Below are 72,089 nucleotides of genomic sequence, written 5' to 3'. Positions count from 1 at the left end.
AGGAGGAACCAAGATGGCGGAGTAGAAGGACGTGCTCTCACTCCCTCTTGTGAGAACACCAGAATCACAACTAGCTGTTGGACAATCATCGACAGGAAGACACTGGAACTCACCAGAAAAGATACCCCACATCCAAAGACAAAGGAGAAGCCACAATGAGACTGTAGGAGGGGCGCAATCACAGTAAAATCAAATCCCATAACTGCTGGGTAGGTGACTCACAGGCTGGCGAACACTTATACCACAGAAGTCCACCCACTGGAGTGAAGGTTCTGAGCCCCACGTCAGCTTCCCAACCTGGGGGTCCCGCAATGGGAGCAGGAATTCCTAGAGAATCAGACTTTGAAGCCTAGTGGGAATTGATTGCAGGATTTCAACAGGACTGGGGGAAACAGAGACTCCACTCTTGGAGGGCACACACAAAGTAGTGTGCACATCGGGACCCAGGGGAAGGAGCAGTGACCCCGGGAGAGATTGGACCAGACCTACCTGCTAGTGTTGGAGGGTCCCCTGCAGAGCAGGGGTGGCTGTGGCTCACCATGAGGACAAGGACACTGGCAGCAGAAGTTCTGGGAAGTACTCCTTGGTGTGAGCCCTCCCAGAGTCTGTCATTAGCCCCACCAAAGAGCCAGGAAGTCTCCAGTGTTGGGTTGCCTCAGGCCAAACAACCAACAGGGAGGGAACCCAGCCCCACCCATCAACAGTCAAGTGGATTAAAGTTTTACTGAGCTCTGCCCACCAGAGCAACAGTCAGCTCTACCCACCACCAGTCCCTCCCATCAAGCCTCTTAGATAGCCTCATCCACCAGAGGGCAGACAGCAGAAGAAAGAAGAATTACAATCCTGCAGCCTGTGGAACAAAAGCCACATTCACAGAAAGATAGACAAGATGAAAAGGCAGAGGGCTATATACCAGATGAAGGAACAAGATAAAACCCCAGAAAAACAACTAAATGAAGTGGAGATAGGCAACCTTCCAGAAAAACAACTAAATGAAGTGGAGATAGGCAACCTTCCAGAAAAAGAATTCAGAATAATGATAGTGAAGATGATCCAGCACTTCGGGAAAAGAATGGAGGCAAAGATCGAGAAGACACAAGAAATTCTTAACAAAGACCTAGAAGAATTAAAGAACAAACAAACAGAGATGAATAATACAATAACTGAAATGAAAACTACACTAGAAGGAATCAATAGCAGAATAACTGAGGCACAAGAATGGATAAGTGACCTGGAAGACAGAATGGTGGAATTCACTGCTGTGGAACAGAATAAAGAAAAAAGAATGAAAAGAAATGAAGACAGCCTAAGAGACCTCTGGGACAACATTAAACGCACCAACATTCGCATTATAGGGGTCCCAGAAGGAGGAGAGAGAGAGAAAGGACCCGAGAAAATGTCTGAGGAGATTATAGTCGAAAACTTCCCTAACATGGGAAAGGAAATAGCCACCCAAGTCCAGGAAGCGCAGAGAGTCCCAGGCAGGATAAACCCAAGGAGAAACACGCCGAGACACATAGTAATCAAAGTGGCAAAAATTAAAGACAAAGAAAAATTACTGAAAGCAACAAGGGAAAAATGACAAATAACATACAAGGGAACTCCCATAAGGTTAACAGCTGATTTCTCAGCAGAAACTCTACAAGCCAGAAGGGAGTGGCATGATATACTTAAAGTGATGAAAGGGAAGAACCTACAACCAAGATTACTCTACCCGGCAAGGATCTCATGCAAATTCAATGGAGAAATCAAAAGCTGTACAGACAAGCAAAAGCTAAGAGAATTCAGCACCACCAAACCAGCTCTACTACATACCTATTTTTAAAAGTAACAGTGTTCATAGCACTTGGTTGTAAGGAGAGCAAATGCTCAAAACAACAGAACAAGTGAGTGTCAAATGAATCCAAAAAACCAGGCCTTCTAACTATCAGTCTCCTACACTTGCCACTGCCCTGCCCACGTTTTCTTCTGAGATGGATGAAAGTCAAATGTGCCCTGTTCCACGCCCTCTTAGTCTCCTTCGTTGGCTCCTCCTATTCACTCTGTACTCTAAATCTTGATCCCTTTCTCTTCCCACTTTTACTCCAGGAGATTCTACCCCTTCTCATCAATTCCAAGACCACCTACCACTGAGGACTCCCATGTTTGCATTTCCAGACCTAACCTCCTTGGACTTTATGTTGCAATGCCTATTTGACATCTGACAGGCATCTCCAACTTCACCTTAAAATCTGCCCTCATCATCTCTCTCCCAAACCTGCTGAACTCTCCAGCTTTCTCCATCTCAGTAACTGGGCTTTCCATTGGCCCAGTTGTTCAAGTATGACATTTGTGGGTGATCTGTGACATCCCTATCTGCCCCATACTTATGCAATCCATTGCCAAGTGCTACTGATTCCTCCTCCAAAATATATTTCAGGTCTGTCCACTTTTCATCATCTCTCCATGGACTCCCTTGGTCCAAATCACCATCGTTTTTCACTTGAACCCTTGCAGTAGTTTCCTCACTGCTCTCATCTCTTTCATTCTTACCCTTATCCAACCTGTTCTCTAATACCATCCAGAATGATTGTCTTTAGACACGAGGTGGATCAGACTACCTTCCTGCTGAGATCCCTTCGAAGACTTTCTGTGTTCTTGATGTTGCCTACAAGGCCTTTCCTGATCTGGCCATGCCACCAGTGCACCTATTCTTCACCCCTTTCCTCCTCACTCCAGTAGGGGGTTGAATTATATTCGCCCCCCCCCCCCAAAGATATATCTAACTCAACCCGCAGTAGCTGTGAATATGACCTTATTTGGAAATAAGGTCTTTGTAGGTTAAATTAAGTTAAGGCTTTCAAAATGAAATCATCCTGAATTACACAGGTAGACTCTAAATCCAACAACTGGTGGCCTTCTAAGACAAAAGAGAGTGAGATTTCAAACACAGAGAAGGCAGGTGACGATGGAGACAGGGAATGTAATGATGTGTCTGCAAGACAAGGAAGTCTAGAGCCACCAGAATCTGGAAGAGGCAAGCCAGGATTCTCCATGGAGCTTTCAGAATGAACACTGGCCTGCTGATTCTTTGATTTTAGAATCCTGACCCTCAGAACTGTAAGAGGATACATTTGTGTTGTTTTAAGGTGCTAAATTTGTGGTAATTTGTTATAGGAACCTAATATACTCCCTAAGCTCCCATAGGGAGCTTATGTGCAAAGCAAAAGCTTGACTTTCAAGCCTGTTGTCACCACTGTGAGTTTAGAAAATACACTGAGAAACTTCAGCAATGTCTTTGTCCTACATGGTACACTCTTTCCTCTTGAAGGCAGGTACATGGAATGCCTAAAAGGTGGCTACGAGGAACCAAAGGAGAAAGTAACTCTCAAACATTATCTCGAAATATCATCTGCTACATTTAAAATTTAAAAAGTAAACAAAATGAAAACCATACAATAATTAGGAATTATTTGCATAAACCCTGTTGCATCCTGTAAATGAATACTGTACTGCTCTTGAGAATGGTTTTATAGAAAATGCTTATTGACACAGAAATATATTCAAAATACATTAAGTACAAAAATCAAGTTTAACATAGTATATGAGATATGATACTTTTTAAAATGGAATTTAAATATATGTGTATTATATTCTGGAAGGATATTGGCATAATTTTAACAAAGGTTAGAGTTAAGGGAAGAATTATTAATGAGTTTTTTTCATTATGATTACCTATAATTTCTGATGTTTATACTGCTGGGTAAATTTTTGTAAGTACTGTGTCTCTTTGTATTTTCCATGGATTTAAGAGGGTAGATCCTATTCCATTAATTATTGTCAAAGTTTACTTCTAATATTTTTTTCATAAGGTAGCCTCTCACTTTAGAAATATTCAAACTGAGGTTCAGAGAGGTCTAGTTGGAGAATATAATTATACTTCAGTAAAAAAATGTTTATCCAAAGCCCATCAACAGGTAGTAGACGTACAGTACATGCACTTTCCACTTTCTCTTATGCTCTCTCCAGTAGAGGAACTGTGGGTCATATAAGAATGAAAAATGAGGCCAGCAGCATAGTAATTTGACCAAATGGATAATAGAGAGTAGTGTTAGAGCAAAAACAAGTTTGTGGGCAAAAGCTTGAGGAGATATTTGTAAAGTCTCAAAAACTCACCTGAAAGGTACTTAGTAACTACAAAGGAATAAAAAAGTAACTCGTCAGCGGAGAAACCTAACAATCATCAAACTATCCAAGTGATCAAGGTAAACGTCACTGGCAATAAGATGTGTCAACGTGATGAACACCCTGACATGGTGCACTGAGGACACATCATTCTTCTGCTTGTCTTGCCCAAAATGCAAAATCTCACTCCAATTAGGAGAATACATCGGACAAATCCAAATTAATAGACGTTCTATAAAATAATCAGTACTCTTCAAAATGTCAAGGTCACAAAACGTTTACAGACTGAAGGAGACTAGGAAGACATAATATCTAAATACAACGTGAGACCCTGGGTATAATCCCAGAAGAGAAAGAGGACACTTGGGGAAATAATGGGTAAAATCCAAATAAGGTTTGTAGTTTAGTAAATAAGGCTGTCCCAATGTTAATCTTTTATTCTTGGTGTCTGTACTATGGTTATGTAAGATGTTAAGATTATGGGAGGACTTCCCTGGTGGCGCAGTGGTTAAGAATCCGCCTGCCAATGCAGGGCACATGGGTTCGAGCCCTGGTCCATGAAGATCCCACATGCCGCGGAGCAACTAAGCCCGTGCGCCACAACTACTGAAGCCCATGCGCCTAGAGCCCATGCTCTGCAACAAGAGAAGCCACAGCAGTCAGAAGCCCGTGCGCTGCAACGAAGAGTAGCCCCTGCTCACCACAACTAGAGAAAGCCCATGTACAGCAACGAAGACCCAACGCAACCAAAAGTAAATAAATAAATAAAATTGATTCTTGAAAAAAAAAAAAGATTATGGGAAGTGGAGTGAGCGATATAAGGGAACTCTTTGCACTATGTTTGCAACTTTTCTGTAAGGTGAAAATTCATTCAGGATAAAAGATTTTTTAAAAAGTAAGTGCTTAGGAAAAACAAACAAACAAAATAAATGCTTAGAACATGAAAAAAAAAAGAAAAGAAAATCTCTAATTTTTTGAGTCCCTACTATAAGCCAGATTCTGTTCTAGAGGTAGTCCTGAATGAGGCGGCCAAATTCCATGCTTTTACCCCTTTTGCAGATATCGCGTACACTGAGCAACTAAAGAGGAAAAGTGGAGCTGTTAAATACAAACTGAAAAAATTTAATGAGTAGAAATTTAATAAATATTTATAATGCCTGATTGAAAGAGCCCATAAACTGTTTTACCAGTAAGATTCAAGACTTAACATTAAACAAACACGGTACATCCCCCGCACCCTCCCCTCCCTCCTGCGACCAAGCCCGTCATCTAGTGGTGAGATGGGGAACTGCAGGAATATATCTATAGCTTCGAAGTTAGTGTTGGTTCGCTCAGAATGTTTAAGGATTATAGCACTTTAAGAGGATCTGTGGCAGAAGCAGTGTTAGAACCCAGGTTTCCAAATTGCCAGTCTCACCCCTCCAACGTCCACAAATGTACTGAGTAGCATTACAGCAATAGTGCAGAGGATGGAACATGGACACTGCAGCCAAGCTGCTTGGGCTCAAATCTTGGCTCTACAATTAACAACCTTAGCAAGTTACTGACATTCGCTAAGTCTTGGTCCGAATGACCCAGTAACCTGGCATCACATAGAGTCGTGGGGATCAAACTGGTTTAAAAAATACTTTAAACGGTGTCTGGCAGGCAGTAACACCTCACTAATTCTTAGCCCTTCTTGCTGTCGACGTCACGGTCTCCCACAAGCACAGATTATGACTTATATGCATCTCCTATTATTGTCTCCTCAACCAGGAGGAGCCCAATACACATTAATTGACAAGGAGATTGTAACTTTAGTGTAAAGGTTGAATAAAATTTAGCTGCATAAGTGGTTTGCTACTGGTTATATTATCTAACTTTACGAAGCTTTGTTTTGGAGGTGCCAGAAGACTCTTGACCCTCCCTGACAATTTTGCTTAACAAATCAGCAACCACTAAACAGCTCAGCTCCCTGTGACCAATGCCTTGTGCTCAGTTAGGCTGGAATTCCCGCCACTTACGAGCATCGTTGCAGTGGGTCAGCTGACCTCAGGGGTCACTGACTCTCCTAAGCTGTAACTTAGATGTTCTGGGGAATCCAGTTCAACACAAGGTATATCTTAAACCACCTGATATATGTGGGAGGATACAAGCTCTTTCATCTCCTTTTTCAGAAGAGACCGTGGATGTAGAAATAAAACATTTTTCCACACTGCAGCCTGGGCTGCCTTAACTTAATTATAGAACAATCCTACTAGAATTGTCAGCTCAGCTCTGCCAAGGACCAAAGTTACTGCATTCACCGCCATCCAGCATATCTCTCTCAGACCAATGTTCTTCATTTTCCAACTCTAGAACATCGTAGGTACTCAAAACATCAAAGTATTTAGGGGACGAATTCTTTCATTCATTCAACTGATATTTACTGAGCATCTACTATTCTCCGGGCATTGTTGGTGCCGGGACAACAGAAAAAGGTTTAGGAGAAAAAAGAAAAAAAACCTGCCATCATGAAGCTTACATACTAGGGGGGAGAGATTAGCAATAAACAAAATAAATAAATAAAATATATAATGATAGTGTTAAGTGCTAATGAGAAAAGTGGAAGTGTGGGTATGCACTGAGGTTGCAACTTAGGCAGAAGCTTGGGATCTGTAAGTGAGCTAAGATCTGTAAGTGAAAGTTAGGAGCACGGCTGGGTCCCAGATGGACCCCTGTGGTCACGCAGGAATTCTGGTGGTGTGGACATGAGTGAAGAATCCGTGAGGGAGCCCACTGGACCCTGTCTGCACGAGGGACCAAGGAGTATCCTGGAAAGAATTGGCGCCCGGATGTCCATGACGCATGGAGAAAGCTGCGTCTCTGAAGAGGAAATATAAAGCCTTTACTTTCTGCCCCTCCCTTTCCATTTGCGTCCTTAGTGATTCAAGTCTACACCTGCTGGGCAGAAAGTACAGCTCTGAGGAGGAAGTCCTTTAAAAGCCACCCAGAGCTGCGTTGAGGAGGCTTTCTGGAGAAGCACTGACTCCCTAACCTCCTTCAGCTTCGCTAATGGGGAAGCATTGTCGCGCCCAACCTCTGTTCAGGAAAATAAGCTGTCTTTCTCAAAAGAATAACTTGAACCCATGCAAGCTGGCAGTGCCACACTCAGCGTTCGAAGGGTCGCCTGGGTCACGTGCATGGCACAGAGCCACTCAGCAGGAACGACTCCCACCATGACCCACGCTGCCTGGCCTTAGGCACTTCCTCCCGAGGTCTTCCGAGCTCTCCTGCGGAAGCTTCAGCAATGTGGAGCTTCAGCCGTCTGCTGGCAGATAATTCCTGTCCCATAAAAAGAACCCAGGAATGAGCTCAAGCAGGAGTTATTCTGTGACTTTCGTTTAAAAGCTTGCTAAGAGCCACAAGCCACCCCACCTCAAGTGAGTTAGGAGGTAAGATTCAGTACCATGTAAGAGAGGCTAGAGATGAGGGGGGGGGGGGGTAGGGATGAAAGCCAGAGACAAAAAAAATGTTTGGGGTGCGCAGTAGCCAGAATCAGCTCTGGGAATCAAGCGCAGCCTCCCCAGGGCTCCTTCTGTCTCTGTGACACACAGCTCTCTTGTCCGTGTGGCATCCCAGGTTGATACCACTGCCCAAACTGAAACGGTAAAGGCAGACTGCACTGCACTTACCGACATGAGAAAGCCCTTCACGGCCAGGGATTTTTCTCTTCGTCCTCGGCCTGCGACATGTCCTCTCTTAGTCAAAATTAAACCGGTCTACAAGACACAGACTAGAAAAGTTAGGTTTAAAATTATCGCCCTGCTATCCACTGTGCCCATAAGATTCTCATAAGAATACTTGTATTCAACCAACAGCACAGAACTAAAAAGAGTCCCAAATTGGCCCCGTCTTTCTCTGCTCAGAGCAAGTGTTTTCTGATGTGAGCCCTTTCCAGTTGGGGGTTTCTGTCATTTGGAATCGTCATATCCCCGGTTAGGGCTGAATCTCCACCTCTTCATCTTGTTCTCAACTCTTTTTTTGTTGTTGAAGTATAGTTGATTTACAATGTTGTGGTAGTTTCAGGTGTACAGCATAGGGACTCAGGTATAAATATGTGTATATAGATATATACACATATTTGTGTATATGTAGACATTCTTTTTCAGATTATTTTCCATTATAGGTTATTACAAGATATTGAATAAAGTTCCCTGTGCTATACAGTAGGTCCTTATTCTCTTCTATTTTGAGATCCAAGAAGAAAATGATGATTTTCTTAGCTTTCTTGCTATCTGAGAATTGGGCTGATCAAAGAAGGTCTTTTTCATCCTTGGTCTAGATTGTCCCTCTGTCATTTTTCCAATTGGAGTGGCCATTCTTGTACTCCTTTTGAGTTTTCCTTCCAGATGGAAGGACACCCGTTAGCATAACTCTCTGTGCTTCTCCTTACTCTTTCCCTCACTTCTCCAAGTCTTGCATGCATGTAGTCTATTTGGGAAATTATCTCAGGGAATAGAAGCAGAAGAGAAGGGGGAGTGAAGCAGGGAAAGAAGGAAGCTAATACAACGGTTGTTATAAGCTGGCCACTGGTACCTGACCCCATGGACCTTTGGAGGAATCTTATAACATGTATCTCAGAACTGTCCACCCAGAGGAAAAATGAAGGAAGCATTTATCTACTGGCTTTCCTCCCCATTGGTCGAGGATGGTCCCACGGGAGCTCACTCAGGTTGCTCTTGAGTGAGCATCAAGCATGCACATCCCACACCAAAGCATCGGAAAAGCCCTGGAGCTAGAAGCAAAGGGAGGGGAGGTGCTGCCAGGGTGCCATGCACAAAGTTACTTAAAGCCTGTGCAGAACTGGTAGCTCACTAGCATCTAGATTCAGAGGTGGGGAGACAGAATTTGAAGTAGCTCACAAGAGGGGTCCAACACGTCTAACCCATGACACAGCCTGCTGGTGGGTTTAGGAGAAGAGCTGCCCTCCAGTTTCCTTACGTGGGCACTAGCTGTTCGAATGAAGCCCATATTCTAGTGTATTCCTCCTGGCCTAGGTTTTCCTGGGGCAGCACCTCACACTGAGAGTGCAGTAACCCTTGTGATTAGGTTGTACATCTGTCTCATTCTCAGGACCAGGACCAGAAAACCCATTGTTGGCTCATATTTAATCCTGGCTTTCATCCAATCTTTATCTGCCATACATATTTGGTTCTCCATCTGCCTGAATCCTTCTACATTCTCTCAATATTTTGGGGGACTCAGGTGAGGTGAGAGGGTGCGCCTCCTAGCCTCGGACACGGAGCATGGGCTGGAGAGCAGAGCACAGGCGGGGTTTCTACCCCTACCTTTCCCTCACCTTGGGCAGGTACCCACTAGTGTCCCCTGTACCTGATAGCCTTCTCCAGAAGTTCAAGGAGGAGAATTTCAAGAAGGAACCTGGAGGCAACTAGGAGGGCATAAGTGATCTTAGTGAAGTGTGCTTGAATGGTGTTCCAAGCGAAGGATCTAGGATGCAAGGCACTGCAGAACAATTTCGAGAAGAACGCTCCCTTGACGTAAAGTTGTGACATTTGACAACGCTGGAGGAAGCAAAGCTAAAGCTGCAACTTTAGCCTATTCAGACAGGGGAAAAAACACAATGAATGGTATGTATCCACAACCTTCCTGGCCCTCTGTCTTCCCAGAGGAAGGAGGTCAGAAGAGCAGTTGAGACAGGACCACTTCTGTGGCTTCAGCAGGGACAATGGATGAAGGCTGAGTATGGGTACGAAACAGAGAAGCAAAAGAGTTACTGTGGAACTGAGAGCCTCTGGTGGGATGAAACCAAAACCAGAGTGGATTTGGACAAACAGGAGCCTACTTAGACTGACTTAGATTTTCCTGGGCACTTAGATGGGAGTGAAGGTGAGGAAGACTTTGGGAGCATCTGCTCTGTGTGCGGGAAATAGCAAGGGGTCAAGAATGTTGATTGGGAGGAGTTTTCATTTGCATTATGAATGTCATCCCCATTTGTAGGGTTGTAAAATTTAGCAATTAAAAATACAGGATGCCCAGTTAAATTTGAAATTCAGGTAAACAGTGAATAATTTTCTAGTATAAATATATCCTAAATATTGTATGGGAAATATTTATACTATGTAGAATTCATATTTACACTAAAAAACGTTTTCATTGTTTATCTGAAATTCAAATTTAACTGGGTGTTCTGTGTTTTATCTGGCAACGCCACCTCTCTGACTTTTTCTTGAGAGACTGTAGTAAACAGATAAATTTACTGACATTTATTTGAACTAGACACAGAATTCAGAAAGGTCCACAAAGCAGCCTGATGTGACGCAGGGTACTAAATTTATGTACTAAAGGGAAGAAAAAAATGGACAAGTGGCTAGCCGTCCCTGCCCCAACACAAGAGTGGAGTAGACAGGATGGATACGTACTTAAATAAATTTGCACATATAAGGGTTAAAAGTTTTGTCGAGATTGTTCATTCCTCGTGGTCAGGGACTACGTCTTTGGCTAAATGCCTGACATTTAGTAAGTATGCAATAACCATTTGTGAAACTAAACTGTTCATCTTTTTATTGAGTGGAGGGGAAAGGGATGCACTTCAGGTTGGGATGAGGCAAGAGGTGAAGGTTTGGAAGGACCAGTTTGGAAAACTGAAGAAAATCCCGACCAAGAACATACACAAGGCTTCTTCACCAACTGTCAGTTGAGGTTGGAACCACACATGATCAGTAACATAAAGGGAGAATAATATTGCAACAAGTACATTTTGCTGTGATTCATAACTTCCCACCTCCCAGGCTTCCCAAATCCTTGGAATGTAATCCCCACAACCAACCTCCATTTTTTGCCAAAGTTTCAGTCTTCTGTCGGGACGTTTTTGAAAAGACAGGACTTTTTCAATGAAACAGTAAACACCTACTTTCCCATCCATAAACCGGCTCTTTCAAAAGAAGCCACATCACTTGACAATCAAGAGCTTTCAAACAACACCTACAGCGCTTTCCCCTTAGTCAGAATAGCTCTTGACAAAGACCCAGTTGCAACAAAATGGGAAGAGTGTGAAGCACAGACCGAAGAAAAATAATCAAGAATGCTACTGTCTTATATTCCAGGATGCACAGAAAGAGCCTTTCAACAACAAGAAGCACCTCTAAGTACCAGAAGGTGGATATTTCAAGTCTTGGATAGGCCTCGATACTTTAGTCTGTACACTTACAATAAGTCAAGAGGAATTCACTACTTGAAACATAAACTAAGAGAGAATAGGTTTTTTAAAAAATTGTATGTCTCATCAAAAGACACTATTAAGAAACCGGGCAAACCACAGGTTGGAGGGAAATAGTCACAAGGCACATACCTGGAAAGGTGTTTGTATATAGAATACACAAAGAACTACAACCCAAAAAGTTAAGGATGAATCAATGGGCAAAGTGTTTGTACAAGCACTTCACTGAAGGATACGTATGAAAGGCCAAAAAGTACATAACAAAGTGTTCAGCATCATTAATCATCAGAGAAATGCAAATTAAAACACAAAGACATACCACTTCACAGCCATTAGAATGAGTAAATAAAAAAGAGTGACTACACGAAATATTGACGAGGCTGCGGAGCAACCAGAACTCTCCTAGGCTGCTGGTGGGAATGTCAAGTGGCCCAAGCACTCTGGGAAAAGTGCTGGATTCTTAAAAAGTTAAACAGATATCTCTGCTAGGATCTAACAACTGCTCTCCAAGGTATTTATCCAAGGGAAATGAAAACATATGTCCACAATAAGCCTTGTACCAGAATGTTGATGGCAGCTTTAAACATAAGAGCTAAGCACTCGAAGTCCATCAAGAGGAGGAAGTATAAACAAACTGTGGTGCATCCATACACTGGAACACTACACAGCATTCAAAAGGAACAAACTACTGGTGGTACACACAACACTGGATCAACCTGAAAAGCATTATGCTCAGTGAAAGAAGCTAGGCCAAAACAAAAAACAAAAGCTAGTATATAGGCAAGTGCATATGGTAACAAAAATCAAAACAGTGGTTGTACCTCTAGGGGGAGGTTGACTGGGAAGGGGTGTGAAGAAGCTTTCTGGAGCAATAGAAATGTTTCATTTCTTGATAGGGGTATTGGTCGCATATGTGCATGCACTGATCAAAACTGTTTAAACTGACTGATTTGAGCATTTCACTATACATCAGTAATAGTGTTGTATTTTTTAAATTAATTTTTATTGGAGTATAGTTCCTTTATAATGTTGTGTTAGTTTCTGCTGTACAGCAAAGTGAATCAGTTATACATATACATACACCCACTCTTTTTTAGATTCTGTTCCCATATAGATCGTTACAGAGTATTGAGTAGAGTTCCCTGTGCTATACGGTAGGTTCTTATTTGTTATCTATTTTACATATAGTTGTGTGTGTATGTCAATCCCAATCTCCCAATTAAACTTTTTTATTTTGAGATAATTGTAGGTTCACTCACATGCAGTTGTAAGAAATAACATAGATTCTGTGTATCCTTTACCCAGTTTCTTGAAACAATAACATCCTGCAAAACTATAGTACAACGTCGCAACGAGGACGTTAACCTTAACAAAGTCAAGATACAGAATATTTCCACCACCACAAGGATTCCTCATGTTGCCCTTTTAAAATCATACTCACTCCACGCCAGTCTCATCTGTAAACGCTGGCAACCACTAATCTGTTCTCCACTTCTGTAGTTTTGTCATTTCAATCATGTCATATAAATGGGATCATACAGCATATAAATCTTTGGGGATTGCCATTTTTCACTGGAGTTTCATGCAGGTTGTTGCATTTATCAGTAGTTCAGGCCTTTTTATTCCTGAGTAATACCCATCATACGGGTGTTCCACAGTATGTTTAACCACTAACTGGTTGAAGGACATCTGGGTTGTTTACAGTTGGTAGATATTACGAATAAGCTGCTATAAATATTTATGCGCGAGTTTTTAGGCAAACATAAGTTTTCATTTCTCTGGGATAAATGCCAATTTCTGGGTCACATGGCAAGTTCATGTTTAGTTTAGGGTTTTGTTTTTTTTTCCTAAGAAACTGCCAAACTGGTTTTCAAGAGTGGCTGTACCATTTTGCATTCCACCAGCTATGTATAAATGATCTAGCTCTCCATATCCTTACCAGTATTTGGTGTTGTTGCTATTTTTATTTCGGGTGTCCTGATAGGTGTGTAGTGATATCTGTTTGTAGTCTTTGTTTGCATTTCCCTAACTGTTAATGATATGGAACATCATTTCATGTGCTTATTTGCTCTCTGCATATGCTTTTCCTTGAAATGTCTCTTCATGTCTTTGCCCATTTTCTAATTGGGTTGTTTTTTAATGTTGAGCTTTGAGAGGTGTTAATATATTCTAGAAACTACTTAATTGGATACCTTGTCTTTTCATCTCCTTCATATGGACTTTCACAGAGCAAAAGTTTTAAATTCTGATGAGGTTCAATTTTTTTCCTTTTACGGATTATGCTTTTGATGTCAAGTCTGAGAATTTTTTGCCTAGCCCTACATCCCAAATGTTTTCTTTTTTCTAAAAGTTCTATAGTTTTACATCTACATTTAAGACTATAATCCATTTTCAGTTAATATTTATATGAGGTTTAAGTCAAGATTCTTTCCTTTATTTTTGAGGGGTGTGTCCTATGGATGTTCAATTTCCCCATCGTCCTTTGTTGAAAACACTATCCTTTTTCCATGGAATTGCTTTTAAACCTTTGTCGAAAATCTACTTTGTCAAAAATACCACATGGTCATGATTAGTCTACCTATACAATGTCTTACAATAGAGTAGACCGGTCTTTCATATTTTATTCTTCCTCTTCAAAATACTTAGTTTAAAATACATCTCCAAAGGGTGTTAAGTTTAAGTTTAATTTTTTTTTAAATAATACTCTTTCAGGCAGAATTTACAAACCTGGAAAAAGTTACTAAATCTTAGTGGCCCTGACACAGTCAAGAAGCACCTGGAAAATATATTGCAAATCCTAGTTTCTTGCACCCGGAGAGGATTTGGGCATTGGCATTAGGACCTCATCCACAAAGCTTCCCTCTGCCCATGGTAGAAATTGACTTGAAATATTTCTTGTAGGGCATCACCAGTACCACGCAAGTTAGGGCATGAATAGAAGAAGGCTCTTGTGGTTCCGTAGTAGTTCATGTGTATAAATTACTTCTCCAATGTTGTGATTTCTTACACTGGTGGCCCCCAATAAACCTCTTGACATTCATACCTTCTGTAGTCTCTTCCCCTGTGGATTGCTTTAGACGTTAGAATGTATCAAGAATGATGTTTTGTACTATATATACACTGAAGTCAATTCTTTCTTTCCTATATATTAGCAAGGAGCAATTGGAATGAACCCTAATGTAAACTATGGAGTTTATTTAATAATATATCAATACCGATCTGTTGAATGTCACAAACATACCACAATAATGCCAGATGTTAATAATAGGGGAAATTGTGTGAGGAGGAGGAGACAAGGGTACATGGGAAGCCTCTGCTAATTATCCTTTATCCTAGGAAATAACTCTTTTGCCATCTACAGCCCCTGTCTTTCATTCAGCTGCCTTTCACTAGAGTGGTGGGAGATTGGGTCTGAAATGAAATGGGACATCCGTGGTGCTATAACTACATATATTTGATGCATCTGTGGAACCACATTAAACCCTCCTCTGATAGCCTCCAGCCCTGAATTTTAGAACATACCTGTTGGTTTGACTTACCAGGGCTGATCTGCTTCCTGAGTTTCTCAGTCTCTCAACAAATCACCTCCACCCTAGCCTGACACCACCCTCTCCATTTCCACACTCCTTAGAGACTGCAGTCCACAGTGTTTGTGTTAGTGGGGTTGGGAGGCAAAGTTCAGCTTCTCAAAGAAAGTCTTTCCCAGGAAATACACAACTAGACAGGTGGGAGTTATGTACAGGTGCGCTGTTAGTTTTAGGTTTTCAACCTGTATACTGAGTGATGCTGAGAGCAGGAAATAGTGAACATGATGTGCTCCTACTATCTGAGGTCTGTGTATACAATAGAGTCTTATTTGGAGAGTTTAAAAGTAAAGGAACTTTTCCAGGGCTAAGATCCAAAAGGGAGCATCTGGAGCAGGAAGGGAAAGAGGTTCTTTTTAGGGGGGTGTGAGGGGTGGAGGTTGGTATTCAAATCACAGAGAAAATGCACGGTCACTAAGCAGTTTAATTCATGTACTCTTTTTCAGAGAGATAAATATAAAATGTTTAACATATCCACTTGTAAAATGGAAAAAGATTCAAAACAGAATACTTGATTTAATAAGCATAAGGATACTAAAAATTTCTACAGTACACCAGGCAATAAAAAAAGGGTAGAAGGAGCCGGAAGTCAATGTGGAGGGATTTAAACAGAGAGATAAGGGGGAGGGGGGAAGGGAAGGGAGAAGTCGCGAGAGCTGGAGGAATAGAGGAACGGAACAGTGGAGCTACAGGCTCTGGAAAGGTTTGGGGAAGAAGAGGCCACGTCCCTGGTGTCCCTCTGATTGAGGTCACATGACTAGTCCCATTTCCTGGGCAATCTTGAGAAAATCCTCTGGGCCTCATCTTCTTGGGTTGCAAATCAGACAGTTGGAGCAAATGATTTTCTGGAGTGCCTTCCCCATCCTGCTCTTGTCCCATCTCTGAGACCTGAAGCTGGTCCCAGGCAGTGGCCACAGTGCAGCAGACCTACTAAAGAACTGGTGCTGTCTGTTTTGCTGAATGTTTAATTTGCTTGTAGACTTTTCAGCCTTTAAGTATATTCTATAATTTATTTTATTCTTGCTGCTGATTTAGCTTCTAAGGTCCTTTTCAGTTCCAAGACTCTATGATTCTGGAGCCAATGGTTATCTGAGCACCTGCTTCTCTGAGGTTATAGTACCAGCTATTTTTAATGCTATGAACCAGGCAAGAAGATCTATATATTGTTGAATCCTGAGATTCTCTAACCATCCCAGGTAGGAATGTCAGAAGATTGCTCTGTTGCCTAACTGGTTGCTTCACAGGAAGAGGCAAACTAGGATTCCACTCAAATGTGGAATCTAATTTTAAAAAATGATACAAACGTACTTATTTACAAAACAGAAATGGACTTACAGATATCGAAGACAAACTTATGGTTACCAAAGGGGATACCTGGCAGCGGGGGAAGGATAAATCAGGAGCTTGGGATAAACAGACACACACTACTATATATAAGATAGATAACCAACAAGGACCTACTGTATAGCACAGGGAACTCTACTCAATATTCTGTGATAACCTATATGAGAAAAGAATCTAAAAAAGAATGAATATTTAAATAAATTAATAAGTCAAAATATTAGAAAAAAATAAGTCCCTGCTTCTAGCACTCTGTTAGAGACCCATCACTTAGCCCACTACTAAGTCACAGAAAGTAACTAAGAACACACTGCAGGGAGAATGGATCACCAAAAAAGCCTACAGATATGATGGTCAAACATACTATGTAAACATCCCTTAATTCAAATTGAATCTTCAAGAAGCATTCATCCAAATATAAGCAGCCCACAATCCATTATTCCTGTTTACTGCTAGCCTTGGCTCACAGAGAAAAATCTGTGTTCCAAAGATACACTTATTCTACTGAAGCATTAAGACAGCCCCATAACAGAAGAGATAGGAGGAATGTCATTTTACTGATAAGATGGGAAGTTACAGAATAAAATTTTAACTAAGGAATTTAATCAGACCTTTGTTAATATACAATATCAATCAACCCAAATGTTAAATATCAATTACAGTTCATTGGAGGGAAGATCTTATGAATGGCACTAGAGCTGGGATATGGGAGAGAAGATGGCGCACAGAGGTGGGTGGGAAGGAAGGGACAGGTCATAAGCTGAGAGAAATGCACTAGGGATCTCCCAGACTGAAGCTACTGCTGTGGATGGATGAGCCGGTAGAATATAGAGAGAGCGTCTGTGGTCGATCCCTAGGAAAAGCTAAAGCCTGCACTTAAGGGTGGCCATGTTACCCAGAAAGTCAGAGCTGGGGAGGAGAGCTGAAGATAGGATTCCAAGGAAGAGGAGTCAACAGCTGACAAATCATTCAGCAAATTCACTGTAAAGACTGAAAAGGGGGCCATCAGGAGGCTATTAGGAAGTCACTGTTGGGCTTTAGCAGGAAACTTTAAGAAGTGTAACGGGGTTAGACTAGAGTGGATACTGAAACAGATGAGGAATCTGCCCTCATCTGGGTAAACCTCAGCCTGAAAGACAAACCACAGACATTGTCAGTGTGTCTCAGGGTTTCTATAGGCAAACGACATATGAAACAGATGGCTCTCGAAGCTAATCATCTATCACAAATAGGTGTTATATAACACCCAGCAACATTTCTACATTTCTCCAGCAAGCATGTCCCCTACATTCCCAGGATAACATTTCAATGAACAGTCTCCCATCTTTCCCAACCACAATGCACAAATGATAACTAGTCATCCTTTGCCAATGTACGTTTTTCTCCACCAGATATTATGTTTGAGGACCTATCCTTTTTTTTTTTTTTTTTAATTAATAGCTACTTTATTTATTTATTTATTTATTTTATTATTATCATTATTTTTTTTAGCTGTGTTGGGTCTTCGTTTCTGTGCGAGGGCTTTCTCTAGTTGTGGCAAGCAGGGGCCACTCTTCATCGCGGTGCGCGGGCCTCTCACTATCGTGGCCTCTCTTGTTGCGGAGCACAAGCTCCAGACGTGCAGGCTCAGCAGTTGTGGCTCACGGACCCAGTTGCTCCGTGGCATGTGGGATCTTCCCAGACCAGGGCTCGAACCCGTGTCCCCTGCATTAGCAGGCAGATTCTCAACCACTGCGCCACCAGGGAAGCCCTATCCTTTCTGATACTTGAATATCTGGCTCATTTATGTTCACTGCTGTAGGATATTCCATTGTACAAAATTAGGGTATTTATTTCCTTTATTATTCTATTAATAAATGTCTAAGTTGTTTCTACTTCTTGCCACTGCCAACAGTACTTCAATTAACCCACAATACATGTTTCCTTGAGCACAGCATGTGAGTATATACAGGGTAAATGTTTAAATAGAGAATTGCTGAATCTTAACCACATTCTGCCTAGTATTACCAAGTTACTTGTACTAAGAAATGTTTGCCTCAGCATTTTATCAGTAATTCTCTTCTACATCACACCCATCCTTAGTTTTTAAGAACTGTCAGCATTTCTGCTGTTAATCTCACTGTGTTGTATTAATTGCATTTTTCTGACCTAGAAAGATTAAGCATCTTATTACTGTAAACATATACATGTCTTTTAGGACTTATTTGTCAAGATCCATGAAAACTGTTTTTCTGATTTCTGCTGAATGACTTCCCCACGCCCATCATAACAAAGCAGCTGATCCCACAACTTGTCACAATAGCTACTAAGCACCACAGCCTCCGATGCCCTAACACCTGTCTTACACCTGCACTTCATGTCTTGCCTCCATCCCTGATAATTTGGTGCTGCATGTGCCTTACACCAGTGCCCCATCTCCTCTCAGCACATTTCTTCTCAATATGGGACCAACCTGATCCCAAAAATTCCATTCCAAGATGTTTTTCCCGAAGCCATTTACTTACCATAATAGTCAAGGCTCTAGCAGAAAACAAATGACACAGTCAAATTGGGTAATTCAGGAAAGTTTAACAAAGGGACTATACAAAGTATGGTCAGGGCTAAGAGAAACCAAGAAAGGATGGTGAAGCAACCCATGGCTAGCAACTGTAGGGGGACATTGCCACCCCTAGACGCACATGGCAAGGGCAGGAATGGTGACCAAAATCCAGAGAAAGTAGCTGTAGCTGCAGAAAAGCTGCCCGATAAGATCTGCAGCCTTTGGTAAAGCAATGCAGCCATTGTGTGGCAACCTCGCTGAGAGGAAGCAGGTGACCGAGCGCCCTGCACTCACCCAGCTGCGAGTCTCCTCTTGCTTCCTCTCACAGGCCAGATGCAAGGTTCCCTAGAGGAGAAGGACCCGGATTATGTCTCCCTGCATCTCTGCCTTCTAGGACCAGGGGAGGTTGAGCCAGTGAAGGGTGAAACTGGAGAAGCAAAATAAAATCCCCAGCACACCATATCCCATGTAATCAAATTCCTTCTTCCATCTAGAACTTTCTGTCTCCATTGGTACTCTAGAGACAGGCATCAGCAAGAATTAATATTGCTTTATATACAGAACATCTTCAAATAGATATTAAACATCATGGATCTAATTTTTTTAAGGGTCAAAAAAGTTGTTTTTTTTTTCACAAAGGAGGAGATTCAACTAGAATGGAGATGTAAAATGAAACAAGAATAAATTCAATTGTTGCCAATAAAATGAAAGTTTTCCAGTCGCCCAGCATTGGAAGCAGTTGGGATAAAGTGGAAAACCTAAAAGGTGGAGAGGCAACAGATTCCTCAGTGGATATTAAGGAGTAACATACACGTTGGTAGGTGGGCACAAGGTGAAATACCTGGAGGGCCAGAAACTTAAAATAAGGCTTTGGGACAGGGAAAGAACAATGGCTAGTAAAGGCAGTGGGAATAAAAGAAAGAGAAAACCATGTTTCCTGGCGTCATGGTATGAAGATAGGATAGTAAGGAGCTGTTCCTGAGAAAAGATCACGGAACATGAAGTCATGGGGAAAATTCATATTTCAGGTAAAGCAGGGACAGTCTTACAAAAAGGGAGTGCCTGCAATGGTTTTTCTGGTTAGCAGAACAGGAGTGCCAAGATGAAACAGGGTGGGAATTTATAAGAGATCACCAAGGAACAGCCTTGGATTTGATTGAAAGCATGGATTAGGATGACTGTCTTGGATGGAACTGGAAAGGTGGGAATGGGGGGAGGGGTGGATGTTTTATGAATTTGTCTCCGTCTTCCTTGATAAACCTACGTATGAGACCAATTCCCTAACTAACATCTTTTTATATCTCACTGCAGTTGGTTCTCCTCTGAGAAAATTAAAGCAAAGTTTATTAACCCTATTCAGATGTTATTCAGTGTGTACATCTGTATCTGTAGGGAATATAGTAATTGGCAGATATCCTATTGTTGGTTGCTTGAAGGATCTTCTCACCTAATTAGTTCGCCTGCAGACAGGCACATACTTGGTAAGAAAGAAGAAATAAAATGCTCCCTGGGATTTGCAACTTAATAATGCTGACAAATCTTCACACCCTTCACAAGGAAATAAGGTTTAGGAAAACAGAGAAGCTAGTTCTTGATGAACAGATAAAGATATTAGAAATAGCAAGATGGTTCTTGAAGGTGTGATTGCCTCTTGAATTTTAATGGGCTCCTGGATTCCTGGAACCACTGATGTTGGTGTATATTTAGAAAATTCCCAAAGACGTAAGTTAGAAATTACTGACTTGCAAAATCTTCTGATAATTTCTGAGGCTTCTGTGACACTGAATGACATCAGGGTGCCATAATCTTGTCTATTACATGCCAGGAGCACTTTTCAAAGATGGGGGAAAGAGTATGATATGGTTTCTATTTGAACTAGCCCAAGATCTCTGTAAATTTAACCAAACTCCTGGTCCTTATCAGTTAGTGTCTTTTCCTCAAAGCCAAACTCTACATGAAAAATCATGAAAGTTTATTCTCAGAATTTAGTCCTAGTTGAAAGTTCCCTTGAAGACCAATTTATCCTACATTGTCTCCCTATTTCTTCCTCCAAGACCAGGCTGAGCTTCTTGCTTCTCTCTACGGGGGTCAGTTCCCTTTCTCTTTGAGCCCAAAGAAACCCATCTTGTTCCTGCTCCAGGGACCTCCACTCTCTCTGGGACAGTGGTCTGTGATGCAACCTTGACTAGAAGTTCCTATTCCTCATGTTTGTCATTTTTCATCCTGGATCTTTTCTCTTCCCGGTTCCTTCTATTTTTGGACCTCAATCCTACGTCCTCACTCAGACCCACCCGGTCCCATCTCAGGGATCGTTGGCCTACAGTATCACTCAGGGGTCACTACACACATATATCGACAGAGGAGCCCTAAGAGCAGCAGGGCTGGGGGCTGGGGGATCAGGCAGAATCATCTTTCAGGTTGAGAAACACAGATCTCCTCTTCCCTTCACCTCATGTCTCCATCCCCTGTGCTTCTGGGACCTTGTTGTAGGTGAATCTTCCTGTGAATAAGCGACGTGCTGAGACTACAGACTCTGTTCCTGGCAGGTGTTAAAAAGGACCAAAGACGGTAACAAGTGCTGGAGACGTGCAGAGAATCAGAACTGCACACACACGTGCTGCCATCATAGTCTGGTGGGAATATAAATGGTGCAGCTTCTGGGGAAAGCAGTCTGGCAGTTCTTCTAAATCAAACATAGACTTGCCATTGACCCAGGGTTTCACTCGTAGGTAAATGCTTGAGAAATTACAACACACGTCAACACTGAAATTTCTGCATGAGAGTTCATGTCGGCATTACTCACAATAGTACACAAAACCCAAATGTACATCCACACATGAATGGATTTTTTAAAAGTGGTACTTCATACAATGGTGCATAATAGAGTCATATAAAGAAATGCACCATTTTATACTACAACATGGATGAACCTTGAGAATATTATACTGAGTGAAAGGAGCCTGATAGAAAAGGCCACACTCTGTGCAATCCCATTTATATGAAATATCCAGAATAAACAAATCCATAGAAACAAGAAGTAGATTAGTGGTTTCCAAAAACCAGGGGGAAGAAAGAACAATGTAGGGAGCTTCTCTGGGGAGAAATGAAATTATTCTGGAAAAGATCATGGTGATAGTTGCACAACCTTGTCACTGGCCTAAAAACCAATGACTTATACATTTTTAAAAGCTGAAACTTACACTACAGACATTTCTTGGGATCGACGGGAGACTGATTCAAGGACACCCCAAGGATTCCCAAATACAGGAATGCTCAAGTACCTTATATAAAATGGCACATGACCTACATACATTCTCTTTACACTTTAAATCATCTCTCGATTTCTTATAATACCTAGTACAATATAAAGGCTACGTAAAGAGTCGTAAATACAAAGTAAAATAGTTGCTGGTGTGGGGCAAATTTAAGGATTGTTTTTTGGAACTTTCCGGAAAGTTTTCCAAATATTTTCCATCTGGTTGACTGACTCTGTGGGTGCAGAACCCATGGATATGGAGGGCTGACTGTATGTGAGTGATAATCTCTGTTGGAAAGCTGCTCCACGGTACAAACATCCCACACCTGTGGCAGGGGAGATAGTGGGCCAGATACCCTGGAAATGCAACCCTCCCCCCTGACAGCCATGCCACAGGGAGCAGTGTCCTCTGGAGAAAAACACTTCTTTTTCTCCATCTTTTTTTCCCCTCTCAAAGTGATCCATTTCTACCAAATTCCAGCCGGATAGAGCAGTGTGAGGGAATGGAAAGTGAGCACCTGACCCTCTCTCAGAGTCACACCCACCGAGGAAACCAGCCCAACTCCACTCCCCACTCACTGCCCCTGGTGGTCTCTGGATGGAGCCCTAAAAGAGTGTCTGAACCCCGGCCTTCCCTCCTAGTGACTGAGGGGCCCACAGGGGAGCATTTGGGGGACCCATTCCCACCACCTCAGATTTTGCGGGAGGACATTATCTCTTTTGAAAGTTCAGAAGAAACAGGTTCTTTTCATTTAGACAAAAGGAGTAATGGTCACTAAAAGAGCAGAGTCCGTCAACAGACTGCCCTGTGGGGCGTGGACACACACACACAGCTTCCTGAACCAGCTGCCTGCCTGGACACCTCACCTGTGCACTTCACTAACTTAGAGACCTGGGCTTCCACTCAGCCACTCTGGGCCCCATCTCTGGCATCTGTGAAATGGGGAGAACAAAGGGATCTGCCTGAATAAGGTGTGAAAGAGGGAAATGAGTGAATACATACCCCCCTCAGTAAAACTCAACTGTTTTTAATATTATTCTGCTATGAGAATGCCATGCCCCGAAGAGAATACAGCTCCAATGATAAGAGACTTAACCATGGCATTCAAAAGAACACTTTTCCCTGCTTTTTTCTCACAGGCATTTGACTCTGTTTTCAAGACCACGAATTTGAAGATGCCGTAATGAATAGCAGGCTAACCGAGAAACGTGATAATTCTGGGGTTCAAACAATTTATTTTCCTGATACATCTTTGTACAAAACATTGGAATACTGCCACCAAAATGGCCCCTGTTTGGATCCATTGTCCTTCTCACTGAGAGCTGATTACACTGCAGGGAAATGAGCTTCCCACCGACCTTAGAAGTCATTGGCCATCTGGGATTGGCTGCAAGGGGCATGGGGGTCACAGGGAGGACCACGGCCAAGGTCCAGCCTTTAGGGGAAGGCAAATGATGCCTGTTTTCCACCTACTGCTGAGACACTTCGCCAGTATCTCTTAAGTTGAGAATTGGAGCTATTTTCCTGGTTATACAGAATAATTCTGAAGGAAATGGTCAGGTTGGAGAAGCCCTTTCAGAACAGAAAATAGAAAATATAAGCTTTTTAATTGTTGGTGTTAGAAGTGGTCTTAAAGACAATTCAACATGTAAGAGAAGAAAGATATTTTAAGGGTTATTTCTGCTTGGGCACAGTAGCTCAGGGCATGTGAAGAAGTTACAATTTAACGTTATTCTCCTTGGTGTTGGGAAGGCACCTACATGCATTTCATATGAGCCAGTGATCGCAGGTCACAATTTCTTCTGCAGGTGAAAAGGACGTACGAGAATAGAACAATAATCTTGCCTTTACTCATAGAGACTTCATGCTCATGAAGGTGATGGGTAGCCTGGTGAAGAAATCAGAAGCTGCTTTACTTGAAATACCAGTTGTTGTGAGGGATGGGAGGCAGCAAGAGAGAGTTACATAGTCCAGACCTGACCATTCACGGCGCATCAGCTCACAGGCTGTCTGCCCACCTCTGCTTCCTCCAGGCTCACAGGTAAGTGCTTCCAGCAGCTCTGATTGACTACATGAATCCTTCCTGAAAATAATAACAATGATGTGTGCTACATCATTTATCTAATTTGTTTTGTCTGATTGTATTTTATTCTTCAGCCAGGGCGAAAGTAAAACAATTTTTCATCTCCTTTAATCTTTAGGTAATTTATTTATTTCCAAAAACCAAATGCTCCCTGAAGAGGAAGTGTGATTGGGGGGTAGGATGTCCAGTACCCACAGACCCCTCAAGGAAAAGGCATAGAGGGGCCTCATGGGGGATGGTGGGATGTTACACGTCAGTCTTTGCCTTGGGTCTGTTATAATGCGTTTTCTACCCAGTCTTAGTACAGCCAGTAAGGAAGAAAAGATATTCTATTAGTTTTCACAAAAGTTTTCTTCTCCTTTTTTTTTTTTTTTTTGCCGCACCACACGGCATGTGGGATCTTAGTTCCTTGACACCAGGGATCAAACCTGCGCCATCCTGCATGGGAAGTGCAGAGTCTTAAGAACGCTGCCAGGGAAGTCCCTACAAAAGTTTTCTTTAAATACTATTTCCATAGTCTTCTAATTATGAAGTATATACATGTACATTGGAAAAAGCTTTAAAAGTAAAAGGAAGGAAGCTATAGTTTTCAGAATCCCACAACCCACATGTAAGGCATTTCTTATGAAAATTTTATTACAGACTAACCTTCCCTCCAAAAAACTCATTATAAAATAAATTTGATGCTTCTCCAGGAATTCCAGACCACATCAAGCCACCATGGGTTCACTCGGTGAAGGAATCAACCACTTTGCAGTCGACCTGTTCCAACAGATCAGACAATCAGGGAGGGAAAATATCTTCTTTTGCCCTTTGAGTATCATGTCAGCCTTAGCCATGACTTCCTTGGGGGCCCGAGAACACACGGAGTCACAAATCCAGAAGGTAAGTCGCAGCTTCCTTTCCATTTACCAGTTTGTCCTGGTTTCTCTGTTGGCTTCTGTGCAGATGATCACAGATCTGGCTGTCCCCAGGGGTAGCACAGGAAGCTGCAAATTCCCCATGACTGGGCGGGCACAGAGCTGTGGGAGCATATGTTCTCCCCCCAGTGATCCGCCCCATCTCTTCCCTGTGCCGAGACTTCCTTTGGGAGCTGGGATGAACCCTACAACTGCCCAGTGACCACAGGTGAGGCTTTAAATGGTAGAGTTCAGGTAGAAGTGGTGCATTGACTAAAATCCATGGGAGTCATCTTTACATGTTTCCTCAGCAATGGATGAAAAATGAATCAGGATTCTTTGAACTGGCTGGTGATCAACCAGCTTTGTGCTTTTCACACGCAGGTTGTGTTTTTCAAGGAGCAAATGCTTGCATGGAACATTTCTTTGTTCTTTTTCTTTCTTTCTTTTTGGGTTTGTTTGTTTTTTTTTTTTTTTTGATTTGGCATTTTGTTTTGTTTGTTTGTTTGCATTCTTTCTTTCCTTCCTTCTTTCTTTCTTCCTTCCTTCCTTCTTTTCTTTCTTTTTTATTTACTCTGGGGTACATAGATCTCTAAAGTTTCCTTGTCCCACTCTCTGTCTCCTCCAGGTCCTGCACTTTAATGAAATCACAGAGAACAAAAAAGGAGGAACTACAGTTGATCCTGTGAGTCACAGAGCATTGAATTTAGAAGGAGATCACATGTCCAAGAGGGTCAGAGTTTAAACTGGGAATTTCAGATAAACAGGAAAAGGCCAATTTTTAGGGGACATCTTAAGCAAAATAGATTGGACAGAGTTGTTTCTCATATCATATTATGTACTTATTTATTTTATATATTTGTTTTCTTGAAAGAAGAGTAGCATGTTCTTAAGAGCAAGGGTTCTGAAACGCAAAGGAGCTTCAAACTGAAAAATGGTTTTTGTGCCATGCCATTCAGCTGGCAGTATCTCCCTTCCCCAGCCAGGGCTTGAACCCGGGCCATGGCAATGAAAGCCCGGAATCCTAACCCCTAGGCCGCCAGGGAACTCAGGAGCTTCAAATTGTGCTCTTCTGTTCAGGAATGGGGAACGTGGCAAAATACAACTGCTCTGAGCTGCAATTTGACTTCATACAAATTAACTAGGAGCAATAAAGAGTCTGCTGCAAGACATGCAACTACATGTGAAACCGGACAACAGTGCCTGGATGACAGAAACCCCCATAAATGTTATGTATTATTATTATAGAATAATAATAACTATAGTAATCACAATATGTTGCTAAAATTATATAATTTTAATTAACCCCTAAATTAGAGTAAGAGCAATAAGCATACGATCAACTATATTTTGGAAAATGATTGAGTGAGAATTATGGTTGGTAGCCTAAATAGTCCAAAACTCTTAGTTAGCAAGGGAAGGTTCTAGTTGAGATAAGCGTGAGTTGAAAAATTGGCTCTGTCTCCTTGGAGAAGTCTCTTAGTTCTCTGAACTCTCTTGTTTTCATGTCAATTGAACTAAAGACTTAGAGATGCTGATGTACAGCTCTTAGCAGTGTACCAGAGACACACTGCTCCTACTTCAGAGTGACTGGCATAATGAACAGCCAAAGAGCGCAATCAAGGGGTCTTAGAAAGTAATCCCTCCAAGGAGTTAAACAGGACTACATGCCATAACATAGGGCAATACACAAATTTCATGTTCTCATACAGTTGATGACTGTTAGAGATGCACTATGGTTCTAGCTCAAAGGAGTTTAAGTTTTAGCTGGTCCCAAAACATTTGAGACAATTAAAACACAATCCAATAGTGGAATGGTGCTGCATCTCTAGTTCAAAAGAGAAAAGACTGGAGTGTGTTAGAGCAGGAAGGAAGAATTACCTGGAAGATTGAATGGAAGGATTATGAAGGGTATTTCCGCTAAAATACACCATATATGGGGAGATAGCAACCAATGTCGTCCGTGGGGATACCAAACTCTAGGAACGGAGCTCACAGACCCATGGGGTTGTAGTATTTACGTACAATGAGAATCCAATGAGCTCACTTTCTGGTGTTTGAAGGTTGAAAAGCCAGGATATATTCATCATCAATTTCAAAACCTTCTGACTGACTTAAAGAAATCCACTGATGCCTATGAGCTGAACATAGCCAACAGGCTCTATGGAGAAAAGACTTTTCTGTTTCTGCAGGTAAGTTTCATGACCTGTCACACCTTTGGTCTGCATCCTGGGTCCTCTGATCCTATCTCCTAATGGGGGAGGGGGAGGCAGAGGAGCCTGGCTGACCCACATGGGGAGCATTTGCCCCAGGGGCATTCAGCTCCTGGACCACGACGCCCCCTACTGGAGTGTCCCAGAGCCTGACAACCCACCGGGGAAGTGGGCGTAAGGATCGTTTCAGGTACTCTCTTTGGTCATCACTGAACACAGTTTAATCTGGGAATACCTAGACAGTTACTGTCAAATTACTCTTAATCCCTCCTTTCTTCCTGCCCATGCCATAGGCATACATGGATAATGTTAAGAAGTTTTACCTAGCCAGTGTGGAATCTGCTGATTTTGTCAATGCTGCAGAAGAAAGTCGGAAGATGATTAATTCCTGGGTGGAAAGCCAAACTAATGGTAGGTTATGAGAGAGTCACTCCTTAAAAATCACTGTAGAGTCCCCGCTGTGTGTGAACGCTGTGCTGGCCCCTGCATGGGGTGCCAGGAGCCGGGGTGAGATGAGATTACAGAAGATGGAGGAGGGCACTGCAGAGGGTGGAATGGTCCACGTCAGTGTGGAGAGAAACAAGGGGAGCCCAGGAGGGATCCCAGGACCAGCTACCTGGAAACTCAGATGAGTCTGTGGGTGACAGTATCTCTATGGATCCCAACTCTCTGCCAAACTTCATGTTGATTTGCATTTTTTCTGTAAATTCGAGGCTGACCGTCTGGATTGTGATCCCTAAGAGATAATATTAAAAGGGTTCCCTTATCCTTTGTTAACTGGGAAACGAGCCGCTCTCCTGCAAACCACCCTTCCTGCCATCTGCAGCAGGAGCAACCTGACCACTTCCCCATCCCCGCATCCTGCAGGGATGCTCACAGCTGTCCTCCCCAACCACGGAAGGCGGCTGGATGATGTCTCCATTCCATGCACCATATCCTACGTCCCATCCTAAATACAGGCCAAACCTACAGCAACTCAACCTGGCAAATGAAGACCAAGTCACCCCGGGAAATGGTGTCTGAGTACATGTTTTCAATTTTAGCGTTCATGTCATTTGTCCTAAAGAACATTCAGGCCCATTTCCTCTGAGTAGTGAGTTCAGTTTGAAAAAATAGAAAGCAAAGAAGAAAGTGAAGAAGAAAAGAATAGAAGGAAGGATGGAGGAAACAAGGGAGGGTGGGGGTTATTGAGGGGACAGGGAGGGTGGTAGGGAGGGAGGGGGAAAACTGACCAGTGGAAAGATCAGCTGACATCAGTTCATCAGAATTCAGTGTGAGGTGACTGATGTCACCACAGAGACCAAACACGTTCCCAGTCAGAAGAAGGGGGGTCTGCATGAGGGCGACTCCATCAGGCTGGCGCCATGAGGAAAGCTTCACCTTGTGAACAATCGGGCACAGAGTCCCTAATGTGGTGATTTGTGTGAATATTTAATCATCAGTTGTAACTCTCAAAGCATCTTCCAGACAAACCACTTGTGCCTTTCATGACAAACCTTTGCTTTTCTTTCTTTGCAGAAAAAATCAAGGATCTCTTTCCCAAAGACTCTCTCGGTAGCTTGACCGTTCTGGTTCTGGTGAACGCAGTCTATTTCAAAGGGCAGTGGTGCCAGAAATTTAAGAAAGAAAATACTGGGGAGGAAAAATTTTGGCTGAACAAGGTATTGTCTATAAATTATGTATATAATATAACATAGCTACACATTCAGTGTGAAATTTAAATACCTAGTGATTAATATATAGCTGCTGCGGATTGAAGACAGAATTTGTCAAGGCTTATTTTCTTGTCTTTTTTTTTTAACTTTATTTCGTTGGGAGTCCTTGAAGAAACTCTTGTCTCTAATTCACAGATTTCCGAGATCATATCTTAGAAGGGGGATGTGTTTGGTATTACAATAATATTATCTTTCTTTTTGACTTATGCTCACTTAGCATTTTTTGCCACATGAATTTATTGCAGGACACAAGCAAATCTGTGCAGATGATGAAACAAACCGATGATTTCAATTTCACGTCACTGGAGGACATGCAAGTCAAGATCCTGGAAATACCGTACAAAGGCCAAGAGCTAAGCATGATGGTGCTGCTGCCCAATGAAGTAGATGGTCTGCAGAAGGTAAAAGCTGGTACCTCCAATGCTGCCTACTATTGCTAAAATTCCTAGTGAGACACTGCTCGTACGGGCTGCTCATAGACTGGTGCTAGTGGCTGGCAGAGCTCAAGCAAACAACAAAAAAATAAAATCAATACGTTAGGGATCACAGTATGATACAAATAGTGTATCTGTACCTCACAGGTCACATTAATATTCTGATGAAACTATGGAATGTCAGTTCACAAAAAAAATATACCTAGATACACACAGAACTATTTTGCAACCATAAAAACCTCTGATATATTCCAGTCCACTCATTTGAAGACAAGGAAATTAACACTCATACATAGGTGACACATAGAAATATTTGCAAGTTCACTCACAAGTAAAATAAGGAAATTAAAAAAACAAAGTGGTTACATATTGCCCACTAATTCACAGTGTTTCTGTAGACTGTGGACAAATAGATTATCTTGATGCCCACTTTTCAATTTTGAAGTATTTGCTCCCTAAGTGCTCAAAATGCACCAAAGGCTCATTCAGAGCCTCATTGCTAAGATTTCAAAAAAGGGGGTGATTATACAATTTTCCTGTTAGCATTGTTATAATAAAGTTAATATGTAAAAAAATCTATAACAATATCTGGCATAAAAGGACATTCTGTAAAACACCATAAGCAATTACTATAATAGTCGATGATGATGCAGAAGCGGCAGTAAACTTGCCACACTCAAAATACATATCTCGTAACACTGGAAACTGGAAATTCTTAGGGAAAGCAACATGGCAATAAATGTGAAGAGTCATCAGAATATTTCGGCTTCAGCTCTAAATTCCCCATTATCAATGACATAGGGAATCTCAGTGCTAGGATTTTATCTTATAACAACAAGTCTAAACAGGGGAAAAGCTTTTGGACAGAAGCGGCTCAAAATAATGAAAAATTTTAAATGAGGAAAAATGGTACATGTTTGCATTACCTTACGTTAGGTTAGGGACTGACATGCAGTGAATGCTTAAAAGATATTAAGTAAAGATTTATATACTGAGTATCAATTTAATGATAGTATTATGTAACAATGTAAACTTGATTAGAGAAACATATATCCATACAGGAAAAGTTTACAAATAAATGAAGCAAGAAAAAGGAATAAAAGTAGGCTATACGCTGTAAATGCACTATGTAAAAATTTATGGACAAAAGAACATTGACAAGAGGTTATTTGAAAGTGAAGCACGAAATAGAGAACAAGCCTAAGAAGTGGATGGCTCATCTTCTACAACTAATTTTATTTCACCATTCTGTTGCATATATGTGTGCATATATATTATACATATATACATTTGTATAGATATTGATACATATGCATATATTATTAATGTGTACATATATACATAAAAATAGCAAAGTCATGAAAATATAAGAACATTTATTTGATTATATAATATATATTCAGGACTCTGTTATTTTTACCTCCTCAGATAAAACCATATCAACTGAATCTCCTGTATTTATGTTTACTGTTAAAGGATTTCCACGTTTCAATCCAATGTTAAGGGGGGCTCCATGTCCACTGACAATCGTGCCAGTTTTCCCTTTTTCCATTGTTATAGCTTGAAGATCAACTCACTGCTGAGAAGTTAATAGAGTGGACGAGCCCACAGAATATGAGGGAGAGACAAGTGAATTTACACCTACCTCGGTTCAAAGTGGAGGAGAACTATGACCTCCAGGCCACGCTGGAAGCCCTGGGGATGGTGGACGCCTTCAATAAGGAGAAAGCCGACTTCTCAGGCATGACCGGGAGACGAGATCTGGTGGTGTCGAAAGTCCTCCACAAGTCCTTCGTGGAGGTGAATGAGGAGGGCACGGAGGCCGCAGCTGCGACTGGAGTAGTAGTTGTTAGTACCTCAGTTAGAATTCCAGACAGTTTCCATTGTGACCACCCTTTCCTGTTCTTCATCAAGCACAACAAGACCAACAGCATCCTCTTCTATGGCAGAGTCTCTTCCCCTTAGATGTGATTAGCCAGTGGCTACACTCGGGGGACATTCACAGAGCTGTTCCCGAACCTTGATTGCTGGAAGTAACAGGTTCTCTTTGATTCATTTTCCTTTCCAAACTCATAGTCATCACTAAGAATGTGTTGGTTGAAATACCATGTCTGTCTGTCTCTCTCTTTCTACAAACCCATGTAAACCTACTCTGTCTCCCCATGGTAACTCCTCTTCGGACAAGATGTTCAGTATATTCTAAAAGGTTATTTCAACACTCTATATTCTACAAAGTTTGAAATATCATACCTCCTATTTCAGAAATTATATCTACTATTCAAAACTATTCACTTAGACACATTTATTTGAATTTAGGTGATATATGGGACCCTTACATGTCTAAATTTTTTGATTTTGTGAAATGCATTATCAATAAAACAATGACTTATTCTTCTCATTCTTTTTTTTAACATCTTTATTGGAGTATAATTGCTTGACAGTGTTGTTTTAGTTTCTGTTGTATAACAAAGAAAATCAAAGTGAATCAGCTATATGTATACATATATTCCCATATCCCCTCCCTCTTGCCTCTGCCTCCCACTCTCCCGATCCCACCCCTCTAGGTGGTCACAGAGCACCGAGCTGATCTCCCTGTGCTGTGTATGCAGCTGCTTCCCACTAGCTATCTATTTCACATTTGGTAGTGTATATATGTCAGTGCCACTCTCTCACTTCGTCCCAGCTTACCCTTCCCCCTCCCTGTGACCTCAAGTCCATTCTCTACGTCTGTGTCTTTATTCCTGTCCTGCCCCTAGGTTTGTCAGAACCTTTTTTTTTTTTTAAGATTCCATATATACATGTTAGCATATTTGTTTTTCTCTTTCTGACTTACTTCACCCTGTATGACAGACTCTAGGTCCATCCACCTCACTACAAGTACCTCAATTTTGTTTCTTTTTATGGCTGAGTAATATTCCATTGTATATATATGCCACATCTTTATCCATTCATCTGTCGATGGACACTTAGGTTGCTTCCTTGTCCTGGCTATTGTAAATAGTGCTGCAGTGAAAATTGTGGTACATGACTCTTTTTGAATTATGGTTTTCTCAGGGTATATGCCCAGTAGTGGGATTGCTGGGTCATATGGTAGTTCCATGTTTAGTTTTTTTAGCAACCTCCGTACTGTTCTCCATAGTGGCTGTATCAACTTACATTCCCACCACAAGTGCAAGAGAGTTCCCTTTTCTCCACACCCTCTCCAGCATTTATTCTTTGTAGATTTTTTTGATGATGGCCATTCTGACTGGTGTGAGGTGATACCTCATTGTAGTTTTGATTTGCATTTCTCTAATGATTAGTGATGCTGAGCATCCTTTCATGTGCTTCTTGGCCATCTGTATATCTTCTTTGGAGAAATGTCTATTTAGGTCTTCTGCCCATTTTTGGATTGGGTTTTTTGTTTTTTTGATATTGAGCTGAATGAGCTGCTTGTATATTTTGCAGATTAATCCTTTGTCAGTTGCTTCGTTCGCAAATATTTTCTCCCATTTTCTTGTCATTTTTGTCATTTGTTACTTTTCCTTTCTTCTTCTTTTGAGCAAAGTGCAAGTGACCGACCACACGTAGAAAAGGTAATTTAGAAATACATTATCATATATGAAAATTCAAAATTGTAGAGCATGATGAGGTTGAAGAGGTGAGCTGTTACCAAAACATGAAATGCTCTGTAACCCATGTCAAGAATTTAAGAGTCTAGAACTCAGAACTGGGATATGAACTGGTAAGTAATAGAGATGATATAAATTTTAGAGATACTGAGAGAAATACAGTAACTGTAGCTAAAGGCAAAGATGGGATCATACTGGGAGAGAATAAAGTGAGAAGAAAGGAATGCCAAGATATGACCCTGAAATACACCAAAATATAAAGGACAAGTATTGACAATTGTTATTTCCTAAAACATAACGTTTCTTAGGGCAGGAAAAATCTTTTGGAGGTGATGGATATACTTAATACATAGATTAGTGTGATGGTTTCACATATGTATACACATCTCAAAACTCATGAAGTTGCATACTTTAAATATGTACGGCACTTTCTATATCAATCATACATCAATAAAGTTATTTTTGAATGGAAAGTAGTAAAAATCAACATGTTATGTGGTTTTAAAAATAAAAATAAATATAATAGACGTGTAATAAAGAAATACATGTAAATACAAAATACCTCCACACAAGATACCACCTCGTCCCCATTGGAGTGGCCAAAGTTAAAACACAAAGACTGGTCAAACCCCGTGTGGAGAGAATGTAGATCAACCACAACTCTCCTACACCACTGGTTCGGACCCAAAAGCTGCAGCCACTTCAGAAAACAGTCATGCAATTTTATCTGTTCCAGCTTTATTGAGATATAATTGACCCATAACATTGAGTGAGTTGAAGGTGTACAACGTGTGGATTTGATACACTTATTTTCTGCAAAATGGCCACCACCACAGCTTGGGCTGACACCTCTATCACATTACCATTTCTTCTTTGTGAGCTGTTTTTGTTCAAGGAGAGCTGTCTCATTGTTGACCTCTGAGGGGGAGTGGAGGCTGGGGTCTCCTACACTGCCATGTGGGTGATGTCCCTCCAGAAAATTGTAAATCTTCATGGCTGAGCAATGCAATTCTAGAGAAAGTCTTCCTCAAGTGTACAAACAGACATGCATCAGTACTTTCTTACAAAGTTAAACGTATACTGATCCAGTAATTATGATCCAGTTATTCCACACCTTGATTTTACCCAAGGCATGTAAGTACATTCGCCACTAAAGGACTAGTATGCAAATGTTCATTGAAGCCTTATTTTAACAACCAAAACGCTGGCAAGACCTCAAATTTTTAACAGCTGGTGAACAATTACAAACAAAAGAATTGCACTTAGAGGTAAACAGGAAGAAACTACTGATTCCTGCAGCAACATGGATAAAACTCCCACACACTATGCTGTGCAAAAAAGAAGCTGAACAGAAAATGTACATGTTATATAATTCCACTTATATGACAATTTTATACTATGAGTGAGAGTAGTTACATCTCAATACAAAAGAGACCTTTGAAACGGAGCAATACGATCATGGGAAATACGAAGAAAATAATACAAAAATTTAATGAATACTTATTAAACATGAAATGTAATATTTTATTGAAATACCATATCTTGATGAGATGAACCGCAGCATAATTTCTCTGTGCTTTTTCACTTAAGATAAATATGGATACTGCTAAACACTCATTGGTTCTGCATCTGACATAGAATCTTAAACTTTGTTAATAGCAGGTTGACTCATTAAACATTTTTAGAGATGAAATAAATGAGGAGTCACTTCCATAGGAGAAAATATTTATGATGGGATTGATGAAATGGATTTTTTATATTAGTTGAATTATACAAACCATATCAGCATGAAATTTCATAGGTTTTCTTCATGGCTTTTATCCAAAATATCTTAAACCTCTATAACCCAGTAATCTTTCCAGTTTTTTGGTATCTCTTTATTATATATATATATCTTTATTGGAGTATAATTGCTTTACAATATTGTGTTAGTTTCTGCTGTACAACAAAGTGAATCAGCCATATGTATACATATATCCCCATATCCCCTCCCTCTTGAGCCCCCCTCCCACCCTCCCTGTCCCACCCCTCTAGGTCATCACAAAGCACCGAGCTGATCTCCGTGTGCTATGTGGCTGCTTCCCACTAGCTATCTATTTTACATTTGGTAGTGTATATATGTCAATGCTACTCTCTCACCATGTCGCAGCCTCCCCTTCGCCCCCTGTGTCCTCAAGTCCGTTCTCAATGTCTGCATCTTTATTCCTGACCTACCACTAGGTTCATCAGTACCAGTTTTCTAGGTTCTATACATATGCGTATGCATACGGTATTTGTTTTTCTCTTTGACTTACTTCACTCTCTATGACAGACTCTAGGTCCATCCAGCTCACTCCAAATAAACTCAGTTTCATTCCTTTTTATGTCTGAGTAATAGTCCGTTCTGTATATGTGCCACATCTTCTTTATCCATTCATCTGTCGATGGACATTTAGGTTGCTCCCGTGTCCTGGCTCTTGTAAATAGTGCTGCAGTGAACATTGTGGTACATGACTCTTTTTGAATTATGGTTTTCTCAGCGTATAGCCCAGTAGTGGGACTGCTGGGTCATATGGTAGCCCGATTTTCTTGTGCCTGATTAAGTATCAGGAACAGCAGAAAAGAATTTGTCATGTGTAAACACATGGGTGGAAAAAGCATCCTTAGTTTCAGTAGTTTTTGAGGTGCTCTTCTGGTTGAGTCTCCAAAGGAACCCAATCTACACAACAGTGAAAGAGAAGAAGAAGTTATGTTATTACTGAAAAATTGTCATTACTCCCACTGTCACCTTGCCTTAATTTATGTATATTCTTAATTCAGAATGCCTAAATGTGAGCTAAAATACTACCCTTCTGACATCCCACGCTTCACACGTTATAGGAATCGGTAGAAAATAGGGGAGGCAGAAGCCCTATGAGTGGGTTTGTGTGTCTTGATTAATCAGTAAAAGAGCTTTGTCTTTGTTGCTCCCGGGCACCTCTCATCAGTAAGATGTGAAGGAGGTGACAATTTGCTTTTCTTCTGTGAAATGCGGTAGAGTTGGGAAACCTGCCGCTGTGAACACAGGACATTTTTAGGCAGTTAAATTTTGGGGAGGAGAACACACACACTTGCGATGTTGAAAATCTCATACAATAGAAACAGCTCTGCAGGCAGCGTTAGAATCACTCTCATGTGAAGACCACTGTTTTAGAAGACGTTGGCCTTAGCGGGAGCCTCCCACCCTCACATACAGGGAACTGTCATGGTTCCATGACGCACCGTCCACTTCAGCGGCTTCAGTCTCTCCTTCTCCCTGTCCAGTTTCCTCCCTTCTAAGCTCTCTCACCCTCTCTTTCTCCCTCTCCTTCTCTCCCTGCCACCCTATTCTCTCCCTTAACATTGTTTTTCAATTTCTGCTGAATGACTTTCCCACGCCCATCATAACAAAGCAGCTGATCCCACAACTTGTCACAATAGCTACTAAGCACCACAGCCTCTGATGTCCCAACACCCGTCTTACACCTGCGCTTCACGTCTTGCCTCCATCCCGAATTTGGTGCTACATGTGCCTTGCCCTACACCACTCCCCCATCTCCTCTCAGCACATTTCTTCTCAATATGGGACCAACCTGATCCCAAAAATTCCATTCCAAGATGTTTTTCCCAAAGCCATTTACTTACCGTAATAGTCAAGGCTCTAGCAGAAAACAAATGACACAGTCAAATTGGGTAATTCAGGAAAGTTTAACAAAGGGACTATACAAAGTATGGTCAGGGCTAAGAGAAACCAAGAAAGGATGGTGAAGCAACCCATGGCTAGCAACTGTAGGGAGACATTGCCACCCCTAGAAGCACATGGCAAGGGCAGGAATGGTGACCAAAATCCAGAGAAAGTAGCTGTAGATGCAGAAAAGCTGCCCAATAAGATCTGCAGCCTTTGGTAAAGAAATGCAGCCATTGTTTGGCAACCTCGCTGAGAGGAAGCAGGTGACCGAGCGCCCTGCACTCACCCAGCTGCGAGTCTACTCTTGCTTCCTCTCACAGGCCAGATGCAAGGTTCCCTAGAGGAGAAGGACCCGGATTATGTCTCCCAGCATCTCTGCCTTCTAGGACCAGGGGAGGTTGAGCCAGTGAAGGGTGAAACTGGAGAAGCAAAATAAAATCCCCAGCACACAATATCCCATGTAATCAAATTCCTTCTTCCCTCTAGAACTCTCCATCTCCATTCATACTCCAGTGACAGGCATCAGCGATAATTAATGTCTCCTTATATGAAAAGCATATCCAAATAGATAAGAAAGCTCATGGATCCAATTAACAAAAGGACAAAAGACATGACAAGATTTTCACAAAGGAGGAGCTTCAACAGGAATAGAGATGTAACATAAAATAAGCATGGATTCCGTCCCATGCCTATGGAATAATAGTTTTGAAGTCACCCAGAACACTGGACACACTTGGCAAGAAGAGCAAAACCATAAATGGTGGAGGGGCAACTGATTTTTAGTGAATATCAAAGAATAACATACAAGATGGTAGGTGGGCACAGGGTAAAATACCTGCATGGCCAGAAACTGGAAAAGGGACACTGAGACAGAGAGAGAACAATGGCTAGAAAAGATAGTGGAAACAAGAGAACCAGAGGACCATGTTTTCTTTTCTTTACAGTATGTAATGGGAGAATGGGGAGCTGCCCATAAGGAGAGATCAAGGGACATGCAGTCATGGGGAAAATCCATATTTCAGATAAAGCAAGGAGGAAGCGGCTCAGTCACAGGAAAAGGGAGAAAATACAATAGGTTTATTGGCAGCAGAACAGGAAAGACAAGATGAAACAAGAGGGACTTGTAAGAGATCAGAAGGTAACAGAGTTGAATGGTGATGAGCACAGAGTAGGATGAGTGTCACGGGTGGAGTTGGAGGCATGGAAATGGGGGGGACAGGTGGAGATGACATGAATTGTCTCGATCTTCCATGGCATACCTACATGTGAGACCATTCCCTAACTCACGAAAATCAAGGCAAAACTGATTCATCCTGTTTGGATGTTATTCACCACGTACATGTGTATATCTACATCTATATCTGTAGTGGATACTGTAATTGGCAGATATCCAATTACTGGATCCTCAACGGATCTTCTGCAATAACCAGTTTACCTGCAAACAGGAACAACAACCTATTTTGCAAGAAGGAAGAAATAAAATGCACCCTAGGAAGGGTAATTCAATAATGCTGACATATCTTCACACCCTTCACAAGGAAGTAAGATTTAGAAAAACAGAGGAGCTATTTCTTAACCCACCTATAAAGGAACTGGAAACAGCAGGATGGTTCCAGAAAGTGTCATTTGCTCTTCAGTTGTATTGGGTTCGTGGATTCCTAACGACAATGATATTGGTGTATATTTAAGAAATACCCAAAGACATAGGTTCGCAAGTACTGACTTGCAAAATCTTCTGAGAATTGCTGAGTCTCCTATGACACTGTATGACATCACGGTGTCGTAACCTTGTCTATTACACGCCAGAAGCACTTTTCATAAAGAGGGCGAAAAAAGCATGACATGGTTTCTTATGTGAAGTAACCCAAGTTCTCTCTAAATCTATGCAAATTCCTGGTCCTTATCAATTAGTGCCTTTTCCTCAAAGCCAACCTCTGCATGACAAACCTCCGTAATTTAGTCACAGGAAGAATCAGCTTAGTCAGTAGTTCCCTTGAGTCCATTTGTCCTACTTTGTCCCCCTGTTGCTTCCTCCAGGCCCAGGCTGAGCTTCTTGCTACTGTCTATGGAGGTCAGATCCCTTTCTCTTTGAGCCCAAAGAAACCCAGTGGCCTGTGATGCAACCTTGACTAGAAGTTCCTATTCCTCGTGTTTGTCATTTTTCATCTTGGATCTTGTCTTACTTCCCTCTATTTTGGGACTTAATTCCTTCATCAAACGCCAACAGTGTACATCCTCACTCAGCCCCACCCGGTCCCAGCTCAGGGATCGTTGGCCTACAGTATCACTCAGGGGTCACTGCACACATATATCGACAGAGGAGCCCTAAGAGCAGCAGGGCTGGGGGCTGGGGGATCAGGCAGAATCATCTTTCAGGTTGAGAAACACAGATCTCCTCTTCCCTTCACCTCATGTCTCCATCCCCTGTGCTTCTGGGACCTTGTTGTAGGTGAATCTTCCTGTGAATAAGCGACGTGCTGAGACTACAGACTCTGTTCCTGGCAGGTGTTAAAAAGGACCAAAGACGGTAACAAGTGCTGGAGACGTGCAGAGAATCAGAACGGCACAAACACGTGCTGCCATCATAGTCTGGTGGGAATATAAATGGTGCAGCTTCTGGGGAAGGCAGTCTGGCAGTTCTTCTAAATCAAACATAGACTTGCCGTTGACCCAGGGTTTCACTCGTAGGTAAATGCTTGAGAAATTACAACACACGTCAACACTGAAATTTCTGCATGAGAGTTCATGTCGGCATTACTCACAATAGTACACAAAACCCAAATGTACATCCACACATGAATGGATTTTTTAAAAGTGGTACTTCATACAATGGTGCATAATAGAGTCATATAAAGAAATGCACCATTTTATACTGCAACATGGATGAACCTTGAGAATATTATACTGAGTGAAAGGAGCCTGATAGAAAAGGCCACACTCTGTGCAATCCCATTTATATGAAACATCCAGAATAAACAAACCCATAGAAACAAGAAGTAGATTAGTGGTTTCCAAAAACCGGGGGGAAGAAAGAACTATGTAGGGAGCTTCTCTGGGGAGAAATGAAATTATTCTGGAAAAGATCATGGTGATAGTTGCACAACCTTGTCACTGGCCTAAAAACCAATGACTTATACATTTTTAAAAGCTGAAACTTACACTACAGACATTTCTTGGGATCGACGGGAGACTGATTCAAGGACACCCCAAGGATTCCCAAATACAGGAATGCTCAAGTACCTTATATAAAATGGCACATAACCTACATACATTCTCTTTACACTTTAAATCATCTCTCGATTTCTGATAATACCTAGTACAATGTAAAGGCTACGTAAAGAGTCGTAAATACAAAGTAAAATAGTTGCTGGTGTGGGGCAAATATAAGGATTGTTTTTTGGAACTTTCCGGAACTTTTTCCCGAATATTTTCCATCTGGTTGACTGACTCTGTGGGTGCAGAACCCATGGATATGGAGGGCTGACTGTATGTGAGTGATAATCTCTGTTGGAAAGCTGCTCCACGGTACAAACATCCCACACCTGTGGCAGGGGAGATAGTGGGCCAGATACCCTGGAAATGCAACCCTCCCCCCTGACAGCCATGCCACAGGGAGCAGTGTCCTCTGGAGAAAAACACTTCTTTTTCTCCATCTTTTTTTCCCCTCTCAAAGTGATCCATTTCTACCAAATTCCAGCTGGATAGAGCAGTGTGAGGGAATGGAAAGTGAGCACCTGACCCTCTCTCAGAGTCACACCCACCGAGGAAACCAGCCCAACTCCACTCCCCACGCACTGCCCCTGGTGGTCTCTGGATGGAGCCCTAAAGGAGTGTCTGAACCCCAGCCTTCCCTCCTAGTGACTGAGGGGCCCACAGGGGAGCATTTGGGGGACCCATTCTCACCACCTCAGATTTTGCGGGAGGACATTATCTCTTTTGAAAGTTCAGAAGAAACAGGTTCTTTTCATTTAGACACAAGGAGTTATGTCACTAAAAGAGCAGAGTCCGTCAACAGACTGCCCTGTGGGGCGTGGACACACACACAGCTTCCTGAACCAGCTGCCTGCCTGGATACCTCACCTGTGCACTTCACTAACTTAGAGACCTGGGCTTCCACTCAGCCACTCTGGGCCCCATCTCTGTCATCTGTGAAATAGGGAGAACAAAGGGATCTGCCTGAATAAGGTGTTAAAGAGGGAAATGAGTGAACACATACCCTCCTCAGTAAAACTCAACTGTTTTTAATATTATTCTGCTATGAGATAGCCATGCCCCGAAGAGAATACAGCTCCAATGATAAGAGACTTAACCATGGCATTCAAAAGAACACTTTTCCCTGCTTTTTTCTCAAAGGCATTTGACTCTGTTTTCAAGACCACGAATTTGAAGATGGTGTAATGAATAGCAGTCTAACCGAGAAATGTGATAATTCCGGGGGTCAAACAATTTATTTTTCTGATACATCTTTGTACAAAGAATTGGAATACTGCCACCAAAATGGCCCCTGTTTGGATCCATTGTCCTTCTCACTGAGAGCTGATTACACTGCAGGAAAATGAGCTTCCCACTGACCTTAGAAGTCATTGGCCATCTGGGATTGGCTTCAAGGGGCATGGGGGTCACAGGGAGGACCACGGCCAAGGTCCAGCCTTTAGGGGAAGGCAAATGATGCCTGTTCTCCACCTACTGCTGAGACACTTCGCCAGTATCTCTTAAGTTGAGAATTGGAGCTATTTTCCTGGTTATACAGAATAATTCTGAAGGAAATGGTCAGGTTGGAGAAGCCCTTTCAGAACATAAAATAGAAAATATAAGCTTTTTAATTGTTGGTGTTAGAAGTGGTCTTAAAGACAATTCAACATGTAAGACAAGAAAGATATTTTAAGGATTATTTCTGCTTGGGCACAGTAGCTCAGGGCACGTGAAGAAGTTAGAATTTAACTTTATTCTCCTTGGTGTTGGAAAGGCACCTACATGCATTTCATATGAGCCAGTGATCGCAGGTCACAATTTCTTCTGCAGGTGTAAAGGATGTACGAGAATAGAACAATAATCTTGCCTTTACTCATAGAGACTTCATGCTCATGAAGGTGATGGGTAGCCTGGTGAAGAAATCAGAAGCTGCTTTACTTGAAATACCAGTTGTTGTGAGGGATGGGAGGCAGCATGACAGAGTTATATAGTCCAGACCTGACCATTCACGGCGCATCAGCTCACAGGCTGCCTGCCCACCTCTGCTTCCTCCAGGCTCACAGGTAAGTGCTTCCAGCAGCTCTGATTGACTACATGAATCCCTCCTGAAAATAATAACAATGATGTGTGCTACATCATTTATCTAATTTGTTTTGTCTAATTGTATTTTATTCTTTAGCCAGGGCGAAAGTAAAACAATTTTTCATCTCCTTTAATCTTTAGGTAATTTATTTATTTCCAAAAACCAAATGCTCCCTGAAGAGGAAGTGTGATTGGGGGGTAGGATGTCCAGTACCCACAGACCCCTCAAGGAAAAGGCATAGAGGGGCCTCATGGGAGATGGTGGGATGTTACACGTCAGTCTTTGCCTTGGGTCTGTTATAATGCGTTTTCTACCCAGTCTTAGTACAGCCAGTAAGGAAGAAAAGATATTCTATTAGTTTTCACAGAAGTTTTCTTCTCCTTTTTTTTTTTTTTTTTTTTTCCCCCGCACCACACGGCATGTGGGATCTTAGTTCCTTGACACCAGGGATCAAACCTGCGCCATCCTGCATGGGAAGTGCAGAGTCTTAACCACGCTGCCAGGGAAGTCCCCACAAAAGTTTTCTTTAAATACTATTTCCATAGTCTTCTAATTATGAAGTATATACATGTACATTGGAAAAAGCTTTAAAAGTAAAAGGAAGGAAGCTATAGTTTTCAGAATCCCACAACCCACATGTAAGGCATTTCTTATGAAAATTTTATTACAGACTAACCTTCCCTCCAAAAAATTCATTATAAAATAAATTTGATGCTTCTCTAGGAGTTCCAGACCACATCAAGCCACCATGAGTTCACTCGGTGAAGCAATCATCCACTTTGGAGTCGACCTGTTCCAACAGATCAGACAATCAGAGAAGGAAAATATCTTCTTTTCCCCTTTGAGTATCATGTCAGCCTTAGCCATGACTTCCTTGGGGGCCCGAGAACACACGGCATCACAAATCCAGAAGGTAGGTCGCAGCTTCCTTTCCATTTACCAGTTTGTCCTGGTTTCTCTGTCGGCTTCTGTGCAGATGATCACAGATCTGGCTGTCCCCAGGGGTAGCACAGGAAGCTGCAAACTCCCCATGACTGGGCGGGCACAGACCTGTGGGAGCATATGCTCTCCCCCCAGTGATCCGCCCCACCTCTTCCGTGTGCTGAGACTTCCCTTGGGAGCTGGGATGAACCCTACGACTGCCCAGTGACCACAGGTGAGGCTTTAAATGGTAAAGTTCAGGTAGAAGTGGTGCACTGACTAAAATCCATGGGAGTCATCTTTACATGTTTCCTCATCAATGGATGAAAATGAATCAGGATTCTTTGAACTGGCTGGTGATCAACCAGCTTTGTGCTTTTCACACGCAGGTTGTGTTTTTCAAGGAGCAAATGCTTGCATGGAACATTTCTTTGTTCTTTTTCTTTCTTTCTTTTTGGGTTTTTTTTTTTTTTTTTTTTTTTGATTTGGCATTTTGTTTTGTTTGTTTGTTTGTTTGCATTCTTTCTTTCCTTCCTTCTTTCTTTCTTCCTTCCTTCCTTCTTTTCTTTCTTTTTTATTTACTCTGGGGTACATAGATCCCTAAAGTTTCCTTGTCCCACTCTCTGTCTCCTCCAGGTCCTGCACTTTAATGAAATCGCAGAGAACAAAAGAGAAGGAACTACAGTTGATCCCGTGAGTCACAGAGCATTGAATCTAGAAGGAGATCACATGTCCAAGAGGGTCAGAGTTTAAACTGGGAATTTCAGATAAACAGGGAAAGGCCAATTTTTAGGGGACATCTTAAGCAAAATAGATTGGACAGAGTTGTTTCTCATATCATATTATGTACTTATTTATTTTATATATTTGTTTTCTTGAAAGAAGAGTAGCATGTTCTTAAGAGCAAGGGTTCTGAAACCCAAAGGAGCTTAAAACTGAAGAATAGTTTTTTTGCCATGCCACACAGCTGGCAGTATCTCACTTCCCCGGCCAGGGCTTGAACCCGGGCCATGGCAATGAAAGCCCGGAATCCTAACCACTAGGCCACCAGGGAACCCAGGAGCTTCAAATTGTGCTCTTCTGTTCAGGGATGGGGAACATGGCAAAATACAACTGCTCTGAGCCACAATTTGACTTCATACAAATTAACTAGGAGCAATAAAGAGTCTGCTGCAAGACATGCAACTACATGTGAAGCAGGACAACAGTGCCTGGATGACAGAAACCCCCATAAATGTTATGTATTATTATTATAGAATAATAATAACTATAGTAATCACAATATGTTGCTAAAATTATATAATTTTAACTAACCCCTAAATTAGAGTAAGAGCAATAAGCATATGATCAACTATATTTTGGAAAATGATTGAGTGAGAATTATGGTTGGTAGCCTAAATAGTCCAAAACTCTTAGTTAGCAAGTGGAAGTTTCTGGGTGAGATAAGCGTGAGTTGAAAAATTGGCTCTGTCTCCTTGGAGAAGTTTCTTAGTTCTCTGAACTCTCTTATTTTCATGTCAATTGAACTAAAGACTTAGAGATGCTGATGTGCAGGTGTTAGCAGTGTACCAGAGACACACTGCTCCTACTTCAGAGTGACTGGCATAATGAACAGCCAAAGAGCACAATCAAAGGGTCTTAGAGAGTAATCCCTCCAAGGAGTAAAACAGGGCTTCATGCCATTACATAGGGCAATATACAAATTTCATGTTCTCATAGAGTTGATGACTGTTAGAGATGCACTATGGTTCTAGTTCAAAGGAGTTTAAGTTTTAGCTGGTCCCAAAACATTTGAGACAATTAAAACACAATCCAATAGTGGAATGGTGCTGCATCTCTAGTTCAAAAGAGAAAAGACTGGAGTGTGTTAGAGCAGGAAGGAAGAATTACCTGGAAGATTGAATGGAAGGATTATGAAGGGTACTTCCGGTAAAATACACCATATATGGGGAGATAGCCACCAATGTCGTCCGTGGGGATACCAAACTCTAGGGACGGAGCTCACAGACCTATGGGGGTGTAGTATTTACGTACAATGAGAATCCAATGAGCTCACTTTCTGGTGTTTGAAGGTTGAAAAGCCAGGATATATTCATCATCAATTTCAAAACCTTCTGACTGACTTAAAGAAATGCACTGACGCCTATGAGCTGAACATAGCCAACAGGCTCTATGGAGAAAAGACTTTTCTGTTTCTGCAGGTAAGTTTCATGACCTGTCACACCTTTGGTCTGCATCCTGGGTCCTCTGATCCCATCTCCTAATGGGGGAGGGGGAGGCAGAGGAGCCTGGCTGACCCACATGGGGAGCATTTGCCCCAGGGGCATTCAGCTCCTGGACCACGACGCCCCCCACCAGAGTGTCCCAGAGCCTGACAACCCACTGGGGAAGTGGGCATAAGGATTGTTTCAGGTACTCTCTTTGGTCATCACTGAACACAGTTTAATCTGGGAATACCTACACAGTTACTGACAAATTATTCTTAATCCCTCCTTTCTTCCTGCCCATGCCATAGGCATACATGGATAATGTTAAGAAATTTTACCTAGCCAGTGTGGAATCTGCTGATTTTGTCAATGCTGCATAAGAAAGTCGGAAGATGATTAATTCCTGGGTGGAAAGCCAAACTAATGGTAGGTTATGAGAGAGTCACTCCTTAAAAATCACTGTAGAGTCCCCGCTGTGTGTGAACGCTGTGCTGGCCCCTGCATGGGGTGCCAGGAGCCGGGGTGAGATGAGATTACAGAAGATGGAGGAGGGCACTGCAGAGGGTGGAATGGTCCACGTCAGTGTGGAGAGAAACAAGGGGAGCCCAGGAGGGATCCCAGGACCAGCTATGTGGAAACTCAGCTGAGTCTGTGGGTGACAGTATCTCTATGGATCCCAACTCTCTGCTCAAACTTTATGTTGATTCGCATTTTTTCTGTAAATTCGAGGCTGACCGTCTGGATTGTGATCCCTAAGAGATAATATTAAAAGGGTTCCCTTATCCTTTGTTAACTGGGAAACGAGCCGCTCTCCTGCAAACCACCCTTCTTGCCATCTGCAGCAGGAGCAACCTGACCACTTCCCCATCCCCGCATCCTGCAGGGATGCTCACAGCTGTCCTCCCCAACCACGGAAGGCGGCTGGATGATGTCTCCATTCCATGCACCATATCCTACGTCCCGTCCTAAATACAGGCCAAACCTACAGCAACTCAACCTGGCAAATGAAGACCAAGTCACCCCGGGAAATGGTGTCTGAGTACATGTTTTCGATTTTAGCGTTCATGTCATTTGTCCTAAAGAACATTCAGGCCCATTTCCTCTGAGTAGTGAGTTCAAGTTTGAAAAAATAGAAAGCAAAGAAGAAAGTGAAGAAGAAAAGAATAGAAGGAAGGATGGAGGAAACAAGAGAGGGTGGGGGTTATTGAGGGGACAGGGAGGGTGGTAGGGAGGGAGGGGGAAAACTGACCAGTGGAAAGATCAGCTGACATCAGTTCATCAGAATTCAGTGTGAGGTGACTGATGTCACCACAGAGACCAAACACGTTCCCAGTCAGAAGAAGGGGGGTCTGCATGAGGGCGACTCCATTCAGGCTGGTGCCATGAGGAAAGCTTCACCTTGTGAACAATCAGGCACAGAGTCCCTAATGTGGTGATTTGTGTGAATATTTAATCATCAGTTGTAACTCTCAAAGCATCTTCCAGACAAACCACTTGTGCCTTTCATGACAAACCTTTGCTTTTCTTTCTTTGCAGAAAAAATCAAGGATCTCTTTCCCAAAGACTCTCTCGGTAGCTTGACCGTTCTGGTTCTGGTGAACGCAGTCTATTTCAAAGGGCAGTGGTGCCAGAAATTTAAGAAAGAAAATACTGGGGAGGAAAAATTTTGGCTGAACAAGGTATTGTCTATAAATTATGTATATAATATAACATAGCTACACATTCAGTGTGAAATTTAAATACCTAGTGATTAATATATAGATGCTGCGGGTAGAAGACAGAATTTGTCAAGGCTTATTTTCTTGTCTTTTTTTTTTTTAACTTTATTTCGTTGGGAGTGCTTGAAGAAACTCTTGTCTCTAATTCACAGATTTCCGAGATCATATCTTAGAAGGGGGATGTGTTTGGTATTACAATAATATTATCTTTCTTTTTGACTTATGCTCACTTAGCATTTTTTGCCACATGAATTTATTGCAGGACACAAGCAAATCTGTGCAGATGATGAAACAAACCGATGATTTCAATTTCACGTCACTGGAGGACATGCAAGTCAAGATCCTGGAAATACCGTACAAAGGCCAAGAGCTAAGCATGATGGTGCTGCTGCCCAATGAAGTAGATGGTCTGCAGAAGGTAAAAGCTGGTACCTCCAATGCTGCCTACTATTGCTAAAATTCCTAGTGAGACACTGCTCGTACGGGCTGCTCATACACTGGTGCTAGTGGCTGGCAGAGCTCAAGCAAACAACAAAAAAATAAAATCAATACGTTAGGGATCATAGTATGGTACACATAGTGTATCTGTACCTCACAGGTCACACTACTCTTCTGATGAAACTATGGAATGTCAGTTCACAAAAAAAATATACCTAGATACACACAGAACTATTTTGCAACCATAAGAACCTCTGATATATTCCAGTCCACTCATTTGAAGACGAGGAAATTAACACTCATACATAGGTGACACATAGAAATATTTGCAAGTTCACTCACAAGTAAAATAAGGAAATTTAAAAAACAGAGTGGTTACATATTGCCCACTAATTCACAGTGCTTCTGTAGACCGTGGACAAATAGATTATCTTGATGCCCACTTTTCAATTTTGAAGTATTTGGTCCCTAAGTGCTCAAAATGGGCCAAAGCCTCATTCAGAGCCTCATTGCTAAGATTTCAAAAAAGGGGGTGATTATAGAATTTTCCTGTTAGCATTGTTATAATAAAGTTAATATGTAAAAATATCAATAACAATATCTGGCATAAAAGGACATTCCATAAAAGGCCATAAGCAATTACTGTAATAGTCGATGATGATGCAGAAGCGGCCGTAAACTTGCCACACTCAAAATACATATCTCGTAACACTGGAAACTGGAAATTCTTAGGGAAAGCAACATGGCAATAAATGTGAAGAGTCATCAGAATATTTCGGCTTCAGCTCTAAATTCCCCATTATCAATGACAGGGAATCCCAGTGCTAGGATTTTATCCTATAACAACAAGTATAAACAGGGGAAAAGCTTTTGGACAGAAGTGGCTCAAAATAATGAAAAATTTTAAATGAGGAAAAATGGTACATGTTTGTATTACCTTCGGTTAGGTTAGGGACTGACATGCAGTGAATGCTTAAAAGATATTAAATAAAGATATATATACTGAATATCAATTTAATGATAGTATTATGTAACAGTGTAAACTTGATTACAGAAACATATATCTATACAGGAAAAGTTTACAAATAAATGAAGCAAGAAAAAGGAATAAAATAGGCTATACGTTGTAAATGCACTATGTAAAAATTTATGGATGAAAGGACATTGACAAGAGGTTATTTGAAAGTGAAGCACGAAATAGAGAACAAGCCTAAGAAGTGGTTGGCTCATCTTCTACAACTAATTTTATTTCACCATTCTGTTGCATAAATGTGTGCATATATATTATACATAGATACATTTGTATACATATTTATACATATGCATATATTATTAATGTGTACATGTATACATAAAAATAACAAAGTCATGAAAATATAAGAACATTTTTTTGATTATATAATATATATTCAGGACTCTGTTATTTTTACCTCCTCAGATAAAACCATATCAACTGAATCTCCTGTATTTATGTTTACTGTTAAAGGATTTCCACGTTTCAATCCAATGTTAAGGGGGACTCCATGTCCACTGACAATCGTGCCAGTTTTTCCTTTTTCCATTGTTATAGCTTGAAGATCAACTCACTGCTGAGAAGTTAATAGAGTGGACGAGCCCACAGAATATGAGGGAGAGACAAGTTAATTTACACCTACCTCAGTTCAAAGTGGAGGAGAGCTATGACCTCAAGACCATGCTGGAAGCCCTGGGGATGGTGGACGCCTTCAATAAGGAGAAAGCTGACTTCTCAGGCATGAACAGGACACGGGATCTGGTGGTGTCGAAAGTCCTCCACAAGTCCTTCGTGGAGGTGAATGAGGAGGGCACGGAGGCCGCAGCTGCGACTGGAGTAGTAGTTGTTAGTACCTCAGTTAGAATTCCAGACAGTTTCCATTGTGACCACCCTTTCCTGTTCTTCATCAAGCACAAGAAGACCAACAGCATCCTCTTCTACGGCAGAGTCTCTTCCCCTTCGATGTGATTAGCCAGCGGCTACACTCGGGGGACATTCACAGAGCTGTTCCCGAAAATTGATTGCTGGAAGTAACAGGTTCTCTTTGATTCATTTTCCTTTCCAAACTCATAGTCATCACTAAGAATGTGTTGGTTGAAATACCATATCTGTCTGTCTCTCTCTTTCTACAAACCCATGTAAACCTACTCTGTCTCCCCATGGTAACTCCTCTTCGGACAAGATGTTCAGTATATTCTAAAAGATTATTTCAACACACTATATTCTACAAAGTTTGAAATATCATACCTCCTATTTCAGAAATTATATCTACTATTCAAAACTATTCACTTAGACACATTTATTTGAATTTAGGTGATATATGGGACCCTTACATGTCTAAATTTTTTGATTTTGTGAAATGCATTATCAATAAAACAATGACTTATTCTTGTCATTCTTTTTTTTAACATCTTTATTGGAGTATAATTGCTTGACAGTGTTGTTTTACTTTCTGCTGTATAACAAAGAAAATCAAAGTGAATCAGCTATATGTATACATATATCCCCTCATCCCCTCCCTCTTGCCTCTGCCTCCCACTCTCCCGATCCCACCCCTCTAGGTGGTCACAGAGCACCGAGCTGATCTCCCTGTGCTATGTATGCAGCTGCTTCCCACTAGCTATCTATTTTACATTTGGTAGTGTATATATGTCAATGCTACTCTCTCACTTCATCCCAGCTTACCCTTCCCCCACCCTGTGTCCTCAAGTCCATTTTCTACGTCTGTGTCTTTATTCCTGTCCTGCCCCTAGGTTCATCAGAACCTTTTTTTTTTTTAAGATTCCATATATACGTGTTAGCGTATTTGTTTTTCTCTTTCTGACTTACTTCACCCTGTATGACAGACTCTAGGTCCATCCACCTCACTACAAGTACCTCAATTTTGTTTCTTTTTATGGCTGGGTAATATTCCATTGTATATATATGCCACATCTTTATCCATTCATCTGTCGATGGACACTTAGGTTGCTTCCTTGTCCTGGCTATTGTAAATAGTGCTGCAGTGAAAATTGTGGTACATGACTCTTTTTGAATTATGGTTTTCTCAGCATATAGCCCAGTAGTAGGATTGCTGGGTCATATGGTAGTCCGATTTTCTTGTGCCTGATTAAGTATCAGGAACAGCAGAAAAGAATTTGTCATGTGTAAACACATGGGTGGAAAAAGCATACTTAGTTTCAGTAGTATTTGAGGTGCTCTTCTGGTTGAGTCTCCAAAGGAACCCAATCTAGACAACAGTGAAAGAGAAGAAGAAGTTATGTTATTACTGAAAAATTGTCATTACTCCCACTGTCACCTTGCCTTAATTTATGTATATTCTTAATTCAGAATGCCTAAATGCGAGCTAAAATACTACCCTTCTGACATCCCACGCTTCACACGTTATAGGAATCGGTAGAAAATAGGGGAGGCAGAAGCCCTATGAGTGGGTTTGTGTGTCTTGATTAATCAGTAAAAGAGCTTTGTCTTTGTTGCTCCCGGGCACCTCTCATCAGTAAGATGTGAAGGAGGTGACAATTTGCTTTTCTTTTGTGAAATGCGGTAGAGTTGGGAAACCTGCCGCTGTGAACACAGGAGATTTTTAGGCAGATAAATTTTGGGGAGGAGAACACACACACTTGCGACGTTGAAAATCTCATACAATAGAAACAGCTCTGTAGGCACCGTTAGAATCACTCTCATGTGAAGACCACTGTTTTAGAAGACGTTGGCCTTAGCGGGAGCCTCCCACCCTCACATACAGGGAACTGTCATGGTTCCATGACGCACCGTCCACTTCAGTGGCTTCAGTCTCTCCTCCTCCCTGTCCAGTTTCCTCCCTTCTAAGTTCTCTCACCCTCTCTTTCTCCCTCTCCTTCTCTCCCTGCCACCCTACTCTCTCCCTTAACATTGTTTTTCAATTTCTGCTGAATGACTTTCCCACGCCCATCATAACAAAGCAGCTGATCCCACAACTTGTCACAATAGCTACTAAGCACCACAGCCTCTGATGTCCCAACACCCGTCTTACACCTGCACTTCACGTCTTACCTCCATCCCGAATTTGGTGCTACATGTGCCTTGCCCTACACCACTCCCCCATCTCCTCTCAGCACATTTCTTCTCAATATGGGACCAACCTGATCCCAAAAATTCCATTCCAAGATGTTTTTCCCAAAGCCATTTACTTACCGTAATAGTCAAGGCTCTAGCAGAAAACAAATGACACAGTCAAATTGGGTAATTCAGGAAAGTTTAACAAAGGGACTATACAAAGTATGGTCAGGGCTAAGAGAAACCAAGAAAGGATGGTGAAGCAACCCATGGCTAGCAACAGTAGGGGGACATTGCCACCCCTAGACGCACATGGCAAGGGCAGGAATGGTGACCAAAATCCAGAGAAAGTAGCTGTAGCTGCAGAAAAGCTGCCCGATAAGATCTGCAGCCTTTGGTAAAGAAATGCAGCCATTGTGTGGCAACCTTGCTGAGAGGAAGCAGGTGACCGAGCACCCTGCACTCACCCAGCTGCGAGTCTCCTCTTGCTTCCTCTCACAGGCCAGATGCAAGGTTCCCTAGAGAAGAAGGACCCGGATTATGTCTCCCTGCATCTCTGCCTTCTAGGACCAGGGGAGGTTGAGCCAGTGAAGGGTGAAACTGGAGAAGCAAAATAAAATCCCCAGAACACAATATCCCATGTAATCAAATTCCTTCTTCCCTCTAGAACTCTCCATCTCCATTCATACTCCAGTGACAGGCATCAGCGATAATTAATGTCTCCTTATATGAAAAGCATATCCAAATAGATAAGAAAGCTCATGGATCCAATTAACAAAAGGACAAAAGACATGACAAGATTTTCACAAAGGAGGAGCTTCAACAGGAATAGAGATGTAACATAAAATAAGCATGGATTCCATCCCGTGCCTATGGAATAAAAGTTTTGAAGTCACCCAGAACACTGGACACACTTGGCAAGAAGAGCAAAACCATAAATGGTGGAGGGGCAACTGATTTTTAGTGAATATCAAAGAGTAACATACAAGATGGTAGGTGGGCACAGGGTAAAATACCTGCATGGCCAGAAACTGTAAAAGGGACATTGAGACAAAGAGAGAACAATGGCTAGAAAAGATAGTGGAAACAAGAGAACCAGAGGACCATGTTTTCTTTACTTTACAGTATGTAATAGGAGAACGGGGAGCTGCCCATAAAGAGAGGTGAAGGGACATGCAGTCATGGGGAAAATCCATATTTCAGATAAAGCAAGGAGGAAGCGGCACAGTCACAGGAAAAGGGAGAAAATACAATAGGTTTATTGGCAGCAGAACAGGAAAGACAAGATGAAACAAGAGGGACTTGTAAGAGATCAGAAGGTAACAGAGTTGAGTGGTGATGAGCACAGAGTAGGATGAGTGTCACGGGTGGAGTTGGAGGCATGGAAATGGGGGGGACAGGTGGAGATGACATGAATTGTCTCGATCTTCCATGGCATACCTACATGTGAGACCATTCCCTAACTCACGAAAATCAAGGCAAAACTGATTCATCCTGTTTGGATGTTATTCACCACGTACATGTGTATATCTACATCTATATCTGTAGTGGATACTGTAATTGGCAGATATCCAATTACTGGATCCTCAACGGATCTTCTGCAATAACCAGTTTACCTGCAAACAGGAACAACAACCTATTTTGCAAGAAGGAAGAAATAAAATGCACCCTAGGAAGGGTAATTCAATAATGCTGACATATCTTCACACCCTTCACAAGGAAGTAAGATTTAGAAAAACAGAGGAGCTATTTCTTAACCCACCTATAAAGGAACTGGAAACAGCAGGATGGTTCCAGAAAGTGTCATTTGCTCTTCAGTTGTATTGGGTTCGTGGATTCCTAACGACAATGATATTGGTGTATATTTAAGAAACACCCAAAGACATAGGTTCGCAAGTACTGACTTGCAAAATCTTCTGAGAATTGCTGAGTCTCCTATGACACTGTATGACATCACGGTGTCGTAACCTTGTCTATTACACGCCAGAAGCACTTTTCATAAAGAGGGCGAAAAAAGCATGACATGGTTTCTTATTTGAAGTAACCCAAGTTCTCTCTAAATCTATGCAAATTCCTGGTCCTTATCAATTAGTGCCTTTTCCTCAAAGCCAACCTCTGCATGACAAACCTCCGTAATTTAGTCACAGGAAGAATCAGCTTAGTCAGTAGTTCCCTTGTGTCCATTTGTCCTACTTTGTCCCCCTGTTGCTTCCTCCAGGCCCAGGCTGAGCTTCTTGCTACTGTCTATGGAGGTCAGATCCCTTTCTCTTTGAGCCCAAAGAAACCCAGTGGCCTGTGATGCAACCTTGACTAGAAGTTCCTATTCCTCGTGTTTGTCATTTTTCATCTTGGGTCTTGTCTCATTTCCCTCTATTTTGGGACTTAATTCCTTCATCAAACGCCAACAGTGTACATCCTCACTCAGCCCCACCCGGTCCCAGCTCAGGGATCGTTGGCCTACAGTATCACTCAGGGGTCACTGCACACATATCGACAGAGGAGCCCTAAGAGCAGCAGGGCTGGGGGCTGGGGGATCAGGCAGAATCATCTTTCAGGTTGAGAAACACAGATCTCCTCTTCCCTTCACCTCGTGTCTCCATCCCCTGTGCTTCTGGGACCTTGTTGTAGGTGAATCTTCCTGTGAATAAGCGACGTGCTGACACTACAGACTCTGTTCCTGGCAGGTGTTAAAAAGGACCAAAGACGGTAACAAGTGCTGGAGACGTGCAGAGAATCAGAACGGCACACACACGTGCTGCCATCATAGTCTGGGGGGAATATAAATGGTGCAGCTTCTGGGGAAGGCAGTCTGGCAGTTCTTCTAAATCAAACATAGACTTGCCATTGACCCAGGGTTTCACTCGTAGGTAAATGCCTGAGAAATTAAAACACATGTCCACACTGAAATACCTAAATTTTACACAGCCCGAAAAGAGTGTCTGAACCCCAGCCTTCCTTCCTAGTGACTGAAGGGCTCACAAAGGAGAATTTGGGGGATGCATTCCCACGCCTTCAGATTTTGTGGGAGGATGTTATCTCTTTTGAGAGTGCAGAAGAAACAGGTTCTTTCCTTTCAACGCGTGGAGGTATGTCACTAAAAGCCCAGAGTCTGTCTAAGAGTCTACCTTGTTGGGAGCAGACACACACCCAGCTTCCTGAACCAGCTGCCTGCCTGGATACCTCACCTGGGCAATTAACTACCTTAGAAACCTCAGACTCCCTGTGCTGGTTTCTGCCATCTGTGACATGGGGAAAACAAAGCTGCTGACCTGAATAAGGTGTTAAAGAGGGTAATGAGTGAATACATATCCCCCCTCAGTAAATGTCAACAGTTATTAATATTCTTCCGCTATGAGAACGTGAGGCCCATGAAGAGAATGAGACTCCAGTGATAACAGACTTATCCATGGCATTCAATGAACATATTTCTTCTCTTTTTTTCTTTCAGGAATTTTACTCCACTGTCCAGACCATGAATCAGAAGCTGTCGTGCTAAAGAGCAGGCTGACTGAGAAATGTCTTAATTCTGGAGTTCAAACAATTTATTTTCCTGATACATCTTTGTACAAAAAATTGGAATACTGCCACCAAAATGGCCCCTGTTTGGATCCATTGTCCTTCTCACTGAGAGCTGATTACACTGCAGGGAAATGAGCTTCCCACTGACCTTAGAAGTCATTGGCCATCTGGGATTGGCTGCAAGGGGCATGGGGGTCACAGGGAGGACCACGGCCAAGGTCCAGCCTTTAGGGGAAGGCAAATGATGCCTGTTTTCCACCTACTGCTGAGACACTTCGCCAGTATCTCTTAAGTTGAGAATTGGAGCTATTTTCCTGGTTATACAGAATAATTCTGAAGGAAATGGTGAGGTTGGAGAAGCCTTTTCAGAACATAAAATAGAAAATATGAGCTTTTTAATTGTTGGTGTTAGAAGTGGTCTTAAAGACAATTCAACATGTAAGAGAAGAAAGATTCTTTAAGGGTTATTTCTGCTTGGGCGCAGTAGCTCAGGGCATGTGAAGAAGTTAGAATTTAACGTTATTCTCCTTGGTGTTGGAAAGGCACCTACATGCATTTCATATGAGCCAGTGATCGCAGGTCACAATTTCTTCTGCAGGTGAAAAGGATGTACGAGAATAGAACAATAATCTTGCCTTTACTCATAGAGACTTCATGCTCATGAAGGTGATGGGTAGCCTGGTGAAGAAATCAGAAGCTGCTTTACTTGAAATACCAGTTGTTGTGAGGGATGGGAGGCAGCAAGAGAGAGTTATATAGTCCAGACCTGACCATTCACGGCGCATCAGCTCACAGGCTGCCTGCCCACCTCTGCTTCCTCCAGGCTCACAGGTAAGTGCTTCCAGCAGCTCTGATTGACTACATGAATTCTTCCTGAAAATAATAACGCACATTTTTCAAAAATCATGCATCTATTTCATTCGGTATGATGGTACTTATTCTGCCAGAGCAAAAGACCGTTTTCTCCTGATTTAATCCTTAGAGAATTTATTTATTTCCCAAAAAAACCAATACTCCCTTAGGAGCACATGTAATCAGGGGTAGATGTCCCCTGATTACATCTGGTAGATGTTCAGAACCCAGAGGTCCTTCAAGAAAAGGCAGGGAGGTACCTAATGGGAGATGGCAGGATGTTACCACATCAGTCTTTGTATTGGGATCTGTTATAAAGCATTTTCTACCCAGTCTTAATACAGTCAGTAAGGAAGAAAAGGTAAAGATATTCTATTACTTTTTCAAAAAAGTTTTCTTTAAATACTAAGTTCACAGTCTTCTAATTATGAAATGTATACGTTTTGAAATGATTGAAGAGTGAAAAGAGGAAAAACCTTACTTGCCAGAATCCCACAGCCAGTATATAAGGCATTTCTTTTAAGAAAATCTTATTACAGACTAACCTTCCCCTCAGTAAAGTCATTATAAAATGAATCTGATGCTTCTCCAGGGGTTCCAGACCACATCAAGCCAACGTGAGTTCACTCGGTGAAGCAATCAACCACTTTGCAGTCAACCTGTTCCAACAGATCAGACAATCAGAGGAGGAAAATATCTTCTTTTCCCCTTTGAGTATCATGTCAGCCTTAGCCATGACTTCCTTGGGGGCCCGAGAACACACGGCATCAGAAATCCAGAAGGTAGGTTGCAGCTTCCTTTACATTTACCAGTTTGTCCAGGTTTCTCTGTCGGCTTCTGTGCAGATGATCACAGATCTGGCTGTCCCCAGGGGTAGCACAGCAAGCTGCAAACTCCCCATGACTGGGCGGGCACAGAGCTGTGGGAGCATATGCTCTCCCCCCAGTGATCCGCCCCACCTCTTGCCTGTGCCGAGACTTCCCTTGGGAGCTGGGATGAACCCTACAACTGCCCAGTGACCACAGGTGAGGCTTTAAATGGCAGAGTTCAGGTAGAAGTGGTGCATTGACTAAAATCCATGGGAGACATCTTTACATGTTTCCTCAGCAACGAATGAAAAATGAATCAGGATTCTTTGAACTGGCTGGTGATCAACCAGCTTTGTGTTTTTCACACGCAGGTTGTGTGTTTCACGCACAGGTTGTGTTTTTCAAGGAGCAAATGCTTGCACGGAACATTTCTTTGTTCTTTTTCTTTGTTTCTTCTGGGTTTTTTTTGATTGGTTGGGTATTTTGTTTTGTTTGGATTCTTTCTATCCTTCCTTCTTTCTCCCTTCTTTCTTCCTTCCTTCCTTCCTTTCTTTCTTTTTTATTTACCAGAGTAAAGTTTTCTTGTCCCACTCCCTGTCTCCTCCAGGTCCTGCACTCTAATGAAATCGCAGGGAACAAAAAAGGAGGAACTACAGTTGATCCCGTGAGTCACAGAGCATTGAATCTAGAAGGAGATCACATATCCAAGAGGGTTGGAGTTCAAACTGGGAATTTCAGATAAACAGGGAAAGTCCATTTTTAGGGGACATCTTAGGCAAAACAGATTGGACAAACAGAGTTGTTTCTCATATCACATTACATACTTATTTATTTCATTTCTTTGTTTTCCTGAGAGGAGAGTAGCATGTGCGTCACAGCAGGGGGCTCTGAAACCCAAAGGAGCTTCCAATTGTGCTCTGTTGTTCAGGAATGAGGAAGGTGCCAAAATACAACTGCTCTGAGCCACAGTGACTTCATCTCCATTAAGTAGGAGCAATAAAATGTCTGCTGCAAGACATGCAAATACATGTGAAACAGGACAGCAGTGCTTAGAAAATGGAAACCCTGATAAATGTTATGTACTTTTATTATTATTATAGAATAATAATAATTATAGTAATCACAACATGTTGCTAAAATTGGATAATATTAATTAACTCATAAATTAGATTAAGAGCAATAAGCAGACATCCAAATATATTTTGGAAAATGACTGTGAGATTTATGGTTTATAGTCTAAATAGTTCAAAACTCTTAGCTTGCAAGTGGAAGGTTCTGGATTGAGACAAGCCTGAGTTGAAAAATTGGCTCTGTCTCTACGGAGAAGTCTCTTAGTTCTCTGATCTCTCTTGTTTTCATCTGAATTGAACTAAAGACCTAGAGATGCTGGTGTAAATCTATTAGCAGTGTACCAGGCACACACCCTTCCTAAACTGTGACCATCATGAGTGAACAGCCGTAGATCACAGCCAAATGGTCTTAGAAGGTAATCCCACCAAGGAGTATAACAGGGCATCATATCATAATATAGGACAATATACAAACGTGATGTTCTCATACAATTCCTGACTGTTAAGCATGTACTATGATTCTAGCCCTCAAGGAGCTTAAGTTAAGCTGGGAAGTTAAACCTGACCATTTGAAACAATTAAGACACAATCCAATAGTGGAATGGTTCTGCATCTCAGTTCAAAAGAGAAAAGATTGGAGTGTGTTAGAGCAGGAAGGAAGAATTACCTGGAAGACCAAATGTAAGGATTATAAAGGATATTTCCAGTAAAATACACCAAATATGGGGAAATAACAACAAACATCATCCATGGGGATACCAAACTCTAGGTACGGAGCTCACAGACCTATGGGGTGTAGTATTTACGTACAATGAGAATCCAATGAGCTCACTTTCTGGTGTTTGAAGGTTGAGAATACAGGAAATGTTTATCATCAATTTCAAACTCTTCTGACCGAATTAAAGAAACCCACTGATGCCTATGAGCTGAACATAGCCAACAGGCTCTATGGAGAAAAGACTTTTCTGTTTCTGCAGGTAAGTTTCATGACCTGTCACATCTTTGGTCTGCATCCTGGGTCCTCTGATCCCATCTCCTAATGGGGGAGGGGGAGGCAGAGGAGCCTGGCTGACCCACATGGGGAGCATTTGCCCCAGGGGCATTCAGCTCCTGGACCACGACGCCCCCCACTGGAGTGTCCCAGAGCCTGACAACCCACCGGGGAAGTGGGCGTAAGGATCGTTTCAGGTACTCTCTTTGGTCATCACTGAACACAGGTTAATCTGGGAATACCTACATAGTTACTGATAAATTACTCTTAATCCCTCCTTTCTTCCTGCCCATGCCATAGGCATACATGGATAATGTTAAGAAATTTTACCTAGCCAGTGTGGAATCTGCTGATTTTGTCAATGCTGCAGAAGAAAGTCGGAAGATGATTAATTCCTGGGTGGAAGCCAAACTAATGGTAGGTTATGAGAAAGTCACCCCTTAAAAATCACTGTAGAGTCCCCGCTGTGTGTGAACGCTGTGCTGGCCCCTGCATGGGGTGCCAGGAGCTGGGGTGAGATGAGATTACAGAAGATGGAGGAGGGCACTGCAGAGGGTGGAATGGTCCACGTCAGTGTGGAGAGAAACAAGGGGAGCCCAGGAGGGATCCCAAGACCAGCTACCTGGAAACTCAGCTGTGTCTGTAGATGACAGTGTCTTTGTGGATCCCAAATCTCTGCTCAATCTTCAGGCTGATTTCTCATCTTTTTCTTTAAGTTCGAGGCATAACGTCTAGATTATGATCCCAAAGAGAAAATATTGAAAGGGTTCCCTTATCCTTTGTTAATTGGGAAACGAGCCACTCTCCTCTAAACTAGACTTCTTGTAGAAACTACCACCTGCAGCAGGAGCTGCCCGGCCCACCTCTCCATCCCCCCACCCTGCAGGGATGGTCACAGCTGTCCTCCCCAACCATGGCGGGCAGCTGGACGATGTCTCCATCCTATGAACCATATCCTACGTCCCATCCTAAATACTGGCCAAACCTAAGCAATTCAAAGTGGAGAATGAACAGGAAGACACCCAGGGAATGGTATCTGGACACGTGTGTTAGATTTTAGCCCTCATGTCATTTGTCCTAAAGAACATTCAGGCCCATTTCCTCTGAGTAGTGAGTTCAGTTTGAAAAAATAGAAAGCAAAGAAGAAAGTGAAGAAGAAAAGAATAGAAGGAAGGATGGAGGAAACAAGGGAGGGTGGGGGTTATTGAGGGGACAGGGAGGGTGGTAGGGAGGGAGGGGGAAAACTGACCAGTGGAAAGATCAGCTGACATCAGTTCATCAGAATTCAGTGTGAGGTGACTGATGTCACCACAGAGACCAAACACGTTCCCAGTCAGAAGAAGGGGGGTCTGCATGAGGGCGACTCCATCAGGCTGGCGCCATGAGGAAAGCTTCACCTTGTGAACAATCGGGCACAGAGTCCCTAATGTGGTGATTTGTGTGAATATTTAATCATCAGTTGTAACTCTCAAAGCATCTTCCAGACAAACCACTTGTGCCTTTCATGACAAACCTTTGCTTTTCTTTCTTTGCAGAAAAAATCAAGGATCTCTTTCCCAAAGACTCTCTTGGTAGCGTGACTGTTCTGGTTCTGGTGAACACAGTCTATTTCAAAGGGAAGTGGTGCCAGAAATTTAAGAAAGAAAATATTGGGGAGGAAAAATTTTGGCTGAACAAGGTATTGTCTGTAATTTATGTATATGACGTAACATAGCTACACAGGCAGTATGAAATTTAAATACATAGTAATTAATATATAACTGTGGATAGAAGATAGTTGTCAAGGTTTATTTTCTTGTCTTTTTTTTCTTTTTTACTTTATTTCGTTGGGAGTCCTTGAAGAAACTCTTGTCTCTAATTCACAGATTTCCGAGATCATCTCTTAGAAGGAGGATGTGTTTGGTATTACAATAATATTATCTTTCTTTTTGACTTATGCTCACTTAGCATTTTTTGCCACATGAATTTATTGCAGGGTACAAGCAAATCTGTGCAGATGATGAAACAAACCGATCACTTCAATTTCACGTCACTGGAGGACATGCAAGTCAAGATCCTGGAAATACCGTACAAAGGCCAAGAGCTAAGCATGATGGTGCTGCTGCCCAATGAACTAGATGGTCTGCAGAAGGTAAAAGCTGGTACCTCCAATGCTGCCTACTATTGCTTAAATTCCTAGTGAGACACTGCTCGTACGGGCTGCTCATGGAAGCAATGCTCATAGAACGCTGATGATGTGGGGTAAGAGCTCGATATTAGAGTCCATCCTTCTCTTCCCTGGATAGAGCCCGGGGGAACATCATGAAGGAGAACCTGGTATCCTGTCACTTTCCAAACAATAAATATCACAGTGTGATATGGATGAATATGTAGAAAATCTTAACGTCACAGGCCCCAGTAATATTCTCAGAAAACTAGAATATCAGTTCAGATAAAACGATATACTTGGCTCACACATTAATATTTTACAACCGTCATAACCTCATCTATTCCAGTCTCTTCATCTGAAGACTGGGAAACTAAGACTCAGGTGTAGGTGACACAGGGAAAATACATGCATATTCACTCATAAACCAAATCAAGCAAATTGAAACAATAGTGGATACCACTGTTGATGCTAAATCACAGTGGTTCGTAGCCAGGAGACACATAGATTTATCTTGATGCTCACTTTTCTATTTAGAAGTATTCTCTCAGAGTCATTCAGAGCCTTGTTGCTGGGAGAAAGAAAAAAAAAGGTGAATTTCCCTCTTAGCGTTGTTATATTGGTTCAAGATAATGTGTAAAAATACCAATAACAATATCTGCCATATAGAGGACATTCCATAAATGGCCATCTGCAACTACTATAATAGCCAGTGATGCTGAAGTTGTGGTGAACTAGCCACGCTCAAAATATATACGAGGTAACACTGGAAATTGGAAATCCTCAGGGAATGTAATATGCCAAGACATATAAAGAACCATCACAATGTTTATGTTTCAGCTCAGCAATCCCTGTCATCAGTGACATCGGGAACCCCAGTCCTAGGATTGATTCCTACAGCAGTAAGTATAAACAAGGGAAAAGCTCTTGGACAGAACCGCCTCAAAATAATGAAAAGTTTAAAACAAGAAACATGGTGAATGTTTGTATTACCAATAGTTTAGCTTAGGGACTGACACACAGTGAATGCTTGAAAATGTTAATTAAGTAAAGACGTATACACTGAATATCTGTTTAATGGTAGTGTTATGTAACAATTTAAACTTGATTAGAGAAATATATATCTATACAGCACAAGTTTGCAAATAGGTCAAGCAAGAAAAAGGAATAAAAAGGGGTTGTACACTATAATTATACCATGTAAAAAGTTATATACAAAAAGGCATTAACAAGAAAAGGTTATTTGAAAATGAAATATGTAGTGGTCTGGCAGCTTGAGAAATGAAGATATATAGTTTATCTTTTACAAAATAAGTTTATTTAATGGTTCTGCTGTTATACATGTAAAATACAGAAGGTTCAGTTTATCACATATATATTATGGAAGATTCAGTTTATAATATATAATAAGATTATATACAATACATAAATATTATATTTACAAAATACATACGTTTATATATATAATATAACTGAATCTCCTGTATTTACATTTATTGTTAAAATAAAGGTTTTCCACATGTTTCAATCCAATGTTAAGGGGACTCGATGTCCACTGACAATCGTGCCAGTTTTTCCTTTTTCCATTGTTATAGCTTGAAGATCAACTCACTGCTGAGAAGTTAATAGAGTGGACGAGCCCACAGAATATGAGGGAGAGACAAGTGGATTTACACCTACCTCGGTTCAAAGTGGAGGAGAGCTATGACCTCAAGGCCACGCTGGGAGCTCTGGGGATGGTGGACGCCTTCAGTGACCAGGACACCGACTTCTCAGGCATGACCGGGAGACAAGATGTGGTGGTGTCGAAAGTCCTCCACAAGTCCTTCGTGGAGGTGAATGAGGAGGGCACAGAGGCCGCAGCTGCGACTGGAATAGAAATTCGTACAAAAACAAGATTAATTCCAGACAGTTTCCGTTGTGACCACCCTTTCCTGTTCTTCATCAAGCACAACAAGACCAACAACATCCTTTTCTACGGCAGAGTCTCTTCCCCTTAGATGTGATTAGCCAGCGGCTACACTCAGGGGACATTCACAGAGCTGTTCCTGAACCTTGATTGCTGGAAGTAACAGGTTCTCTTTGATTCATTTTCCTTTCCAAACTCATAGTCATCACTAAGAATGTGTTGGTTGAAATACCATGTCTGTCTGTCTCTCTCTTTCCACAAACCCATGTAAACCTACTCTATCTCCCCATGGTAACTCTCATGTGGACAAAATGTTCAAGATATGATAAAAGGATATTTCAACACTCTATCTTCACCTGAATTTGAAATAACATAGCTGCTGTTTCAAACATCGTATCTACTCTTCAAACCTACTCACCTAGACACCCACATTTATTTGAATTTAAGTGATCTGTGGAACCCTTACATGCCAGAAATTCTTCCTCTTATAAAATACATTATCAATAATACAGTACTTATTCACACTACTTGTTGCTTTTCCTTTTTTGTTTTCTTTCTTTTCAACAAAGTGCAAGTGGCCTGCCACACATAGGAGAGATAATTCGGAAATATAATAATTTATAAAAAGAAAAATTCAAAAGAAGTGTAGAGCATGATGAGGCTGAAAAGGCAGACTGGTACCAGAGCATGAAAGGCTTTGAGCCCATGTTAGGAACTTTGTATTTTATCTCTAGATAAATGAAAAGACATTGTAGGTTTGTAACAAAAGTCGGGCCCAGCTGCTCACTGCTCAAAATCCAATAAAGAGGCCAGGTTGGTGGAAAGGAAAGTTTGCTTTATTTTGGATGCTGGCAACCAGGGGGGAGGGCAGACCCCTGTCCAAAGGCCGACTCCCGACCTGACAATCAGGGGGCAAGAGCTTTTATAGACAGAGGGAAGGGGCTACATGCAGAAACAACTCTGATGACAGTCAGCTCTGACAGTCATCGTGAAATTGGTCATGTGGTGGTCTGACCTGTGTCATCTTGATTGTTTTAAGTACAGTTAGTCTTCAGTTCCAGGGCTGGTTTTTTCCCATTTCCTTGAGGCCAGTTCTCAGAATTGTGGCAGCTTATGTCATGCCTACAGTCTGGTCACCATGTAGTTAACTTCTTCCACCCGGTGTGGGTTTCAGTATCTACAACACAGCTCACAGGATACGGCTCAGAATATTATCTACAGCCCTTGAGAAGGAAATAAAAGTCCTTGACTTTGCTTAATGACTAAATTACTATCATTTGGTCTCCTTTGACTGTTTTCCTTTGTTTCTGCATTTTCTCACTTCTCTGATTGAACTTATTCTTTGGCTAAGGTTATTTCCACAGACAAAAAGCAGGCTGAGGACATGGCGGGGGAGGACCATAGGGTCCTGCTTCATTTCAGGTTTTGCTTGTTTTCCAAAGGGGGGATAGAGATCATATCTGCCACTTTAAAATATATATCTGGTTATTATGATGTAAATGGATGAGAGGAAAGAACAGCATGGATATTGTGAAATTACTAGTAAACCATTAGAATGTCAAGAGTGGAACTGAGATAAATATTTGGGGAGTAAAATTTGCCACTCCAAAATGTGTCTTTTTGGCATGAGGATTATTTAGGCTAATAATTTTTAAGAAACAGAGAACTGAGGAAGACCCAGGAAGTCTTTCTTTTTATCTCCCACTTAGCTGCTTAAAGAGTTTAGTTTAAGGGCCTGTTCCCACAAGAGAGCTATCACCAGAGACACCTGCAGAGAATATGGGTGAGAAGTGGTGGGGAACCTCGGCAGGGCCTGGAGATCAGTCCCCTCTGTGCCCCATAGTCTCCGCCTGGCCCAGCAAACATGTTACCACACATTTGCTTTTCCATCTCCTTGTCAGTTGCGTTTTTGAAGTCCCAAACCACTACACCCAACATCCTCTTTTGTCTTCTCTGAAGATAGTATTTAATGTGAGGTTTGGGGCCATTTTGGCAAGTTTCTCAGTCTTCCTGGGTCTCTCCCATGTATGGTAGAAAAAAGTTTCTTCCTCCCTCACAAATAGTTACGTGTGATAATTGTTTAGGAACTAAAATTCATAGAATTTTGGTAGCACGTTATATATGGCAGAAACGAGAGATAGAACCCAAGACCTATGATGAAGTTTCTGGCCTAACCAGCTGGTTGGATGGAAGAAGATTTCATTTTGGAGAGAAGAGATGATCCTCGGCTTAAGTTTGCACTTTGTAAAATTCCTTTTGAGACATCCAAATGGAGTTGTCTAGTAAGCACTTGAATCCATGAGTCTTGAGCTCATATGCAGGATACGATCTGGAGCTTGAAATTTGTTATGCTTGTTGGGGAAGGAAAAAACTTTCCTCTACCCTTTATGTTCTTCTGGCTGTTCTAAGAATTAAATTGACAGAGACAGCTTAGCAGGAGAAAATCCAATATAATTACATACATATGGGGACCCCATAGGAAAAATGAGACTCGAGGACAAATTAGTCAATTGAGGCTTATATGGCATCTGAGAGAAGGAAAAGCATGTAGGGGGCTGGGACTTCAAAGGGGAGGAAAAGATTTACAGGAAGATGGGGAAAAAACAAATGTTTAGTACACAAACGTTTGCCATGCTATGCACAGACAATGGAACACAGAGAAGGCTTTGATCAAAAGGGCCTTGCTAAGCGTCCCCCTCACCTCCCACCCCCGTCTACCATACCTGACTCATATTCATTGTACTTGACTCTGACTATAGCTCTCTTCCTGGGATTGGCCCCCTATCTAAATGCTTTTGGCAGTTAAGGGGGAGGATGTAAAAGCTCTTCCTGAGACTTTTGTTGCTTAAAAAAAAAAATAATGAAATAATTTGTTCTCCCCTACATGCTCAACAGAAAATTTCCCAGTCCCGGGGGAATTCCCTGGTGGTCCAGTGGTTAGGACTCCGCGCTTCCACTGCAGGGGGAACGGGTTTGATCCCTGGTCAGGGAAATAAGACCCTGCATGCCACGCAGCCACAAAAAATAAAAAGAAAATAAGAAAAAAAAGTTTACCATATTTATTCAGTAATCCTAAAATTTTGTTTTGTTTTGTTTTGTTTTAAACGGGTAGCTAAAGGCAGGAATGAGACCCTAGGGAGAGGGTGTAAAGTGATAAGAAAGGAGGGCCTAGAACTGACCTTGAAGTACATCAATATATAAAGGTCAGGTATGGACAATTTTTATTTTCTAAACATAGCTTTTCTTAGGGGACTGTACTCATTCCAAATCCTTCCCAGTCAGTACTTAATCCCAGCTGATTTCATAAACCATGAATTTTGGAGGATGTGAGCAAAGTTAAAGTTTTCCTCAGCCAAACTCAGCAGCCCAGGAACACAGCAAAGAAAGTAGATGTTTCACCATTAAGTGTGAGACGTGGTCAAGGGAACTGACAGACTGGCCAGAGAGTGGGTCACATGAGTAAGCGATGCAGTGAACGGGTGGGAAGGGAAGACAAGGCAGGGGACCATTGCCTTGATGAACAGAGAAGCATTGGGGTACTTAATGGGGTTGAAGCAAAGAAATGATGGGAATGAGTTTCTGAGAAGTATGAGAGGATCAAAATTTGGCCCAGGACCTGGGATTTTTCCTGTACTTTAAAGTGGAAAATTGTAGGTAATAAATAAGATCAGAGTGCCATCACGTGTCTGAATTAATTTCTAATGATTCAATGAACTTGAAACTGGTATAGAGTTGTTTAGATTTTTTTGGAGGGGGGGGTGTTTGAAGAATTGTTGGTTAGAATGCCTTCAGACCACACCTTTCAACTGCTTGTTATTTTAGTTGGGTTTTCCAAAGGAACTTTATAAATGCAAACAAGTAAGACAAAGGCTCATAGGCATTTGAATCATATCAGGTAGAGGGCATGGTAGACATCTATCTATGAGATCTGAAAAGCTTTGCCTATATTCTAGGCCAACTAGAAGGCAGAGAACCTACTGCCTTGCCTAGTGGCCACATGTAAGAGAAATTGAAGGGAAATTCAACACCTGTATCTTTATTTTTAAAGTAATAGATTATAATGCATTGAATTAAACAGAATACAATGAGGCCATATTGATACAAAATAAATAGATGACTGAATTAAAAGTTTTATACTGAATGGATGTTTTCCTGCTATCAAAGTTCCTCCCCACAGGGTACCATTTCACATCTATTAAAGTAAAGAACTGGCCATATCAAATTTTGGAGAGAATGTGAAGCAACGAAAACTCTCATACACTGCTGGTGGGAATACAAGAAGGTGTAACCACTTCTGAAATCAGTTTAGTAATTTCTTATAAAAATTAAACGTTTACTCAACATATGATACAGCAGTGCCACTCCTTGATATCCACCCAAGAGAACTGAAAACAGGTGTTTACAAAAGTACTTGTGTACAAATGTTCAAAGCAGCTTTATTAATAATGGCCCAAAACTGGAAAAAACTCAAATTGGCCTCAGAGAGTAAATGGGTAAACAATGAAATAGGACTCAGCCATAAAAAGGAAGAAAATACTGATTCTTGCAGAGCCACAGATGAAACTTCCCAACACTGCGCTCTGGGAGAGAAGCTGAACAGAAAGCGTCCCCATTGCATAATTCTACATGTGTGGAGTCCAGCCTGACAGAGAGCTGATTAGTGCTTTCCCAGGGCTGGAATCAGGGAGGAAATTGACTGCAAAAGAGTCCAAGGGACATTTCTAGTTGAGATGAATGCTCTGTAATCTGACTGAGCAGTGGCTACATGGGTGCTTACTTTTGTGAAAAGTCACTGATGGGCACACCCCCCAGTGTGTCACTTTTGCTTTATATAAATTCTGCCTCATAAAATAGACAGGGAAGGAGGGAGAAGAAGAGAATTATACAAAATACACATGGTTATTGTTGCCTCTAGAAGTATTTGAGTGAAAAACAGTTCTTAACTAAATATGTTTTTAAAAACAACCCCCTTCTTACCAACTTTTGTCTGATCCTCAATTTATTTGTATACATTTAACCACATTTAATTATATGCCAGTATTCCTATCATATAGATGAAGAAGCGGCGGTTAAATAAGTGCTCAGAGGTCCTGGGACCTTCTGCTGACTCTCAGATAGGGGCATAGAAAGGCAGCTTGGACATATGTCAATTTTAGAACTGGTTATTCTACCAACACCTCCTGCAGGGACAGGCTTTGGGTGTGGCAATGACATAAAAACTGCTTGGAGATGCAGAATGCGTCACAAATAATGGATCACATGTGAATATTTTCAAAACCCAAGGGATTTATCCATGTAAGCGTCATGAGCCAGACCTTTTGAACACCCTCCATTGGTTTAATACACACATTGTTGTCCTGGATCACTCACTTGCAAATACTGACTTGGAGATACAAATCAAGCAGAGAGAGGAATGCCTCTGTACCTGAAATTCACTAATGTTTTAGAACTGATCAATGACAGCTCAGATTCTAATATGGTGGCTATGATTTGGTTTCTAAGCAAAGTTAGAGGGTGCTGCTGTTGGTGATGATGGTGATGATGGTGGTGATGGTGGTCGTGCTGATGTCAAAGACGAAGAAAAGAGCAGCAAATATCAGTTGGAGGCATACCATGTTCCAGATCCTTTAATAAGCACGGAGTCTGTTTATCCTCAAACAACTCAATAAAATAGAAACTCTTATAAAACCCATTTTTTTAAATGAAGAGACTGAAGGTTAGAGAGATGAACAAAACTACCCAAGGCCCTATAGCTCTTCCCAAAGCCCAGATATTTATTCAGTTTGTCTGACCCTAAAGTTGCCACATAAGAGGAGGATTTAGAAATGGACATGAACAAAATTTGTTTTTATTGCTAAAGTGGTTGACCTTAATTCCCTGGATTAATTATTTTCCATGTAATTAGTTAGTGGATCATTTCATTAGAAGTACTCACCAAATATAATGTTAGAAGTGATATTAGAGATCATTTATACAATGCTCTTCATTTAAGCAATAAAAAACCCCAAATTCCAGAGACATTAACTGCCTTCTCTGAGGTCACAGTTAAGTCAGGGCAGAGCTGGGATAGAAACTCTAACTTCCTGACTCCGGGTCTGGTGTTCTTCATTTACTTTCTTTCCCTTCACTATTTGATCAATTCAGTTTTACATGTTATATTGCCCACTGATCTGTTATCCTCCAAAAGCACTGACTGCACGGGTCTGGGTGTACCCATTCCCCGATCCACTCACCTTTGGTCATCATCAACAGGCCCAGGGCTGATTGCCCTGTGATTCATACCTAACAGATTACATGGGAGTTAAACACTTCCATTTTCTTTAGGGCAATTATATTCTTTTTTTTTTAATAGATCTTTATTGGCATATAATTGCTTCACAATACCGTGTTAGTTTTTGTTGCACAACAAAGAGAATCAGTCATACGCATACACATGTCCCCATATCCCCACCCTCTTGAGTCTCCCTCCCACCCTCCCTATCCCACCCCTCTAGGTCATCGCAAAGCACCGAGCTGATCTCCCTGTGCTATGCTGCTGCTTCCCACCAGCCAACTATTTTACTTTTGGTAGTGTATATATGTTGATGCTACTAAGTTTCCATTGGGTGCTGTCTCCTTGCTCCTCCAATAAATTGGTAGCTAGAACATTGGATATAAGATGTGCAGGGGGGCTTCCCTGGTGGCGCAGCGGTTGAGAATCCACCTGCCAATGCAGGGGACACGGGTTCGAGCCCTGGTCTGGGAAGATCCCACATGCCGCGGAGCAACTGGGCCCGTGAGCCACAACTACTGAGCCTGCGCATCTGGAGCCTGTGCTCTGCAACAAGAGAGGCCGCGACAGTGAGAGGCCCGCGCACCGCGATGAAGAGTGGCCCCCGCTTGCCGCAACTAGAGAAAGCCCTCGCACAGAAACAAAGACCCAACACAGCCAAAATATATATATATATATAAAAATAAAAATTAAGAGCTTTGAGATATAATTTGGAAAAAAAGATGTGCAGGGACCAGGAACTGACCAGATTCTTGAGCACTTGTATTCCCAGACATTGCTCTACATGCTGAGCGTGCAAAGATGACTCCAGTTAGCAGTGGAGACTCATTTGAACAGAAAATATCAATACGATAGGGTTAACAGTATGAAAAAGCTTCACCAGGCACTCTGGGAGGACTGGATTGTGTGAGATAGTTAGGGAGGGGCAGGAAAAAAATGCTTCCAGGAGGAGAGTTGCACTTGACTCCAATCCAGAAGTGTCTGATTTACATATTTCACATCCAGAATGTCAATGTATTCATATATAGAGGGAAACGTACTATAAATTTATGGCTAGTTATCCCTGGAAACTTCTTCTGTTGCTTAAGTTCACAGCTCAAGTTGTAAATGAGAAACTTGCTGGGCCAATGCAGAAAAAGAAAAAATTAAAATGGGATCTCCAGCATAAAAAATGGCTCTGTATATCAGTATCTTTTCTCTTCTCTTTTGCAGATTGTAGTAAGCAAAAATTACTTAATTAATCTAAGGTCGTTCTGTAGGTTCCTTTTTCAATAAAGTCGGTAGAATTTGGGGACTCATAATTCATGTAAAGGCTGCCAAAGGTGAAAGCAACTGGGGTTGAGCAGGAAGCCCTGGAGGAAATAAGAGAAAATCAAGAAGAAGGATGAGAGGGCTTTAGCAACAGCAGATTTCAGAAAGTCTCGGCAAAAATACACCCTTAACACAGAAAACAGCAGGCCTTCTCTGGGAGCCATCACCACAGCAGTCATAGGGCCGGGGCACACCGGGTCAGCAGCTGGAAGCTTCCTGGGCCTGATCTGACCCAGGAGCACAGAAGCGGCGGGTCACCCCAGGAACCACGCCACCTTCCAGCTTCTGCTGTGATGGAGAAAGCTGGAAAGAGAGCCGCTCCTCTAATGGGAGAGTCTGGATAACACACAAATGCTTGAACTCATCAGAAAGCCACAGGTGCAAGACAACTACCCAGCCTGAAATCTAAGGAAAAAACAAGTGCAGTAAGTGCCCTACATAGGAACCTTCAAGTCGAGAACTTTCAAAGATGCAAACGTGCATTCAGGCGTGAGGGAAATTGCAGCTTGCCCTCCGTCTCCTATTGCTGACGGTCCTTCAGCTCTACTATCTCCCACCTCCTCTCCCTCCTCCAGCCAGTAACTCTCCCTGCCTGTTCACTCGGTGCCAGCCCCTGGATGCCAGCTGTTGTACTGTACTACTGTACTTTTCAAGGTACTGTATCATAAGATTTAAAATGTTTTCTTTATTTTATGTGTTTTTTTAATGTATTATTTGTGTGAAAAGTATTATAAACCTATTATAGTACAGTGCTACATAGCTGACTGTGTTAGTTGGGTACCTAGGCTAACTTCGTTGGACTTACAAATTGGACTTAACGAACACGCTCTCAACCGGAACTCATTCATATGTAGAGGACTTACTATGCCCCCAAGGAGAGACAGATGCAAACACTGACATGTCTGGGGCGGACACGGGGGAAGGCAGGGCCCCAGACAAGCGTGAGGGTACAGACCCTCAGAGCCGCAGCCACGCAGGGGGTTTATACCCACTGAGTCTTCTCTCCAGAGGTTCACTGGGTGTTCAAGGGAAAGACTGGGGACAGGGCACACTCAGTGGAGAAGGAAGGGGCTGCCACTGCAAAAAGGACAAAAGTCCCACTTGATTCTTCTCCCCCAAGAAACAGACGTCATTAACCTCTGAGACAGGGCAGCAAACCTTGTCACTCCCATAGCAGCGGTGCAGACCCCCAGGGAAACCTTCCAGCATTCAGGCCTCCACCCCAAACACAGCGTAACCCCACAGGAATTGAAAGCCAGGGCAGCACTGAAGGCAACCATTGCAACAACAAAATGCAGACTCAGCTCAGATCCTATCTAGAATGACTCCATACCCTATGCTAATTATATGGCAAAAAAAGAGTCATGCTAAGCATAAAGGCTATTTCCCTCAGTCTCTGCTGTACCACACAGAAAATTTGATATGCAATAATAATCTGTGAGACACACACACTCACAAACATACACAAAGAAGAAAAGAACCCACTGTGCAGAGAGACAAAGCAATCAACAGAACCAGACTCCAAGATGATACAAATGTAGGAACTATCACAGACCCAATTTAAAATAACTAAGATTAAAGATATTAAAAGATCTAGTATGACCTTACTATGGCTTTTAGAGCAATATCACAATTTGCATTAATAGACTTATCCACTGGCTAGGAACACAGAGTACAACATAAACCACTGCTGTTGGAATAAGCCATGACGCATATTAAACAAAGCAGAATGATCTGCAATTATCCTATTGTCTACAAAGGTTCACTATTTTCCATACTCTGTAATTCTAATAAGTGGTTTTGGTGACTATTATTTCCAAACATCTGGTAGTTCTAGCTCAAGACAGTAAAAACAATGATAAAGAAAACAGTGCAATGGGT

At 41.8% G+C, this 72,089-nt stretch overlaps 3 protein-coding genes across 5 annotated transcripts; all 3 read left to right on the top strand.

Moving 5' to 3' along the window:
- The first annotated feature begins 24,023 nt into the window (after positions 1–24,023).
- On the top strand, positions 24,024–31,392 carry LOC132347506 (serpin B3-like). Of its 3 annotated transcripts, XM_059894074.1 has the most exons (8): positions 24,024–24,124; positions 24,862–25,051; positions 25,694–25,750; positions 27,129–27,257; positions 27,572–27,689; positions 28,797–28,939; positions 29,239–29,394; positions 30,988–31,392. In XM_059894074.1, exons 1-8 carry the CDS (start codon positions 24,024–24,026, stop codon positions 31,390–31,392), a joined length of 1,299 nt encoding a protein of 432 aa, XP_059750057.1. The 3 variants fall into 3 exon arrangements, with proteins under 3 accessions (XP_059750057.1, XP_059750059.1, XP_059750058.1); XM_059894076.1 differs by lacking the exon at positions 24,024–24,124 and having other exon boundaries at positions 24,887–25,051; positions 25,694–25,762; positions 29,302–29,394; XM_059894075.1 differs by lacking the exon at positions 24,024–24,124 and having other exon boundaries at positions 24,887–25,051; positions 25,694–25,762.
- A 10,485-nt stretch (positions 31,393–41,877) lies between these two features.
- Positions 41,878–49,263, top strand: LOC132347510 (serpin B3-like). The gene is given in 8 exon segments (XM_059894080.1): positions 41,878–41,978; positions 42,722–42,911; positions 43,556–43,612; positions 44,992–45,120; positions 45,435–45,552; positions 46,663–46,805; positions 47,107–47,262; positions 48,853–49,263. Coding segments are annotated over 8 exon segments (1,305 nt in total).
- A 6,316-nt stretch (positions 49,264–55,579) lies between these two features.
- LOC132347546 (serpin B3-like) lies at positions 55,580–62,717 on the top strand. The gene is made up of 8 exons (XM_059894144.1): positions 55,580–55,680; positions 56,294–56,483; positions 57,118–57,174; positions 58,429–58,557; positions 58,872–58,992; positions 60,107–60,249; positions 60,547–60,702; positions 62,313–62,717. Exons 1-8 carry the CDS (start codon positions 55,580–55,582, stop codon positions 62,715–62,717), a joined length of 1,302 nt encoding a protein of 433 aa, XP_059750127.1.
- Positions 62,718–72,089: the final 9,372 nt, after the last annotated feature.

Source organism: Balaenoptera ricei, chromosome 14 (genome assembly GCF_028023285.1).
Source record: "Balaenoptera ricei isolate mBalRic1 chromosome 14, mBalRic1.hap2, whole genome shotgun sequence".
NCBI lineage: Eukaryota > Metazoa > Chordata > Mammalia > Artiodactyla > Balaenopteridae > Balaenoptera > Balaenoptera ricei.
The sequence above is the reverse complement of the archived record's forward strand: the minus strand, read 5'-3'. Positions and strand labels throughout refer to the sequence as shown.

What these genes read in the sequence shown, in the direction of transcription:
- LOC132347546 (XM_059894144.1), top strand. Translation starts at nt 55,580, where the DNA reads ATGGGAGGCAGCAAGAGAGAGTTATATAGTCCAGACCTGACCATTCAC. An exon ending in CGGCATCAGAAATCCAGAAG is followed by an intron (nt 56,484 to 57,117) that starts GTAGGTTGCAGC and finishes TGTCTCCTCCAG; the next exon opens with GTCCTGCACTCTAATGAAAT. An exon ending in AGACTTTTCTGTTTCTGCAG is followed by an intron (nt 58,558 to 58,871) that starts GTAAGTTTCATG and finishes CCCATGCCATAG; the next exon opens with GCATACATGGATAATGTTAA.
- LOC132347506 (XM_059894074.1), top strand. Translation starts at nt 24,024, where the DNA reads ATGGGAGGCAGCAAGAGAGAGTTACATAGTCCAGACCTGACCATTCAC. An exon ending in AAAAATTTTGGCTGAACAAG is followed by an intron (nt 28,940 to 29,238) that starts GTATTGTCTATA and finishes AATTTATTGCAG; the next exon opens with GACACAAGCAAATCTGTGCA. An exon ending in AAGTAGATGGTCTGCAGAAG is followed by an intron (nt 29,395 to 30,987) that starts GTAAAAGCTGGT and finishes CCATTGTTATAG; the next exon opens with CTTGAAGATCAACTCACTGC.